General features: G+C 36.8%; 1 non-coding gene and 1 pseudogene across 1 annotated transcript; one reads left to right on the forward strand and one right to left on the reverse strand.

The window, feature by feature from the left end:
* Nucleotides 1–18,893: 18,893 nt before the first annotated feature.
* Nucleotides 18,894–30,537, forward strand: LOC127696792 (lactoylglutathione lyase-like; annotated as a pseudogene).
* Nucleotides 20,328–20,434, reverse strand: LOC127696964 (U6 spliceosomal RNA). The gene has a single exon (XR_007980385.1). It is a non-coding gene; the product is annotated as a U6 spliceosomal RNA (small nuclear RNA).
* Nucleotides 30,538–72,089: the final 41,552 nt, after the last annotated feature.

The following is a 72,089-nucleotide window of genomic DNA, read 5'->3' on the forward strand; positions in this document are numbered from 1 at the left end:
ACTAGAGGAACATCAAATCTTTCTATCATCTATTTTAGCTAAATTGTGACACTATTGAGACACATAGTATACTATTGTGGAGATGTTATTGACACACAGTTGACCATCCTTAAACAAATCTTTATTTGCAAATTCAACTTCTTGTTAAATTATTCTTTAACTCCCAGGTCAACTCTAGCATTTTTCCTGTCATTCACTGACATTTTCGAGAGTGAAAAGTTTTTCTTGTCAAACATGAAGATTCTTCTCTGAGATGGTAAAAGGCAACTCTTTGCCTTCTTGTTTCAGTTGTTATTGTAACAAACAAAGTTATCTTTGTTTTCTTTTGTTAATCATTCCATTAGTTTACTTATCAAATGATATCCCACTTCCCGGTTACCAACCCTCTAACCCTCCATGCAATGATGTCCTACTTTCTAGTTACCCCTACTCTAAACTCCCTCCCACATATGCCCTTGCCATCTCCTTTGAGTGTGTAAGAGTACTCCCACAACCACCCACACTCTCTCATCCTAGCATTCCACTTGATCCCCCTATTCTGGGGCATCAAACATCCCCAGGACCAAGGGCCTCTCCTCCTTTTGCTGGCAGGCAAGGCCATTCTCTGATATATTTGTATCTGGAGTCATGGGTCCTTCTAGGTTCACTCCTTGGTTGGTGGTCTAAACTTTAGGAAAACTGCATGGTAAGGCCAGCCTATGATGTTTACTTTTAACAATAAAGGAACTTCTAGGGCATTTACCATCCCTCACCTCAAGCTATACACTAGAGCAATAGTGACAAAAGTTGCATGGCATTGGTACAGAGACAGGAAAGTAGATCAATGGAGTAGAATTAAAGACCCAGAAATGAACCTACACAACTATGGTCACTTGCTCTTTGACAAAAAAAAAAAAGAATGCTAAAACCATCCACTGGAAAAAATACAGCATTTTCAACAAATGGTGCTGATTCCATTGGAGGTCAGAATGTAGAAATATGCAAATTGGTCTGTTCTTATCTCCTTGTATAAAGCTCAAGTCAAAGTGGACCCAGGACCTTCTCATAAACCCAGGAATGCTGAATCTAATAGAAGAGAAAGTGGGGAAGAACCTCAAATACTTTGACATAGAGGAAAACCTCCTGAACAGAACACAAATGTCTTATGTTTTAAGAACAACAACCAACAAATGGAACCTCATAGAACTGAAAGGCTTTTGTAAAGTAAAAGACACTGTCAGTAAGAAAAAATGGCAACCTACAGATTGGGAAAAGATTTTTAACAACACTACATCTGATATCAGGCTAATATCCAAAATTTACAAAGAGCTCAAGAAGGCAGAGCACCAGCAAACCTAATAAACCTATTAAAAAGTGGAGTACAGAACTAAATAGTGATTCCTCAAACAAGGAATCTTGAATGGCTGAGAAGTACTTAAAGAAATGTTCAACATCCTTAGTTATCAGGAAAATGCAAATCAAAATGACCCTGAGATACTATCTCATTCCAGTCAGAATGGCTAAGATCAAAAACTCAGGTGACAGCAGTTGCCGGTGAGTATGCAGAGGAAGAGAAACAATACACCACTGCTTTTGGGACTGCAATCTGGTAAAACCACTTTGGAAATCAGCCTGGCAGTTCCTCAAAAAAAATTGGAAATAGTCCTACCTGAGAACCCAGCTATACCACTACAGGGCCTATACCCAAAAGATGTTCCAACCTATAATAAGGACATATGCTCCACTATGCTCATAGCACCTATATTTATAATAGCCAGAAGCTGGAAACAACCCAGATGTCTCTCAACAGAGGAATGGATATAGGAAATATGGTACATTTATGCAATGTAGTACTACTACTCAACTACTAAAAACAATGAATTCATGAAATTCTTAGGCAAATGGGTGGAACTGGAAAATATCATCCTGAGGGAGGTAACCAAATCACAAAAGAACACACATGGTATGCACTCACATATTAGCCCAAAAGTTCATAATGCCCATGATCCAACCCATAAAACACATGAAGTGTAGAAGGAAGGATGACAATGGTGTAGGTGCATTGAGGGGGAACAGGATAATTGTGCGAAGTGAAGGAAAAGGGGGACTAGTGAGGGAGAAAGGTGGGGGTAATAAGGGTCTACGTATCAGGAACTGGAAGAGATGGGAGAGATGTATAGAGGGTCAGGAAAATGAACAAAAATATGTAGCAGGGGTGATGAGTAACTGGGGATAGCCACTGGAACATCCCATATACCAGGGAAACATGAAGCTCCCGGGACCCAACTGGGATGCCTTTAGTTAGAAGGGGGCTTACAGGACTTTCGGGGAGTCGGGGGGGGGGCTAGAAAAGGGGAAATCATTTGAAATGTAAATAAATTATATCGAATAAAAAAAAGAATGGAAAAAAACAAACAAACAAAAAAAAAAAAGAAATGCATAGAGAAAGGAGAGATAGAACCTGGTGAAACCACCTCCAGTAGATAGGCACGACTCCAGGTGAGGGATGTGGCCACCCACACATCTCAAAGTTTTTAACCCAGAAATGTTCCTATCCAAAGGAATAACAGGGACAAGAAAAATGAAACAAAGACTGAAGGAAGGTCCAACCAGGGACTGCCCCACTTGGGGATCCATCATGTCTGCAGACACCAAACCCAACACTGTTGCTTTGATTAAGAGGTGCTGACTGACAGGAACCTAGTGTGGCGGTTATTGGGGAGGCCCTGCCAGCAACTGATCTATACAGATGTGGATGCTTCAAGCCAACCATCAGACTGAGCTCAGGAAACCTGGCAGGAGAGTTGGCCAAAAGACTGGAGGGGAATTGCAACCCCACTGGAAGAACAGCAAGCAATCTTTTTAATCTGTTTAGAGTAATGGCTTTCAAACTGAAATACTTTTGTTAGTGAGTTCACCATTTATCCTTTCCTCTGAGAAAATTCTGGCATGCTATCTAGTGACTCAAGTATAGCAAGGTTGTCATGTATAAAATAACGTGATGAAACAAGGTTTGCAGTATATCATGCACTGAGTTATATGTTAACTAATCAATAATACATATAGACTGGGATATGTTTAAACTAGGAAATATAATGTGAAACTTGATTATGTGGGGAAGATCTCTGCAGGAATCTTAACTGAGTTTAAAATTGATGATAAACAATCTCTCTCTCTCTCTCTCTCTCTCTCTCTCTCTCTCTGTGTGTGTGTGTGTGTGTGTGTGTGTGTGTGTGCGTGCATGTGTTTCCATGTGTGAGTTTGTGATGTTTAAAACAAAACATAGAGGCCTGATTCTTGTGCATGCTAAGACAGTTGTTTTCCATTGTGCTGTGTCATAGTTCTTTAAAAGGCTTTCTATTCAACAGAACTAGACAATTTTATTTATGTATTTACTCTCCTGGTCCCAGATTACTCCTCAAAACCAGTCAGGAACATTACACCTTGTTCCATCAAACTGATGATGGAGAGGCCAGAAAACCTTGATGTGGGGTTCTGAAGCCATTGTAATGGAGGAACCCTTGCTTCCATCTGGACAGAACACATCCACCAGGAGAAAGGAGAAGGGTGGTGCTTAAGTTGCCACCAACCAAGGGAAGGGTCACAGTCAAGCACCAGCCTAGATTCATTCAAAATGCCGGGCAAGGAAAATGTTTAGTCTTCAGCATGTCTAAGTCTAAGCAACAAAAGCATTTTTAAACAGAAGGCCATGGTGCCATGCTGAATGCACTACCCTACTCCCCTTCTACAACCACAGTGGGCTGGACAGAGAAATATCAAAAAAGGAATAAAGGAAACAGTCTCTAAAAGCAGTGCAGCTTATATATGCTTTTGCGTTTAGAGACTGAGACAGATGGAGCTGAAGCATGGATATCAGGGTGCTCTGTGGGGTCACAGCCACATTCTTTTCCACAGAACTTAATAGAAACATTGACCCATAATGTGACCTCTGTTCTTATTGCATGTGTTTAGCATGCAGAGTTTCTCTTCTTTCTTGGCCTATGTGTTGATGCTTTCTGAAAGGAGCTGCTGTTCTAAGCTCCCAAGCATCTCCATAGCACAGTCTATTTACAGAATAGGAAACTGTGTTTTATCATGTATGAGATGAATTTATACTTATTAATACTTTGGACAGATAGAATACAGTTTACTTGGCCTTGGGCCTATTTAATTAAAAACCTTATTTACTGTTAAGTATAATAAAGAGGCATGAAATTCTCAGTTTCCTTAAGAGAAAGGGAAGGCTTACCTCAGGGTCTGAGCCAAGTGATATTCTTAGGTCCAGTCATGTGTGGCTTTTTAAAGTATTTGTTGCTTCTTGATGTACAGAAAGCCCCTGTTATTTGCTATGGAAGAATTCTGGATCTCTAAGGCATGTCTGAATCTACTGATGCACTAAATTCTACATATACTGTTTTCTGTAATAAATTTTAGCTTTTAAATTTAGCATGGTGAGGGCTACACTGTAATGAATAATAACAAAATAATTGAAGTGAAACACTGCAATCAAAATTATTTGGATATAGCTTCTCTGAAAATATTGCATTGCCTTGAGCTCTTCAGTGATCTATTTTCTTCCTTATTGAGTAGATAATTTCCACCTTTCTGTGAAAGGAAGGAAGGAAGACCTTTTAGAACATCTCTTTTGTCTTCTATAATTGACCATATCACTGTTTTTGATCTTTTGCTCTTTAGAACAATGATATTACTTTAAATAGAATAATTTTTCTTTCAAAAAACATTGTAATATTACAATATCAAATCTGATGACTGCAGGTGACTGTTAACTGACTACCAAACAGGTGAGCTATGTATCATAGGCAGATGGACAGAGGGAAGATCACATGCCTCACTGGATTGAGGAGACTGGTGCAAGATGCCCGATGGTACTCAGAACAGCATGCAGTTTAAAACTTATAACATGGTTATTTCTAGTAGTTTCCCACTAGCATTTTCACACCCTAGTAGAACCCACAGCTATAGTTATAAAGACTGGAAATGAAAGCATGCTTAAATTTGGGCATTTGTATGGGGATTTGCATGAAGGAGATGATTTAGCACTCACAGACTTTGCAATAAGAGGGCTCAGGATGGCTTTGAACCCCCCACATAGCTCTCACAGTGCTATGCTTAAATGAGCTTTGATCTGAACTGCTGCTGAGACGTTGAGTGTATTGTCAAACTTGAATGAGAGTCTTTTAATAGCAAATAGTAGCCACAAGGGCCAGTGGATTCAGAGATGCCCACATTGGAGTCATTGGCACTTTCTACTACTATAGAATTGTTACTCATTTTAATTGGATAAAAAGAGAAATGGTCTAAAATGAAATTGTGAGCATTGCTTGGATACATTGATTAAAGCAACTCATATCCCTCTCATTTTAGAGGGACTATAAAATCATTTATTTTGGAGCCATTTTAATTGGACAAAGCCAGGACCATACCTTAGATTACACCAAATTTCATGTCCCAATGTGAAAACAGTTTCATGAAGTTTTGTTATGCTACATAAAGTCTTAAATGAAGGAAAGTTCATGATACATGGAGGATAGTACATCAGACAGGAGGAGTTAGCAGAATAAAGAAAGCTTTTTAAGGCTCAAGATATTATTTGATGGCATTGACAGCATTTGAGTTGGTGGGCACTAGTGGTCTGCATAAGGCATAGATTCCAAATGTGTTTTTCTTTTAATCACATGACTAGTTCTAACAGAGATGTAGGCAAGCAATATCTGCCTGGGTACTAAACCTAGCCCAAGACAACATAAGCTTCTGGACCTGTTCCTCCCAGTCTCTCCACAGCACTGAAGCCCTAAATAGTGAATCATTCTTTGTAGAAACAGGTGTTTTTTCCAGCAGTCTTCTCACATCTCAACATGTGCAGAGAGGTATTAAATTTTCACTTTTTTGTTGTCATATGTATATATATATATATATATCACTTTTCCTGCTCCTCTGTGGACTTTGCCATGTATATTTTGGTTTAAGATTACTTTATCAAGATTTAGCCCCCAAATTGGGAAAGAATCTTAACCAACCCTATGTCTGACAGAGGGCTAATATCCAAAATATACGAAGAAGTCAAGAAGTTAGACAACAACCCTAATAACACAATTAAAAACTGAGGTATAAAACTAAACAAAGAATTCTCAAAAGAGCAACCCTGAATTGCCAAGAAGCAGTGACAAAAAGGTTCTGTTAATCATCAGGGAAAGGCAAATCCAAACAACACATAGGTTCCGTCTTATACCCATCAGAATGGTTAAGAGCAAAAACTCAAGAGGATAGCACATGCTGCCAAGGATTTGGAGCAAGACAAGCACTACCCCATTGCTGATGGGAGTGCACACTTATACAACCACTTTGGAAATCAATTTGACATTTTCTCAGAAAACTGGGAAGTGTTCTTCTTCCTCAAGATGCAGCTATACCACTCCTGAGGATATCCACAAAAGATGCTCCAACATCTCACAAAGACACTTGTTCAATTATGTTCTGAGCAGCTTTATTCATAATAGCCAGAACTTGTAAACAACCTAGATGTCCCTCAACTGAAAAATGATAAAGAAAATGATAGAAAATGTGCTACATCTACACAATTGAATACTATTTAGCTATTGAAAACCAAAATATCATGAATTTGAATGCAAATGGGTAGAACTTGAGACTATTATCCTAAGTGATGTAACCCAGTCCCAAAAGGACATGCCTAGCATGCATTCACTTATAAGTGGATATTAGACATAAAATACAGGTACCATGGTATACTCCACAGACTCAAAGAAGCTAAACAAGAAGGAAGGCCTAAGTGAGGAATCAGGGGAATAAAATAGTTATAGGAGCAGATGGAGGGAGGGAACTGGGAGAGAGGGACAGTGGGGAAGGGAATAGGGGATTCAGGATCAGGTGTGGGAAGGATAGAAAAGAAGGCAAGATATCTATGAAAATGAATGCAAATGTGCAACTGACAGGGGTGACAAGGAGGGGGACATGTCTCCAGGACTAGATATGGCCTGTGACTAAGTAAGTGCCCAAGAATCAATAGGGTTGACATTAGCATTAGGGATATGGAACCAGAAGAGTACCTTCTATATACAGACAGAAACCCCAGTGGAATTATAGAGACAACAGCCTAGCTATAAAACATTCTACTCAAAATTCATCTGGTCTACAAGTTATACAGGCATGGGGATGGAAAAGAGACCAAGAAGATGGCTAATCAATAATCAGCCCAACTTGAGATCCATCCCATGTGCAAACACCAATCCTTAGCATTATTAATAACACCCTGTTATGCTTGCAGACAGGAGCATGTTGTTCTCTGAGGGGCTCCACCAAACAGCTGACTAAGCCAAAGAGTGGATGGACCTTAGGGATTCTTAAGAAGAAATAGGAGAAGAGATTGTGGATCTCAAAGAGGATAGGAACTCCACTGAACAACCAACAGAGTCAAATAACCTGTCAGCTTTCGTGTCTCATAGTCCGAGTCACCCACCCATGCACACAAATAGGCTGGATCTAGGTCTTCCCTCATATGTAGCAGATGTACAGTTTGGCTTTCATGTGGGTTCTGAACTACCTGAGTGGGGGCTATCGCAAAAACTGTTGCCTCTCTGTGGGATATGTTCTTCTAACTGATCTGCCTTCTCTAGCCTCAGTGGAAAAGGAAGCACCTAGCTTTGCAGAGACTTGAAATGCCAGGTTGGAATGGAATAGACAGGGTGCCCCAGCCACCCGGTGAAGAAGGGGACGGGGAGAGGGAAGTATTGTCAGAGATGGTGTCTGGGGGGGATCAGTGAGTGGGATATAAAGTGAATAAGCAAAAAATCTAAAATTATGTTAAATTTTTAAAAATAGTTTTATACTCTAAAATGATATATTTTAAGCCTTCCTGGATGCTTTCCTTGGGTGGCAAATTAATTAGTTATCTCTACTGACAAACATTTTCTCCTAACTTGTCAAGCATAAATGTGCTTACTAAGAGATCTGGCAATCAAATTCTTTCTAATTCAAACAACTCACCTGACAAACAATCCCTTTCTAAGCTGTCCAATTTAACTCATTTGCTTAGACTGTTCAAACTTTTTAAACTCAGAAAACAGGTGAGGTTCTGGCTATGACATTATCAGTAGACTCAGCTTCCTGAGTTGGCAAGAAAATGTAGGTCCACATCTTAACCGGCTTCCGGTAGAGCAGATACCCGTTTTCTTGTCTCTCCTCTTTGGAAAGAAATTTGTTCTTGGGATGCTCTCAGTCTTTCACAAAATTCAGTTCCCTTTATATGTAGATAGAGGACAAAAATAGTTACATACATGGTAAAAAGGACTAAACTCTAACCATATATTGCAAATACAGGTCTTTAAGCAAAGACAGAAAGCAAATGACCAGTTCAGGAGCAGCACAAATGTATTTTTATGGCAAAAAAAAAAAAAAAAAAAAAAAAAACATGTCACCTATGTGTGTTGAACGGATACATATGAGCCTAGCAGAAAATCTATTTTTGTCCTCTAGAAAGCCCTAAAGTGACTTTTTCTCATTTATTTACATATCTATTTATTTTAAATCATAAATATGTTTCATATCATAGAAACCGGTCCTTAATTTAAGACAGTCTCACTGTTTTCCAGGCTGGAAGTGAATCTTTGTGTTCTGGAGATTATCTCCTTGAGCTGCTGGGAATACAGAAGAGAGTCATTGTGGTTGCATAGAAATCTGCAAGGACATTCTAGTAATCTTGCCTTAGCTATCTTTTCCTGTGCAGCAAAAACATGTTCCAGAAATGCCAAGGTTACTAAGGGCTTTCACACTTCGATGGGAACTTGGGGTCAGGTCCCAGCCCCAGTCCCTATATGCAGGGTTCCATCTCCTATTGCAGGCAAATTTCATGACTATGTTCAAAGTTTTCCTCTGGGTTTGTTGGTAAGTTATGATCATTGTAATTTTAATATGGAACAACCAATTTGTGTTCAGGGCCAGAGCAAGTATTAAATGCCAGCCTTCCAGATATGAACAGTACAAGTTGTATTTCAAATAATTGTTTTACATGTCTATAAAACCATTAGCTGAGATAGAAGTGGTATATACAGAGAGAGGAAAGGAGAAGGAATATGAGATCAAAAAAGAGATAAAGAAAATGAGAAATAAACACAATTAGCTGGTTCTTTAGAATTACATTTGGAGAAGTAATTTAAAGGACTAGTATTAAAAATATTCATAGGATTTAAGTGAAATCACTATGCAAAATAATAGGAAGAGACGTACGTAGCATGTATATGTGTGAGTTTCCACATAGCCTTCTTTGGCCTGTATGCAATTTAGTAAACTATACCTCCATATTAGACATTTAATCTGTATTTACATTCCACATTTGTATGTTTCTAAATGAGATTCAGAGAGAGAGAGAGAGAGAGAGAGAGAGAGAGAGAGAGAGAGAGAGTTTTCCTTTTGCTAGTATGACAAATTATCTGGAACAATTAGCCCAAATGGAATTGTGACTTGGCATCATGGTTTCAGGCTATGGTCATTAACCTGTTCCTCTAGATCCGTGGCAGCACAACCATCATGGCAAGGGTGTGCTGTGGATGAGCTTATCCATTTTATAGCAGTCTGGAAGCAATAAATGAAAGGAAAGAGTGGGACTTCTTGTAACCTCTTCCAGGTATGACCCAAGTAAACAAACTTCCTTCATCCAGACTCTACCTTCATATAGGCTACTGCTTTGCATAGAAAGAAGACAAAGCTTTAAGTGCACAAGACATTTGGAGATGTTTTATATCAAAATTATGGCATTATTTCTTATTAACTCTCACTCTGAGCCACATGTAGCCTATAAAGTATAATGGCAAAATTAAGTCCTTTTCTCCACAGAAGAACATAAGGTCTTCTCTGAGCATCATTTAAGGGCAGAAGTTGTAGCTCTTTTCTTAACACACAAAAGTCATATCTGTTCATCCAATATCCACTTACTCACAATGAAATTCCTCACTCTGAAAAACCTCTGATTCTGTTTTTAAAAGAAACTATGGTTGTTAGAGGGAGACTTTTTAGAGATATAAAACTTTTCTACTACCAGAAACATAAGACAACGTGTGAACTCATAATTTATAGATTTCATTGCAGGGTCCAAGCCCAGATAAAATGTCCAATTTACTAAAGCCGAAAATATGATTACTACTCCCACCTGCCCTTAGATCTTTGCAATATTCTGGGTGTTTCTCAAAGTTTTGATATGCTTAATTCATTGAAAGTGATCGGAATTTTCACATGAGGATCCTTGGATTAGGAATGAAAGAAAAAATTAATTTGTGGTCATTCACCTGGCTTTTTAAATTACTTGAAGCAAGTTTTGTATTATGAAATTGAAATTTTTCTGTGTACCTGGTTATTTTGCATGTTAGTGTATTGTATAAAGGCACCATCACATAGATCTACACACTATATTGAAAATATCTGTCTTGGAAGCCTTCCTGTTCCCTTTCTTGTACCTCTCATTCCAGTTAGTTCACCTAGATCCTTCAGTTTTTACCTGTATGGTATACAGTCATATGTGATTTATATATCCATATAGAATGTAGGCACCACAAATGAGTGAAAACATATTCATCTTTATGAAAAATGAAAACAATTTTTATTTTGAGCAGCATTCACTTTCCTATAAATGATATAATTTTATTCTTTATGGGTAAAAGAAAAACATTCTATTGTTTTATATACCATGCCATATATTACATTTTCCTGATGTCTTCCTTTGTCATTAGATACATATGTTGGTTCTATAACCCAGCTATTGTGAATTATGCTGCAGTAAACACTGTTGAGCAGGTCTCTCTGTGGTATGCTGGCTTGGAATACAGCCAGTGAATGCTAGGAGTTAGATCAAGTGGTAGATTTCAGTTTTTCATGAAAATCTTGGCTTCTACTGTTGCTGAACACTCCATCTGCAGTGTAAGAGGTTTCCTTCCTTGCCTTTGCCTTCAACAGTATTTGTTTTGTTTATTTAATGACTACAATTCTGAACTAAAATGAAGTCTCAATATAGTTTTCACTTGTGTTTTTCTGTTGGTGAATGAGATTGAATATTTTCTTCATCTGTTCACTAGACATTAATATTTATCATTTGAGAACTAAGTAGTTGAATTTATTTTTACTTTTAGCTTTTCCATACAAAGGAACATTCTTCTATATTCTGCCTTTTGAGGTTATGGTGTGTTTGAGCTGTCTATCTCAGCAGAAATTGTTCAAATTGATATTTTTCAGGTAATTGGAGTACAGATATTTCAAAGTTTCTATCCACAGATGAATGGACATACAACCAAACTCGGTGGTTTTAATCTTTTGACAAGAAAATTATCAAAGAACTTCTCATATACCTCAGTCTTGCTGCAGTCAGCCCAAGTTTTCATGTCAATGCTATAAAGAAGTCTGTTTTCTTAAATGATTTTAATTTTAAAACTTAAGTCTTAAATATCATCACTGTGAAAGTTTTGTAATCTGAATCATTCATAATTCATCATCACCGTATTGATATGTATGAAATGTATGATATGGAAATTCATTTAAGAACAGAAATAAGTTTTAAGAAGTATTTGTATTTATTAGAACTCAACTTTATATGGGAAGACACATAAGATAAAATGTTCTCTCAAACAGCCTTAACCAAATCATTTTTTAACACAGCAGGATATAATCCTGCGAGTTTATGTATTAACTTTAACTTGTGAATCTAATTTTCTTAGGATTCATTGGTAGCTATTCTTAAAATAAATTCTTATGAAATCTCTTACTGTAAAATTACAATTACCTAGTAATTTTAAAAGATTGCTGGAGAGAGACAAGAGTTAGGTTCTGGTAGATTATGCTTAATCTATCATCTTCAATTATCTTTTTAAACATAACTTAGGAAGACTAATGTGAAAGAATCTCCTGGATGTAAATTATCCTCCATGCGTTTCTGATTATGCTTCAGTCTGTATTACCTTCATTTCTACCTCCATCACTACAGAGTCATTTTCGTTCTTCCACTAACACACACAAACACCTACACTAAGCAGATGTGTCCTCCAACTAAAAAAACTGTGCCCCTCTTATCAGATTCCTATGTGTATAGGGCTAGAGAGGCGCAATGTCAGCTGCCATCTCTGGGGATTCTCAGACTATCCAGAAATCTATGTTCTCCAAAAAGAATATATAATAATATTCAATATGATTAATCTAATTTGGGCATGTGCCACCACAGGAGACAGAAAAGATTATTTTAATCAATGTATCATAGACTCAGTAAAACAACCATTGTGTGTTTTCTCTTATAGAAAATTCCAAAGTTAATCTACACTCCATCTTCAAATACGTACGCATAAGGAATAAATTTGGGCAATGGGCAGGAAAAAACAAATGGTCCTATGGCAGGTAGAAAAAGCTTTAATGGGGTGTATGGTCTTGGAAAGTAGCAGAGCAAAATAGAAGAGAGAATATTTGGGTTAAGGAGTATAGCAGCAGAAGGGAGAAGCAGGAACTAAGGGAGATTTGAGTGGTGGGGCCCAATATAATGATACATGAAAGCAAACTCTGTATGTATACCAATACTTTGGAAATATAATTTAAGAAATGACTTTATTTAAAGAGTAGAAACTATAGCAAGTGTCTATACGTGGTTAGCCTTCCACACATGTAGCTTTCCTCCCAATCATCAATTGACAGGCCACAGGCACAGTGTAACAGTGCTTGTTCCATTGTCATGATTTGCAAGGAGTCTCTTCATTGCTGTCATAGCTTCCTATTTTACTCAAACTTTACAAGACACATTTTGGTGAGTACTGAATAACATTCACTTCTGTTTGCACCAGTTCATTCAATTACCTATTAAATAATGACTACATTTTAAACATATGAATAAAACTGTTTTAAATGTCCATGTGAATGATTTGTGTGCACCTACATTTTCAGGTCATTTCAGTAACCTCTAGAAGTTGAGTGCTAAATTGCTGAGTTTTCCCAGAGACTGCAAGTCTCTGATCTGAATTGGCTTGCCAGTGTCTTCATTTCTACAAGCATCTTATGGTATCCCATCTATATCTTTGTTTGTTCTAACAGTATTCTGAGCTTTCTCTATTTGAATATGAATTAGGTATATCTCACTGTTGGCTAATTTTTAAAATTCTCAGTGACGCAGGACTGAACATCTTCCTCTCAACTTGTTTATTCACAGTTGAGAACATTTACCCATTTTTGACTCAAGCTGCACTTTTTTCTCTAATATTTAAGAATTCTTTGTATATTTTATAGAATATTGTAGAGGTAATCTGTTAAACCACTCTGAGTTCCAGGGGGCTGAGAGCGCTTCTTGCCACCTGCCAGAATCCTCTGGGTTTACAAATGAAAAGGCACGGGCATAGAGTTTTTTTTAATAGGCCAATGTTTGTGCCATTACTGAACTATATGCCTAACATACCCCACTTTGGATAGTGCTGAGTTGATACTTGCTAAATCTATATTTTATCTCTGTTACCCCAGACCCAGTCAGGGAGTGGCCCCAGATTCTCACATGTCATCAGGCTCTTAAGTCTGTCTCTTCTCTCTGCTTCCCCATCATGGTGATTCTGTTTTTTGTCTCTTTTCTGTTTCTTTTCCCAGGAATCCTGAAAGTCCTGGCTCTGTCCTTCTGCCTCTGGCTCTTTACTGACTTGTCAAAAAAAAAAAAAAAAAAAAAAAAAGAAAAGAAAAAAGAAAAAACACTGTTGGTAGGGAGCTGTAGAGGATATGCAAATTCCCATGGAAGCCCAAATCAAACCATTAACAAAATATTTCTTCCTCAAATGTTTTATTTTTATTTTGCAAATGGCTTCTATCTGTAGTTTATCTTTTGTTTTTCCCATCCATATGGTAGAGGGTAATGGATACCATTAATCAAATATTTACTATTAGTTATTTTGCAATTGTTCCTTCTCTGTTATTTCTAAAATTATTACTATATCCACAGTGATCTTGTAGTTCTCTTGTCTTTTTGTTATGATCTGAATGTGAAATGGCCCCATGTGCCTGAACTCATAATTCCCAAATAGTGCTGCCCTTTTGAGGGTGAGTGGACCATTTAAGACATAGGACTTTATGGAGAGGGTCCTGATCCTGGAAAGGATTGATCTAGCATTGGAAGGGAATATAAGGACAGAGAAAAAGGAGGGACGTGATTGGAGAAGGGATGGAGAAAAGAAGGTTTATGGGATATATGGGGAGGGGGGATCCGGGAAAGGGGAAATCATTTGGAATGTAAACAAAGAATATAGAAAATAAAAATATTAAAAAAAAAGACATAGAACTTTGCTGGGAGAAGGGAGTCATAGGAGGGTAGGATTAGAGCTTTCCTAGTTTAACACAGTTTACTGTTTATTCTCTTCTTCTTGTTACATGAAGAAATGAGCTAACATTTGTCATATCCTCCTACTGCCACAAAGTTTTCATCAGACCCTTATCATAATAGACGGCATCTTCAAACTGTAAGTCAGAACAAAGTCCTCTAACTTGAAATTGCTACTTATCAGAGACTTTAATATATCAACTTAAAAGCTAATTAATATAGAACATTGATTTCCAAAATTGTGTCATAGCTGTAACTACCAGGCCATGAAGTATGTATGCTTTCAGAAATGTCTTTTAGATAGAATTTGGAACCATTTTTACCTGCAGGTCAGAAATGCCCTAGAAAGTTGCTACCACTGTTTAATGAGCCATTCTGGTAAGATCTCAAAAGACCGGAACACAAATAGAAATGAGGACAGTTAATCCAGAGTTTATAAGGGTGCAGAAAGAGTAAATACTATACTGAAACTAGGCCAGTGGCAATTCATATTATGTAATGACAATGAATATTAGTGTATCCAACCCATACCTTGTAAACTTTAGTTAAGTTTAATTCAAATGTAATATAACTGTTTATGTAGAGAAATATCAAGATAATAAAGCGTTCAGGCTCTGGCATGGCTACTATTCAAGGCCTCTTGCCAAATTTTCAGCTAAAAAGAGCATCATGCAGAGCAAAAAAAAAAAAAAAAAAAAAAAAGAACAAAACAAAACAAACAAAAAAAGAAATGAAAACGCACAGTTTTGTAAGGTAAGTAGTGTGAGTGAATTGAAGCTAATCATAAGACAAATGAAAAAAAGTAGTATCTGGAAGCGTTATAGAGATTCATACCATCAAAGAGAAACTACACACAACACATGGTAATCAGATAATAGTATACTAGGGCAAGAATCTACCCAAAGGAAGCTTTGGCGTATAAACCTGAAGACCTATGAAAAGGCTTCATTTGAAAAAGAGAGTATTTAAAGAAAGAGAGCTCACAGGTAATTCCACTTCAGCAAAATTGATGGGGGAAGTATTTTTGCAGTTCATTCAAAAATACCCAGATGTAAATGAAGCACTCATTACTTGGGAGATGTGGCATGCTACATTGCAAATTAGAAAGCTTTTGGATTATACACCTGGTGCTGGTTCCACGGGCAAGAAAATGAAAAGCTTTCAAGGTGAGGGAGATTTGCCAAGATGCCATAAAGTTGCTAGTCCAGATAACATGTTGCATGACAAGATTCTTTCCCTGGGGCTCCTTGATAAACCATACCCGAAGCAATGAAGGTAAAGGATACAAGACACTGAAATCTCCAGGATGTTGAGGATTTCCAACAAATGGAAAATTACTGTAGGAAATTGTACAGTACTGTGTGAGGCTACTATAAGACAGAGGCTAAGTATATTATACTGAGGGGACAGGTACACTCAAATATATTTCTACCCAGATAATGCCATCAGGAGGCATATTGGAAAGGAAGATGCTGAGTTTTGATTTTGTTTGGTATGATTTTTCTTTTCAATGTTTGCCTTTTTTTCATTTGAAATGAGAATTTTTACTCTATGGGTTTGTTTGTTGTATGTAACTTTTATTTTGAGGGGCTCATTTTAAGAAGCTGACTTTGATTTCAGAGAAGACTTGGGTTTTAGATTTATGATGAGTTATGCAACTATTAAGACAATGGGACATGGTTTAGAATTTGGACTGAACACATTTTGAACTATTAGTTAGCAAAAGAGCCTTGGGGGCAGGAATGGCTTGCCATGGTTTCAAAATGAAAAGTTTTCTAGAACAGTATTTCATTCAAAATGTGATTATAGAACTTCGTGACCAGGCTTTTGACTTTAGGCTCCTATGGCCTGGAATCAGTTAACTAGTGACTTGGATCACGTCTCCTTGGTCTTGTATACTTCTTGTCTGAGAAACTGTACTTCATGAATACTGCTTCAGCGTTCTGCTACAAGCTTTAAATGAATCCTGGCATGCCTGGACCACAGTTGCCATGACCTCTGCATGCCTAGGTCTGCTATTGTCAACCTGTGACTTGTATTCCCTTTGAAGGTTACATTTCAGATATCTTGAATATCAGATATCTATGTTAAGATTCACAACAGTAGTAAAAGTTGTGAAATAGCAACGAAAATAATTTTATGGTTGGGATTAGCACAGCATGCGGAGCTATGTTAAAGGGTCAGAGCATTAGAAAGTTTGAGAACCACTGGTCTAGATGTTTGTTTCTATAAGAGTACTTGCCTATGCTATGGTTTAGAAAAGGATGCACATTCTTCAGTAATTTAGTTTAGATTTTCTCCTTTTTGGTGAAGTTTCATAGTCACAAGTTGAAGCTTTTGGTGGATAGGATCTTGCCACTGGACACATTTTTCTATTGGCTCAAGAGAAAGTGAAGTTAATATTTGGCAATTATAACCATTTTTTAAATTAAACATTTAATGAAGCATGTACTGGCCTGCAAATTTCATTTTGTTTACTTACGCTCTTTTCCTTAAAAGCCTCACTTGCTTCTGTCCAATTGTTATGCTTTTTTATGATATTTTCATTTTGCTTATATTGGAAGATATGATTACGTAGCTTTGATGAGTATCAGAAGAGAGCATCAGATCCCATTATAGCTGGTTGTGAACCACCATTGAATTTAAGACTTCTGGAAGAGCAGTCAATTTATTTTAACCTATGAGCCATTTCTCTAGCCCTTGTTTACTCTTTTCTATTGTAGACTCAAATGAAAGTTATAAACAATATCTATAAGACAACAAAATGATACCTTGTCTTAAAATTTCCATTATGAAATACATTAATCTGTTAATTTAAAAATTCTTATACAAAATCTAAAGAAAAGAGGTTTCTTAGATATGATCTGAATAGCCTAGTTCCCAGGCAAGTCCTTGCTCCCTGGTGAAATCCCACAAGCCAGACTTCACTTTCTGTATTTCCCTTGGTAATCTGCTTTTCCAAATTCTGACCACAATGGCCAATTAAGCTATGCTCACAGCACTCAATAGTTAAAAGTTTGAAATTCTTTCTCACTCCTTCCATAAATCAGGTTCAAAGCCTAAGAACCACATGGTAAGGTGTGTCACAGCTATAGCTTCACCACGTTGTGCCTGTTTCCTATCACTAATTAAAAAGCCCTGGCGAGGGTTGCTTTAGGAAGGAAGGATTTAAGTGATTTTTGCCAAGGCATATAGTTACTTGTGTCAGGGAAATGTGGTAGCTTGTCTGACTATGTCCATTTTAGGAGTAGTTCTGATGCTAATGTCCTGTTTCCCAGGTGAACAAAAAAGTCATGGACCAGTTGCTGGATGGAGGGGATAGGCTGGACTTCAGGGTCTCTGGAGACAAGTATATAGATGCAAGGGAGGAGAGAGAGTTCATCATGCTTCTGAGGGAAAATAGGTGATTAGACATGTGAGATCTGGAAAGGAGTGGCCATGTTGGCTGCTCCTACAGCCAGGGGATTGCAGGGGCAGAGGCTGTAAGGGGGTGATTAACTCAGACTAGATGTAACTGAGCAACTAATGTTTAGGGCACATAGAAAGATGAGGAGCTACGAATATTGATAAGGGCATGTTTTTCCAGGTGGGATATAAGTGGCACCCAGCAATTTTGTCAAAAGGTAATTTGGAATGGAACAACTGTGTGTGTGTCTGTGTCTTTTATCAGGGGATTCAAGAGAAGCTGGGTGGTGGCTCGTAGTGAGGCCCATTCCGGGAGATTAGGCAGTTTAGCAAAAGATACATGCAACAATCCATAATCAGGAAACAGAATGAAAGATGTTTATCATCATCTGGCTGCTGCTTTTTTATATAGCCCAGAACCCCATCCCCTAAAGTGGTGCCATTATTTCCCAAGGTGAATTTTCCCACCTCAGTTGACCCAGTCTATATAAGTTTTTACAGACCTGCACACAGACTTGTCTCTTTAGTGATTCTAGATTATTTTTCAAGTGATGGATAATGTTAGCATCACAGTGTTTTAAAACTCAATTAACTATGATATATTCAAATTTATAAATACACACACATGTGAGCATGCAGTTTTACATAGGTTTTGAAGATGCAGTTAGGAGATTTTAGATGATGTCCCTCTGAATATTCAGAATATTGACAAGTGTCCTTATTGGTGACAGAGCAATAAAGAATTTCATGAAGTTGATAGTGTTATCCAATATGGAAGGACACAACCTCAAGCCCAGGATGATGGCCGACCTGCAGAAAATGGAAGAAACAAAAGACAGAATCATCTAAAAATTTTTAGAGTTTTCCTAAATGACTCTCTACAATTACTGGAATATTTTTATAATGATTATATTGATGTTTTCAGAAAAAATGTCACTTCAACATTTGTATCTGTTGACTATTCTTTTACACATGAACTTTGATTTACATGTTTTTTAAATGCCATAAAACAACAATTATGTTACAAATAATTTTTAATATGTCAGGCCTGGAGCCTCTAAGTAGAGTCACAATGAACCAACAGCAGCAACAACAAACCAGACAATTGAATTTAAAGGCTACACTCTTCCTAGCTTTCATGAGTCATTAATTATACAGTATGAGGTAAGATTTCAAAGCTTCTGCAGTTCTGATTTTGTCTGGCACAGGGAAGTGCCACTCTTTGAGTTGGTCAGTGGTATTATCTCTACATTAATTCTTTTTTTTTGATTTTCTATATTCTCTGTTTACATTCCATATGATTTTCCCTTTCCCAGTTCCCCCCTCCCAATAAGTCCCATAAACCCTCTTTTCTCTGCCTGTTCCCCAATCAACCTGCTCCCACTTCTCTGTCCTGGTTATCCCCTACAATGCTGCATCAAGCCTTTCCAGGACTAGAACCCTCTCCTTCCTTCTTCTTGGGAATGATTTGATATGTGTGTTGTGTCTTGGGTATTCAGAGCTTCTGGGCTAATGTCCACATTAATTCTTGAGGACAAGTATCAGTTTTAACTGAGCCCAAATCATAATCAGAGTCTGGAGATCTTCTCTTACTCTGCCCTCAGATGTTTCCTTAAGCCTACATGATTTCCTTCACCTTCTTGTTTCTGATCTCATGCCAGAAAGCTGAGAAATCTATTTCACATTACTGTGACTATATCCACAACAAAAGTTCAGAGACAGAAATTCACATAGGAGAAAAAAAAGCAAGACTTCAAACTAGCTTAGCAGAGCTCACTTGAAGAGATTTTGAATCAGATGACAGTACCAATTCAGGATTATATAAGGGCAGAGACAGCTGAAAACAAAGGAACAAAAACAGTAATAAATTATGTAGGGTGATGGTGATTCTTAGTGTTAATTTGTCTCATTCTTTTTTTTCTTTTTTTTTTATTGATATATTTTTATTTACATTTCAAATGATTTCCCCTTTTCTGGGTCCCAATTCCCCGCAAGTCCCTTAAGCCCTCTTCCGTCGCCCTGTTCTTCCATCCACCCCTTCCCATTTCCCTGTTCTGGAATTCCCCTATACTCTTGCACTGAGTCTTTACAGAACCAGGGGCCACTCCTCCATTCTTTTTGGACATCATTTAATTTGTGGATTATGTCCTGGGTATTCAAAGTTTCTAGGCTAATATCCACTTATCGGTGAGTACATACCATGATTGATCTTTTGACACTAGGTTACCTCACTTAGTATGATGTTCTCCAGCTCCATCCATTTGTCTAAGAATTTCATGAATTCATTGTTTCTAATGGCTGAATAGTACTCCACTGTTTAAATATACCACATTTTTTGTATCCATTCCTCTGTTGAAGGACACCTAGGTTCTTTCCAGCTTCTGGCTACTACAAATAGGGCTGCTATGAACATAGTTGAGCATGTGTCCTTATTGCATGCTGAAGAATCCTCTGGATATATGCCCAGAAGTGGTATAACAGGGTCCTCAGGAAGTGACATGCCCAGTTTTCTGAGGAACCGCCATACTGATTTCTAAAGAGGTTGCACCATCTTGCAATCCCACCAGCAGTGGAGGAATGTTCCTCTTTCTCAAAAAATATGGAACGCTTCATGAATTTGAGTGTCATCCTTGTGCAGGGGCCATGCTAATCTTCTCTGTATCGTTCCATTTTTAGTATATGTGCTGCCAAAGCGAGCACAATTTGTCTCATTCTTGATCCTTGAGTCAGATTAGAGAGTTTCTCCTACAATGATCTGTGGCAGGCTCTGGTGTTTACACCTGGGTTTGAGTGTGGGTGGGTGAGTTCAGCCACAGACATGGAGATATAATGCTAGTTATAATGACAAGTCTTTAAGGTTTTGAATATGTCCTTGTCGACTATGTCTCGTTATAGTATTCAGAGTCCTGGGTGTAACAGCAATATTCAATGAGAAAGAGAAGACCATTCTGGATATTCTTTTATTCATATTTATTCCTTATATTTTAAAATATTATATGGAAAATATATTTTAACCAGATTTTCTCTGTAGTATATGGGTCACAAATGTGTGATCTTACAGAACAGAAGTGAGAAATGACTAATGCTATAATTACCCACCCATGGCAATTCAGACAAGATGTGTATACTGCAAATCATAGTGGACTGATGCAAAATGATTTCAGGATGCTTCTGGCATTTGTGTAAATCTTAGTCTTTATAGTGGGAACACTACAGAATTAACTAAAAGAAAAAAATGGGAGTTGTCATGATTTGAATAAGAATGGTTCTCATTGGTTCATATATTGAATGCTTAGTTACCAAGGAATGACACTTCATAGAAGGATTGGGAAGTCTGGTTTTTGTGGAAGTAGATGTGGCCTTCTTGAAGGACATGTGTCTATGTGAGTGGGAAGTGAGGTTTTACATCTTCATAGCATGCCAATTGTCTCTGTCTACCTGCTGTCTGTAAATCAATGTGTACAACTCTCTTCTGCTTCCTCAGCACCATGTCTGCCTGCATCATAGTAAGTTCCCTGCAACTGTAAGCAAGCTTCAAGTAAATGGTTTCCTTTATGAGAGTTGTTTCCTCATGGTGTTTCTTACAACAAAACAATACTAAAGTGAAAGCTAAATTTGTCAAAAGATACAAAGGTATGTATAGACATTTATGATGGAACTGTTAAAGTATCTTACATTTTAAATTCAAAATACAGGTAATGAGTGTTTAGGCCATATTACTGTAACTAGTCTTAAAAGTGAAGTTATATAGATATTGTTCTTTATTCTTGCATACAGGTAGTATACAAATACAATACAAAAAATATACTTTTGTGGGCATACTGCATATTGATACATTCAGACACATTTCCACACATATATGTTTAGGTATACAAAGGGAGATACACACACACACATAGACACACTCACGCAGATATATATATATATATATATATATATATATATATATATATATATCACTATTTAAAACTACCTTCTCTTCACTCTTAGATTTCTAAAACTTGGTCAAGAGTTTTCCTCCGTCTCAGGCTTGTTTATTTCATAGTTTCATTGAATACTTCACAATCTTAGTAAATATTGTTTCGCCTCATAAGCCCTGGAGCCTCTTTATTCCATCTTGAAAGGTGTCAGTTCTGGCATCAATTGCTACTTGCCTGGAGCAAAAGCATTAAGGGCCTTGTGAGCTGCTGTGTCCCTAGGATTTAAACCATCATCACTGGTCAGAAACAAGGACTGGAAAACCAAGAGTTTCTATAAAGCTGTGAAAACAATAAGCAAGAAATTGGGCTTCCCATAATGATTCCTCATGTGTAAAGTGCTGTTTATGTTTACCTGTAGTATCTGTAGTGCTGTTGACTCCAAACCAAATGCAGCAAGAGACTTGATACTACTCAAAGGTGAAGAAAATGATCAACCTTTCTTGGCATGTACATCTCTATAAAAAGCTTACCATATCTAGTTGAGCTTCATCCTGTAAAGGGAATAAGTGGCTTGCTACCTTTCTGCTAAGAGTTCAAAACTAACTTTGTCTAATGTATAACTGTGCTATTTACTTGTACACTTTGACTTAAAAAGGGACAAGAAAACGTATCACCATCTCTATTAAGTGATATCCAAGAATAACCTGTTTGTTTCTGCTGATACCTATATACAAGTCAGTGTTCTCTGTACTTGTGACCTAAAAACACAGAAGAAGGAGGCATAGAAGAAGGTTCAGATTCTAAGATATAAATCAATGTAAAGACAGCTCTTCCCAGGCAACTAATGAACCATTCAGAAAAATAGGCAGTTGAAATGGAAATGGCTCCAGAAGGCTGAGGGTAAGAGAAGGAAGATGACCAGGAGAGATGGAAGATAGTCATTAATTAGCTGGCATTAGCCTTAAGTTTCAACACAGCCTCAACCTCCAAGAAAATATTAGTCACTCAAATTTGCACCCTGCTGCTCATAGGCCCATTGAGTCAAAAACCAGTTGGAAGGAAAATCTAAAACATCAATTGTAGTATTAACACCAAACTAACATAGCATATTAAGAACAGGGGAAATTGCAGTCAAGAGAAGGAGAATAAGAACTTTGTGGTTCCACTAAAATTTTGTGAAGTGCTCAAATTCTTCAAAAACAGCTCATGACTTATTTATAAAAGCAAATCTAAGAGTGATAGAGCTGGCCTTTTCTCAGAAGGAAAGGCTCACTAAAGTAACATTTCAAACAAAGCCAATTTCTGTGACCCAGTGTCACCAGTGTCTAAGAGTCTATGCCTTTGAGGCACCCATGGACTATGAATTGCAAAGTGAAAAACTGTCATTTTTATTAAGTTTGTTTTTCACTGAGGAGCAGCTGCGCTATTTCCTGGCAGCCATCTGTTTTCCTCTGAAATGATCAGCAATGACTTCCTGGTTTAAGCTATCTATTGGTGAATTTTTAGCTTGCAGAAGGTGGTCTTCCAAAGGAAGTACTTTGGTAATTGCACAGCTGTTGAAGAGGAAAGGAAGAGAGAGAAGGATAGGAGAAAAATAGATGTCATAGCCCAGCCTCCTGGAGGTACAGAAGGATCAGGCACAGCGGGTAGGAGAAATGTTTCAAAACATTTTGATATTGGGTTTTAAATCATAAGAAAGAAAAGGAGAAAAAACAAAACAAAACAAAAGTAGGAAGGAAACACAGAAACAGACAGAAGAACTAACCAAAGGTAAAATACTACAAAATACAACCACCATCTAAGGGCTGGAGATGCAAGTCACTGCTAGCATATTTTTTAGTGAAAGGATGAAATTAGAGCGTAAAGATCCCCAGTGCCTCACTCTCAAATGACCCAAGAAGTCAGAAGTTTAAAATGCTATCTTGCTCCAAAAAGCTCTAACTCCAACCTTCTAAGGAGCCCCAAACACCTCAAATTCCTTGAGCCCGCTCTTTGTTAGAAACTAGGTAGAAGGTCTCATTCCAGAGTCTGCCTGCTCTAAGATCAAACATTGACAAATGGAACCTCATAAAATTAGAAAGTTTCTGTAAGGCAAAGGACACTGTTAAAAGGACAAAACGGCAACCAACAAATTGGGAAAGGATATTCACCAACCCTACATCTGATAGAGGGCTAATATCTAATGTATACAAAGAACTCAAGAAGTTAGAGCCCAGGGAACCAAATAACCCTATTAAAAATGGGGTACAGATCTAAACAAAGAATTTTCACCTGAAGAAATTCAGATGGCCAAAAGGCACCTTAAGAAGTGCTCAACATCATTAGTCATTAGGGAAATGCAGATCAAAACAACCCTGAGATTTCACCTTACACCAGTCAGAATGGCTAAGGTCAAAACCTCAGGAGACAGCAGGTGTTGGCAAGGATGTGGAGAAAGAGGAACACTCCTCCACTGCTGGTGGGTCTGTAAGATGGTACAACCACTTTGGAAATCAGTCCTCAGAAAACTGGACATGACACTTCCAGAGGACCCTGCTATACCTCTCCTAGTCATATACCCAAAGGATTCACCAGCATGCAATAAAAGCACATGCTCCATTATGTTCAAGCAGCCTTGTTTATAATAGCCAGAAGCTGGAAAGAACCCAGATGCCCCTCAAAGGAGGAATGGATACAGAAAATGTGGTATATTTACACAATGGAATACTACTCAGCAATTAGAAACAATGAATTCACAAAATTTTTAGGCAAATGGTTTGATCTGGAAAATATCATCCTAAGTGAGGTAACCCAATCACAAAAGAATATACGTGGAATGCAATCTCTGATAAGTGGATATTAATTAGCCCAGAAGCTCTGAATACCCAAGGCACAAATCGTATAACAAATGACTCACATGAAGAAGTATGGAGAGGGTCCTGATCCTGGAAAGGATTGATCTAGCATTGGAGGGGAATATAAGGACAGAGAAAAAGGAGGGAGGTGATTGGAGAATAGGTGGAAAGAAGAAGGTTTATGGGACATATGGGGAGGGGGAATCTGGGAAAGGGGAAATCATTTGGAATGTAAACAAAGAATATAGAAAATAAAAATATTAAAAAAAAATAAGGAGCTAGGCAAAAGGGCCTTGAGTACATGATCCTGCCCTGCACCTAAGGTAACAGGAAATGAGCTAATAAGCTGCTTAAACTAATTGGTCCACAGAGCACAGGCTTGGATAATTTAAACTGATTGGCCTAAAAACTATGGAGTGGTACAAATCGATTGGCTAGCACTACGTGGGCTCTTGATGCTAAGGAATGATTGGTTTGTGATTAATGGGCTTTGTTGTAAGCCTATAAAAGAAAAGGGGAAATCATTTGAAATGTAAATAAAAAATATATCGAATAAAAAAAAAAGCTGTCCCGAGTCTACACTTGGGGTTCTATAGTCCTCTACCCTGCCCGCTGTATGGACTGTTAACCCCAGAGCCTCTGGAATAAAAATCCTCTTGCTGTTGCATCAAGACTGTTTCTCTCAAGGGATTGGGATGTTGCCTTCTGAGGCGTGGGGCACTAGGGCGCCCTCATTTTTTCAGGTCTTACACTAGGATATATAAAGTTAAAGCTTAGAACATTAGCACCACTAAAATAACTCAAACAAAAGTGAAAATACCACTTAAAATATTAGACATTAAAACCATTTCTTTAAAGTGGGAAGGATGTGATATGGTTGTGAGACGAATATGAAGGACATAAGCCACAAAATACACTGAGGAAGGTGTGTACTAGAACATCAGATTGAATTTAATGGAATACATGAAAGGCTTAGAAAAGCTTCAAGTACCCACGATTTTGCCTGCCAATATTACAGTTAGCAACTAGGGGTCTGATAAAGTTTGTTTTCTCTGACAGATGAAAAGCTAAAAGCAGGAAAAATTTTCTCCCCTAGAGCAGCAGGAGAGAAAATTCAAATACTACAAATGGGAGCAGGCAGAATCAGTATTTGAAAGAAGTAATGTTTTAGGGGTGAGGAAACAAAGACTTGCTGCAAAAACATGGAGAAAACCACTATGTTCATAGCAGCCCTGTTTGTAATAGCCAGAAGCTGTAAAGAACCCAGGTGTCACTCAACGAATGAATGAATACAAAAAATGTGGTATATATATACGATAGAGGACTATTCAGCCATCAGAAACAATGAATTTATGAAATTCTTAGTCAAATGGATAGAGCTGGAGAACATCATACTAAGTGAGCCAACCCAGTCTCAAAAGATCAATCATGATATGCACTCACTGATAAGTCGATATTAGCCTAGAAACGTGGAATACCCAAGACATAATCCACATAGTAAATGATGTCCAAGAGGAACGGAAAAGTGACCCCTGGTTCTGGAAAGACTCAGTGCAGCAGTATAGGAAAATACCAGAACAGGGTAGTGGGAAGGAGTGTGTGGGGGGATAGGGGGAGGGAAGAGGGCTTATGGGACTTTTGGGGAGTGGGGAGACAGAAAAGGAGAAATCATTTGAAATGTAAATTAAAATATATATATATAAACCTCCTCAAAGCCAGAATGGACAATGGGAAGCAGAAAATCCAGTCTCCTCTTGAGGGTTAAATGGACTTCTCCTTTTATATAGGAAAGGTCAGTTTGAAGAAAGACTGGATGGTTGATTTCCTCACAATTGTTTTTTAAACATATGCCTTGAATTGTTAAGGCAGGCCATCCTCAACAAGTCTGTTGGCAGAAAAAAAAGACAACAAATAACATGTTTTAAGATGCCAGGCTTTTGCCTGGAGGGAAGAAATAAGCCTGCCAATTTGGAAGTTCACCATCTTTACTAACCAAAAATGGCCAGTCTGTCTATCAGGGAGTCTGCTGCTCACCCCTCACCAACAAAATATCTAAGTGAAAAATGGCACATTTATCCTTATGTGACATATCACCCTATAGCAGAAGTATAACATCAATATACAAAAAGTTACCCAATTCTATTGTCACACAGAGTTTGTATAGTGGTTTGTGAAGAACATAGTTACTACAACCTGCACACCTATGTATTTTTAATATACAAAAAAGAGAGAAAGTAAATAAGGAAGAAATGAAGGGTGAGAGGAAGGAGGAAGGAAGAGAGAGAGAAAGATAGAAGAAAGAAGAAAGAAAGAAAGAAAGAAAGAAAGAAAGAAAGAAAGAAAGAAAGAAAGAAAGAAAGAAAGAAAGAAAGAAAGAAAAAAGAAATTAAAGCTCAAAATACAGAATCCTTAATTGCTCTAATGATCGAGAATTAGGAAAATTCTTGGCTTTCAGGGAAAGTTTTATGAAACTCCTACATGAAAGATGCATATGTTGTTTATTGAGTTAGACCACATCATTAAGATTTTTAATCTTTGCCTGGATTTTATCATTACGGGTTAATCCACTTCACAGTAACTTAAAGTAGATTGAATACTATCAATTTCTAATTAAGTCACTCCATGTTCTGATTGGAGACAGAATGGGCTTGATTTTCAACTCATCTCACAAGAGATGTTGTTTGGGATTCTAATATTTTAACTTCATTTTCCCTAAACGCCAAACATTAATAATACTTAGAGTGATTTCCTGTTAGAAGGCACTTGTGACCCAAAATGTATGATAGGTTTCTTCCTAAAATATTTTCTTAGAAAAGGCAAGGATCACTTTATCATGAATGATAAATTGTTTTTCCATTTGGTTTATTTGATTTTGAATAAATAGAGTCTAGTCTCACTTATTTCATAATGAGACATATTGCTTGTTTGTTTGTTCATTTGGTTTTTTTTTCCTATCAAATGAAACTCATTTTTTACTTCTAAGGTGGAAAGGCCAGAAAGAACTCATAATAAAGGGTTTTATATAAAACAACCTAGCCATTCCCTACTCCTTTTTCTTCTTGTTCTCATATTATTTGGCTACTCACTTGTGCAGTTACTTATTATATTTAAATATAATATAAATAATATATTACGTATTTATAAATCTTCTTTAGTCATATTTCACACTTTCTTCCTAGTCTCATTCATAGTGATGTAACCCAAATCAATACCACTAAGTTACCTATTGGAAAAATGTAACACTTATTTATATTTTTATATAGCCTATAAATTAGTAAGGCCCATGAAAGGAAAAGTACAGAAAATCCCTCAGCTTAGGTTCTTGTGAGATCTGTTGAGATAAAAAGTGACCCCAGATCACACAGACCCAGGATTATGTTACAGGATGCAAAAATCTTAGTTCTCCCTCATCCTCAAAAGAGTGTTAAGGCCTCCTAAGTTTTCACTCTGAACACAGTGCTGTGTGTCTCCGAAACATCCTCTAGGATGCACTTCCATGTCTCCTAGATGGACAAATGTAGACACTTTGCTTTAGAATGAAAGCTCCTTCATGTAGCAGCTTGAGTGCCTTATCTATCAAAAAAAAAAAAAACAAAACAAAACAAAAGAACAAATCAAACCAAACCAAACCAAAACAACAACAACAACAAACCAACAATAAAAACAGAGCTTCAAATGACATGAGCAAAATAAAAAAATACGGATTTATTCTCATTTTTCCTTTGTTCTTTTGTTCTTCGTATTATAACACATTGAAAAAATAACACAAAACTCAGGGAAATCCCATAATTGCACATGCCTCTCTATACTCAACTTGGTTATTTCAAACCAGGAAACTCTGAGAAAACAAATGAGGTGGCACTGACCATCTCACTTCACATAAAATTATTTATTCAAGAAAAGTGGATTTCTCCTAAGCTCTTACTCAAGTTCTCTTGGGGGAACTAAGTTTGACTCCTATTAGGGAACATGCATATCTCTGACACTGTGACTCATACTAATGGCAGTAGATAACAACAGTTTCTTTTCTTTTATGTAGCCAACTTTTAAAGGAAAGAGAAACAACTAAAACAAGAAGATTCAGGCATTAGGTGAAGATACATGAATCAAGTTGAACACATAACTCCTTTTATACCCCACTTGTTAAGCCCACCTAGGGGGAGGGGATGTGAGGTATCATGGCTAATAGCCTAAGTCTAGATGTCAAACACAGAAGTTATTTAAAATATTAATAGGATGACTTACACAAAAATAGATACAACGTATACAAGAAGAAATAAAATTAATGAAATAAAGTGGATGAAATGTCCACTTGTGCTTTACATCACAAATACGTGTATATTGCTACATCTGGTTCTCACTCATGTACTGATACCACTGTTCACATTATTTCATGTGTTCCAAATGTCAAACATTACTATCCCCATGTGACTTTTGGTACACAATTCTTTTGGTACTCCATTATATCTCCTTAATTATGAATACACTTTCCAGTGTCCTGACAATTATGTCAAAGTGTCTCTTGCCTCATTATTTAGCCGGCCATAGATGATAATCTCTTTTTAACCCAGCAAATACAGGCACACATCTATCTACACATATATAAACAAAAGCGACTCAATAATACACAGCACCTGTGGGCTCTTTTCCCAGGATGTCAAGAAGTTAAAAACAATGTATACAAATATGTTTTTATTGTTGGTTTGTTGTTGTTGTTGTTTTGGTTTGGTTTGGTTTGATTTGTTCTTTTGTTTTGTTTTGTTTTTTGATAACAGTTTTTTTAACGTTTTCAAAGATATACACCAGGACATAATTTTCAAATTCTTGGACTTTGATCCTAAGAGTGTGAATTAAGCAGTGTTGTGTAGACACACATATTCTCCTCAATGGCTAGGATTCTACTAAGCATTAGTGAGTAAATCTTTAATAATTCTTCACATTTTGTAAATTATAAATATTTGTTAACCTTCATGTTGTCTTTGTACTTGTATGCAAATTGCAGAACTCTTGAACTTCAAATTATTTCGTTTTACCCATCCATCCTATTTAGTATGCATTCCTTCATTTCTTCAATTTTTTCCCTCTATCTCGTTTCTCTGTGGTTTCAGTCTTGTTCTCTTGTGTATTTTGTCCTAAGTCATTACTTCTGACTTTAAAAACAATCAAACAAATAATCAGGGTGGGACTGATGATATGGATTAGTGACTATAGTGTTTCTTTTTCAAATTTGATGACTTTACTTCAGATCCCCAGACCATTGTAGAAGCCAGAGAGTATCATTCATGTCTATAATGCCAGTGAAGGTCTGGGAATGGACAGAGACAGGAGGGTCCTAGTGGCTCTTTTGCCAGTCAGTAGAGTAAAAGTTGTCATAACCATGTTCAGTTGAAAGGTCCTGTCTCAAAACCAAAGATGCTGAGGTGGCTAGATGATTTGCTAGCAGAGCTGGTCAGTGACTCTCCAGGGCCATCAACACAGACCTGAACTTGAATCCAGCAACATCACAGATGAGAAGGTCCTCAGTTGCTGCTCTGAACTGGTATCCAACACCAAAAATGCAGCAAATGATGCTGTTCTACTGCAGCAAATGATGCTAAGAATTAATGATCCTGAGTAGTCCCTGAATTTTCATAGGAAAGTTCTGGAACTGAATTGACTCCAGAAGTTTTGTTTTCCTATTATGTAGTTTTCATAGTTTGTTTTTTATTTCTTAGATTATTAATATAAGAATGATATCCCCAAGGATAAGAATGAAGGAATAGCATAGATGTTCTTCAGAAAAGCTACACCTGTGTGGACACACAACTGCAGCTCTGATGATGATGAGGCCCAGAGTTACCACAATGGCAACACAGACTCTCAGGATTTTGGTCACATTGGGATTGCTGTTCCTGAGGCTTATAGCACCTGTAAGATATATGAGGAACTTGGATTCACAGTTGTAAAGAAACCCAAGGATGGTAAAATGAAAGGTCTGGCATTCATTCAAAATCCTAATAGCTACCTGGTTGAGATTCTTAATCCTAACAAAATAGGCATGATTATTTAGTTCTGTGAGAATGCTCTTTTGTGGTGCCTTGGACAATGGGGACAAGAATCAGCATAATTCATGATGCTGAGGCACCAGAAAGTTCCAGGACTGATGGGTCTCTGTTCAGTTTAAATAGTTCTGCATTCCTTTTTATTGTCCTGTTTCAGAGAGTTGATAAAAATCTCCTCTTCTTTGTTTAGTCAACCTAATTTTCTGGTAGCCATTAATCTAGTTACCTTGATAAAGTTGTGCAGCTTTATTTTTTAAATAGTATTCAGATCAGTTCCCTGTACAGACTAAAAAGAAAAGAAGATGGAAAAGTGAGCACACCTATATGACCACATACACACATGATGCACCCACCACACACACAAAAATAAGGAAAGTAATAAAATGCAAGTCTTTTTACCTTTCAAATCCATGGTTTGTGTCTATTCTGTTACCTAATAATTTTGTGAAATTACAAATACCAAATGAAATTACTGACTTTGTTTGTACACATTTCCTCACTTTTATAGTCCATGTTTTAATAAATTATTATTCATCAATCTATCTCAAATGTTTTCCAGTTTTTCCAAATATTTCCAGTTTCCAAATATTTTCCTGACCTAATCTGAACCTCAAAATATAGGAAAATATTAGGAAAACTTTTAAATGATTTATCTCCTTTATTTTCTCAAGGGTAGGAATAATTACTATTTCAGATGAGTTAGTTTAAATGTGCAATGACAGAATATGCCACATATAGAAGAAAAATGTTAAGCCAAATCTTGTGTGCATCAAAGATTCATTTATTTTTATTTTATGTATACAAATCTATGCATGTATATATATATATATATATATATATATATATATATATATATATATGCAACATTTAATCATATAGTCAATATTCCTATAAGCCAGGAGAGGGTGACAAATCTGAAACTGGAATTACAGAGGTTGTGTACTGTCATGTGGCTGCTGAGAACTGATCATAGGCCCTCTACAAAAACAGCAAGTTTTCTTAATAACTGAGAAATCTCTTCAATTCCCATTAAGCCAAATCTTTAAATTCACAAATTGAGACTGTTCTGGATTTTTTTCTCCTTTTTATATGTTCTCAAATTTACTTCATGGGATCCTTTATTTTTGCTTCCTTCCCCTTTCAGTGTAAACTACCAGGGGCCAGCACCTGAGAGTCTTCTTTCTAGTTTTTGGTTCTTCTGGCAGCAGAGGGGGAAGAGCATCTGGAGGGTGGGGGTTGGTGTATAAGACTTGGTCTTATGAGATACTTTGAGTTGCTGTATACTAATAAAATCTTTACCTGTTTAAGTCTAAATCACTTTGCTTCATTAGCTAACCTGCGTTCTGAATTCCTCTAAGGTGAAAAACTGTTTAAAATCTAGTCCTAAAACATTAAGGGATTAAATAAAGTAGCCTTTGTTCTATCTCTGCAGGAAATGCCCAAGTGACACTAACTTTTATCCTGCTAGCTGAAGTCACAGAAAGAAAAGGGGACACTTTGAAAAGTGATTTTAGCATTTATTTCTAAGTTCTAAAATGTTTCCTACGAAAGCTCTCTAAGCAAAAGAGTGGAAAGGATGTGTAAGAAAAGGGAATAAAGGGTCTAAGAAACAAAGGGGGAAATCGGAATATTCTCCTCTCTTTGTCTTCATTACTTATACATCTTCCAGAATACATGATTACATGGTAAAAAAGTTCATTACCAGTTTACAGATAAGTTTGAATCATAATTCAAATAAGAATTTGATGACGGAGCATTTTTACATGAATATCCATTAGGAGCAATTATCTGTCTGAACATTCATCATTTGTCACATATCTACAGGTTCATGGAAGGCTAAAGCACATAAGTTTTTGTGGCTAAGTATTAGTAAAATTTTGAATACATAAACTCAGTTAATATTTCATTTTCGGTCCTAGTGCCTATAATAAATGGACAACTCCCTTTTTAAAGACCTTTGGTTAAAGGTTGTACAACCTCTTGGAATGTGCTCTGAGTATTGGATTCCTGTTTGCTATCTCAGAAGCAATTAATTCAAGACACTAAAGTTTCACAGGGTTCTCATGGCAGTTTTGATTATCAGAAAGGCTTTAATAGCAGTGTATTTATGATAGCTTAATCATTACTATAATTTTAGGAATTTTATAGGATCATCATTAAGGAATAAGAAATCATCTGTGTATATAGCATCACTATAAGGCAGTATGTCTTCATTGTTCTGCAGAAATCTGTTCAAAAGGGTGGGCCAATACCTCATGATTGTTTTATACATATGTTTTTCCTATATATACATACATAAAACATATTAATAGCAGGATTCTTTCTTAAAAAGAATTTCTCCTGGGCTTTGCCTTCAGAAACAAATACATTGTAGATTTTAATCCTAGGAGGACTCATCTCAGGAAGATCACCTATTAATTATTAGTTTCTACTTGTTGGCTCCTGACTGTGGACGTACATAATCAACAGCACCTGTCCCAGTTACTAGGCACAGCAACAATTCATATTTCTAACTTGTAGGCATTGTGATAGAATCTCAATTTCCATACAACAAAGATATGAGGGAATCACCTTCACAATCAGGAGGCAGCTTTTATATATTTTATTTTCATATTTCTCTATTTTCCAATCTCAAGGAATCAGAATCTAACTCTTCTGCATTTTTCTTTTATCTCCTCTCCCCTGCCAAAATCTATCACAAATCAATAGCATTAGGAAAGGGAGAAGAGGTCACGATGTTTAAGACTAATATCCTTACCAATAAAAGCATAAAATACACAAATTTGTTGATGTGTATGCAGGTAATTAGGAAAATTCATTTTACTTGAAGAACTGTGCCTCCTCCTTCAGTAAGAATTACAGATTTCAGTGTTCGCTGCATCCTTTGATTTCATTAGCTTTGACCTGCTGTTCTCCACTTTTGGAAGTCAAACAAATAAGGCTAATGTGTTTTTATCCTTTCAAGGTAGAAGAATAAATCCACTTGCTGCCCTCTGCTCAGGACCCTGACTTCCCATGTGCTTTCCTTAGAGAGATATCTGACCCATGATGGTCAGTAACTAGTAGGATGAGCTCCTTAAATAAAAGAGAAGATTAAAAAGTATGCCGTATCTGGAACACTGCCACAATTATCTACTGAATTATTATTTATTACTATGTTGCTTCGATTGTAATGGTGAATATATTTAAGTATAAAATGGCACAGGACATTAAAGTTTTCAGAAAATGAAAAGTTTTGCAACTTCTCTTACAAGTATTACTTGCATTTGGTACTTGTACTTTGCAAATGTGTTTTAGGCAGGAAACTTCCAGGTCAGTGTTTTCATAAGCACAGATGCAGACCTTATAGACAAAATGCATAAAAGTAGAACAAGCATGCCACAGTTATGTTCAATGTATCCCTAGAATATTTCTCTATATACATTGTTCAGAGAAAAATAGTGTATAGGAAAATAATTATCATTAAATAACTGACACAAGGAAAAAGCAGAATCAACCACAGACTGTCACTGAAGGAAGAGAAAGATAGGTGAAATGTGATACAATTATATTTGAATAACATGCAGAAGTGACAAGTAGCTACAGTCATATAGAGCAGCGTGAAGGCATTTCAGCAAATAATGTTATACAAATGGAGCCAGATAGCATGGTGTATGCATTTAGCAAATCCTCATTTCTGTGAAGCTTAAATCAAGTACTTTAGATATGTGAGTATAGCAGTTAAGTTAACTATATCTTCATGTAGGAAAGATGGACAGTGATAGAGAAGTAGTTACATTGCAAATGAAAAAAATTTAAATCCCTGTTCACAGAGTTTATTATCTGGTTGAATTGACAGGCAATAAGCAAGAAAATAAATAAAGTACATAGGCTGCCAGTTAGAGATAAGGACTCTGGAGTCAAAAATTCTGGTAACTCTGAAGACAAAACGTGTCAAGGTAGAAGTGGGGTATGGATAGTGAGCTAGTTTCTTATTTCAAAAAGTTTGCCAGAGAAATTGCCTGGGAAAGCTTTATGTACCAAAAGACCTGAAGGGAGAGTAGGTGACTTATTATTACTATTATTATTATTATTATTATTATTATTAATGATTTTCTAAACAGAGAAATGCTGCTAGTGAGCTTATACTATGATTTTCCCCCTCTGGCTCTTGTGACATTGTTAAGTTGATTAGAACAAGCCCAAAATAGACGAGATGTGCAAGGTTGACAATAAGTATATGCAGAAGTAGTATTGCAGCTATGTATATAGAAAATTGCAAGATTTGAAAGTGAGGAGAGAGAATAATCAAGAAATGAACAAAAACTTTCCTTTTTTAAAAAAGATTTGTTTATTTACTTTATGTATATGAGTACACCATTGCTCTCTTCAGTCACTCCATTACAGATGGTTGTGAACCATCATGTGGTCACTAAGAATTGAATTCAGGATATCTGAAGGGAAGTCGGTGTTCTTAATCACTGAGCCATCTCTCCAGCTCCTGAACATAAACTTTCTAAATCTATACATATATAAATATATATGCACCTCTTTATCTCTCTATCTCTCGCTATACACACACACAAATTCTAGGTAACACCTATACTATCCATCAGGCCAATCCATAAATCTATATTTGGTTGCCCCAAGCTTCCAGAACCAGGACTGGAGGAGACTAATAGATAAAATGACTTCTGTGCTCTCTATATGTCCAAGACCACTAAACCCTTAGAATAGCATATGTGGCCAATTCCTAGGCCCTGTCTTCCTGGAAGAAGTGATATGTATATTGAGAAGTGTTTTAATGTAAGTATAGCTCTTTGTGCACATAGATTGTATTATACCAAGAACCATTTTCTTGTTTTTTTCATTTTTTTTAAATTACCTAGTGTCACAGTCTAGACGTTTGCACCAACACCAGCTGCTGAGATGTTTTGAGGTGGATTTCCTCCTTTCCTCACATGGATTGTAAGTCTGCCAGTCTGTAAATGTAAATGTCACTTTTATTTTCTCAGATGAAGAGATGAGATGAGGGCTATACCCAAGCTTTGCAAACATACAACTCGAGCTAGGCTCAGAGCATTTCGATCTAACTGTTCCTATGCCAAGGACTAGAATTTTGCAGCCTCCATATAATCTACAAGCCTGGACCTTGAAGACTTCAGCTTCCAACTTTCTTCTGTTAACCTAGGCCTAGAATGCTTCACCCTCCAAGATTTACTACTGAATAAACTGATGGTTTCTAACTCTTTCTGAACTCTGGCTCCGTGGTTCAACTCAACAGTTATGGTTCAAATTCATCTCCAACCCAATTGATTTGAATAGATTTCTCTCAGCTTCTGAGTTACTTGTAGTGTTGGAAAAGACTACCTCTGAACTCCATGAACTGAACTCCAAATTTAACCACTCTGTTCTGAACTGAACAGCACTAAACTGACCTACTCCAGCCTTAATTTTTTTATTTATTCGATATATTTTTTATTTACATTTCAAATGATGTCCCCATTCCCCGAAAGTCCCATAAGCCCTCTCCCCTTCACCTATTCCCCCATCCACCCTTTCCCACTTCCCTGTTCTGGTATTCTCCTATACTGCTGCACTGAGTCTTTCCAGAACCAGGGGCCACTCCTCTGTTCTCCTTGGACATCATTTAATATGTGGATTATGTCTTGGGTATTCCAAGTTTCTAGGCTAATATCCACTGATCAGTGAGTGCATACCATGACTGATCTTTTGAGAGTGGGTTGCCTCACTTAGTATAATGTTCTCCAGATCCATCCATTTGTCTAAGAATTTCATGAATTCATTGTTTCTAATGGCTAAATAGTACTCCATTGTGTAAATATACCACAATTTTTGTATCCATTCCTCCGTTGAGGGATACCTGGGTTCTTTCCAGCTTCTGGCTACTACAAATAGGGCTGCTATGAACATAGTGGAGCATGTGTCCTTACTGCATGCCAGGGAATCCTCTGGGTATATGCCCAGGAGAGGTATAGCAGGGTCCTCCAGAAGTGTCATGCCCAGATTTCTGAGAAACCACCAGACTGATTTCCAAAGTGGTTGTATCATCTTGCAATCCCACCAGCAGTGGAGGAGTGTTCTTCTTCTCCACATCCTCGCCAACACCTGCTGTCTCCTGAGTTTTTAACCTTAGCCATTCTGACTGATGTGAGGTGAAATCTCAGGGTTGTTTTGATTTGCATTTCCCTAATGATTAATGATGTTAAACATTTCTTAAGGGGTGTCTCAGCCACCTGAAGTTCTTCATGTGAAAATTCTTTGTTTAGCTCTGTACCCCAGTTTTTAATAGGGTTATTTGGTTCTCTGGGGTCTACCTTCTTGAGTTCTTTGTATATATTAGATATTAGCCCTCTGTCAGATTTAGGGTTGGTGAAGATCCTTTCCCAATCTGTTGGTTGACATTTTGTCCTTTTGACAGTGCCCTTTGCCTTTTAGAAACTTTGTAGTTTTACGAGGTCCCATTTGTCTATTCTTGATCTTAGAGCATAAGCTATTGGTGTTCTGTTCAGGAACTTTTCCCCTGTGCCCATGTACTCAAAGGTTTTCCCCAGTTTCTTTTCTATTAGTTTCAGTGTGTCAGGTTTTATGTGGAGGATCCTGATACACTTGGAGTTGAGCTTAGTACGAGGAAATAAGAATGGATCAATTCACATTCTTCTGCATGCTGACCGCCAATTGAACCAGCACATTTGTTGAAAAGGTTATCTTTTTTCCACTGGATGTTTTCAGGTCCTTTGTCGAAGATCAAATGACCATATGTGTGTGGGTTCGTTTCTGGGTCTTCAATCCTATTCCTTTGATCGACTTGCCTGACATTGTACCAATACCATGCAGTTTTTATCACTATTGCTCTGTAGTAATGTTTGAGGTCTGGGTTACTGACTCCCCCACAATTTCTTTTATGGTTGAGAATAGATAAACAACTTCAGCAAAGTGCCTCGTTGCAAAATCAACTCAAGCAAAGCAGTAGCCTTTCTATACTCAAAGGATAAGCAGACTGAGAAAGAAATTAGGGAAATGCCACCCTTCACAATAGCCAAAAACAGCATAAAGTATCTTGGGGTGATTCTAACCAAACAAGTGAAAGGCCTATACGACAAGAGCTCCAGCCTTACTAAACCCTGAACTGAACTGATCTGCTCCGAATTTGATTGTTCCAAACTGAACTAAACTCTGAACAACTTCACTTCTGCTCTCTCTCACTCACGGCTCTGTATGTATCTATCCTCTTTTTCCTGTCTTTGTGAGAGTGGAGCTTATCCTACTTCTGAATCATTCTGTCAAATCTTTCTCTGATTCATCACTTTATTTATCCCTCGATTAGATGGCAAGTTTGGGATTAAAGGTATATACTAAATGTGTGCTAGCATTCATCCAGAGGGATTAAAGGTGTGAATTTCAGCCAGAGAAATTAAAGGTGCATTGTTTATCTGCATTCCAGTTGGTTCATATTTTTGGATGTGATTCCTTGACAGAGCAATATGTTGCTGGATTGAAATTCCTTTACACTACTCCTGGTATTTGCTGAGATACCCTACAATGTAGATTCATGTGATAACCTCAAGGATAAAAAAAAATGTTATCATACTAATAACAAATGTGATCAGAAAATAAATTGGAAGAGTGCAAATGAATTTTAAGTTGAATTTAAATGAAGAAAGTCTTCAAGAGGAATAGCTCTTATGTACAGGACAGTGTAATCCCAGTGCTGTGGCAGCTATGGCAAGAAAACTAGGAACACAAAAGTATGCTGTGTTACAGAATGAGTCACAAACTCAAAACTAACAAAGAAAAACAGCAATATACTAAAAGCAAAGCCAAAAACAGAGTTCTGGGTCATAGTAGATATTTCAATAGGGGTGAGGTTTATAAAGCTCCCACTGCATATGACAGCCTAGGGTAACTTTCTGAATTGAACAAGAGTGAATGATAGATGGGTCAATACAGTAAGTACCCATCAGCAGTCATGTATTTATGAGTATGGGGACACTGAGGTAATAGGGCAGGGCTATTGAGCAGTGATGATGGAAAAAACATTGTTTCTTGTTTACTATTTAAATCACTCACATTTTTCCTTACTTTGGTGCCTTTCATTGCTTCTACAGATATTAGTGTGGTTTGGTCTTCACACTTCCACTATTTAAATTACCCTTTGGCAAGCACATATACAATGCAAGCTGTTATCTTCAGATTCTGTGTTACCATTTTAGTGATTAGCAACCATGAACTGTGCTACATAATTTCTTAGTATGCAAGTTTGCTTTTTTAATGAGTCCTATGATAAGTTTTATAGTTTGTTTTTTATCATTTTTTAGGGTCTGTGAATTGGTGAAAAATGATAACCCTGACTTAAATAATATGCAAAAACAAAGGACATATTTATTCCTGCATGCAGGGGCTCAATTTCATCAGGATGGAAGTATCCCAACTAAATTTTCAGATTCAGTTTTAAAGCCAAAATGTGGAACATGATGGAGACATAACTTATCTATATCTTGATGGGTAGGTTCTTTTTCTAGGGGTTTGGATGATGCTATGATTCAGATTATTCTTGCTTTATGCCAAGGAAAGGTAGATCTTGACCTCTTGGCCTAGCCTGCAGTTGTTTCAGTAACTGAATTGTTAAATTTTGGAAAGTAGAATCTCAGACCTGATCTCTTGAACTGCTAGTTTGTATCCTGTAATGCAGTCAGCCTGGCTCAGGATAACTGACTCTTTTCCATCACATTTACCCCTCACTTCAACCTAGATTACTGTTTCTTCCCTATTCACTCAGCTTTGAGTCCTTTAACAGCTTGTGCTGTCCATATATAGTCACAAATGTATGGCTAGAGTGTGGTTTACCTATTACCATCTTTAGAGACAATTGAATCTCTTTGTCCTAGAAGCTATTAAGTACCATAGCTTCTTAACTATGGGATTAGACTGCATACAATCAACCCCATGCTGCTATGCTGTCTATCTTGATATTAAATAGGTATTTTTCATATTGCTATAGTTGCTATAAGTTCACATGTTCATATACTTTGTTTTGTCCATAAAACACTGTTTCTAAGAAACTATATACTACTTGGAACTTTTACAATGCTTCTGCCATTTTTCCATGAAGTTCTCTGAACCTTAGAGACTAGTGTAACACTAAAATTTCTCAAGATATTTTATAAAGTGTTTTTCTTCTAGAAAAATCAGACAAGGATTCAACAAATAAAGAAACTTATGAGTCAATATTTCTGATGTATATACATGCAAAAAATCTCAATAAAATAGTAGCAAACTGAACTCATGAATACATAAAAATGATTACCCACACAAGGGCCAAGTAAGTTTCACTCCAAAGGTGCACAGTTGGTTTTACATAAGTAAATCAATAGATAAAATCTACCACATACACAGACTCAAGACAAAAATATGTGATCATTTCATTACATGAAAATTATAAAAGCTTTTGACAGAAAACACTATTGCTTTGTAATTAAAATCTTAAGAATCTAGGGACAAAGTAGTAATATATAAAAATAATACAAGAATTCATCAATAATCCTACACAAATCATCTTGTTAAATAGAAAACAAAATAAAATAACAAACAAAATGTTTCCACTAAAATCAAGAACATGATAAGGATGTTGTCTTTCCCCCATTCTTTTGAATATTGTACTTGAAGTCTTAGGTAGAGGCAATAAAAATGGTAAAGAAAATGAATGAAAACAAACAAGAAAGCATAAAGTCAAAGTATTCATGTTGATAAATTATGTGATTCTAAGTATAAAAGACCTTAAAGATGCCACCAGAAAACTCCTACTACTCACAAAGTAAACACACATGCACAAATACACACAAAATACACACACACAGAGATGTATAAGCAAATGTAACATATATATGTATGTGTGTATATACATATACTTATGTAAATATAAGCAACTGTGTGGAAGATATACAAAACCTTCATGAAATTGATGAAGTTATCAAGAGATGGAAAGAACTTCAGTGTTTATGAAGTCTTCATGTCTATGAAGCCCTACTTTTATTGTATACACTAACCTCTCTCATTGACAATGTAGACTTTCTTCATCTCTGTGTAATTCTCCTTCTTTAATTATACAGTTCTCCCAGTGTCAATTAAGTTCCTCTAGTTCTTGTCTATGTAGTCTTCTGTATACTGACACAAGTTCTGTAAACATGTAAATGCAATTACACTGGTATGTCAATTTATTCAGAACATACTTCCTTTAAAACAGAGTTAAATGCATGGATGGGGAGGCTATCATCACCTTCTCCATTGGGCCATGGAGCAGCAATTGTTATGGGCTGTTGATGTTTGTAAATGTTCACATCTGGTCTATAATGGTTAACCTATATTATCAAAATATATGCCTTTTTGTGCAAATAAATTAAACTCTTCCAAGAAATAAGAGAAAATATAATGATTCTAACATAAACAAAAGAAATGTTAACCTATCATCTACAACTTATAATAATCAGATACAATATCATAAAGATAGACCACATATTGAATAATATAATATAGATGTTAAATGGAAAAAAAATAATGGCTTGTCTTACCTAACATCTCAAGAAAGTTTTGTCAATCTTTACACTAATAAGTTAAAGAAGAAATATAAGATCATTTTATTTTTCATGGATATGGAAAAGTGTGTGATAAAATTCAATACTTCAGAAATAGAAAATTATTGTACCAGACCCCAGAAGGACGATGTACAAGGATGGAGACTTTAATACCACTCTGGGCTACATAGTAAATTCCAGAACAAATGTGGCTACAAAGCCACACTCTATCTCGAAAAATAAAAAGTTAAATATTCAGTTAGTTAGCTAGTGAGATAGTTAAAAATAAAGGAAACAAAGGAAGCCAATTAAGAGTAACAACTATAACCCAGCATGGATTTCAGATAATTTTACATTTCAATATATATTATAAACTAGAAATTTATTTAGCACAGCAGAAGAATCTTACCTGAACACTCTAATTAATGCAAAATGATCAATTTAAACAATACATGGTAAATCTTGGAGGGTATTAAAATATGATTCAGTTAGCTAATAGGATTATCTCCCTGGAGATTCAGAGGAAATGACAGGAAACTGTAGGGCACACAGGGATAATTATACCAATTACTCCATGAATGTCACTTAAAACTCAGTTCATCATCTTGTAAAATCCTGTGGAATGTTGCACCATTTGAAAATGAATACAAAGTATAAGTGGTATTGCATATTGATATTTGGACTCAATTTAATCTCACTATCAATACAATCCCCTAAATTGTCTTTCCATAAATTGTAAACCAACAAACTTGCCTATTGGCAAGTCTGGCCCACTTTTGTAAATAGAATTCTGTTGGGATAGAGCCTATAAAGACATCTGTGTACATATGACATTTGTGTCCATGGTGTGGCAGCATTTTCAGAAAAGTAATAAGATTAGAGACTGCAGGAGAGATATGTCTTCTAGAAACCAAGGCTTCGGTCCTTTGTTTCCAAAATCTACTAATCTCTGCCATCAAGGAACTATGTCCTCAAAAGACTAGGGTAATTCATTAAAAAAAGGAATAACATGGAAAGTATCATATGATATGATGTTTAAGTTTTGTCTAAGTTATTTCTTTTAGTAATCTTACATGAAGACCCCAATTTTTATATATTTTTGTTTTACATCTTTACTAAAATGCAAATGTAATAAGAGACATATTTGTTTGAGAATTTGATGTATCTCCATATTATGTTTTCATCAAGTGAAATTCTTTGCCCTTTTGACTTCTCCTATATTTCCCTGAATACCTCCCTTTCAACTTCATGAACTTTATTAGTTTGTTGGTTTGTGTGTTTCCAACCCTACTAAGGCTACTGAATGTACATAATTGTAGGGTAGTCGATTGGAGCATAGGTACTCTCTCAGGAATGGTATCCTGGAAGAAAACTGATTTTCCCTTCCCATCTATTAATTGTCATTAACTCTTCAGGTAATGGCTGAACTTTATGAGACACTCATCAATCCACACTGGTGTTTTAGCTAGCTTCATATTGTGCATAGCTTCTGCATGTAGTCAGATCTTTTGTGAGTTTCTGTGTACAACAGCCTGAAGGGTCTTCCAAATTCTGTTCCATGTATGATATCCATTACATCTAGCTCTTATACTCTTTACACTCTCTTATATTCCAAGTCACTGTGACAAAATATATATATTATAACAACTTCAATGAAGGACTTATTTTTTTTATTCGATATAATTTTTTATTTACATTTCAAATGATTTCCCCTTTTCTAGCCCCCCACTCCCCGAAAGTCCCGTAAGCCCTCTTCTCTTCCCCTGTCCTCCCACCCACCCCTTCCCACTACCCCGTTCTGGTTGTACCGAATACTGTTTCACTGAGTCTTTCCAGAACCAGGGGCCACTCCTCCTTTCTTCTTGTACCTCATTTGATGTGTGGATTATGTTTTGGGTATTCCAGTTTTCTAGGTTAATAACCACTTATTAGTGAGTGCATACCATGATTCACCTTTTGAGTCTGGGTTACCTCACTTAGTATGATGTTCTCTAGCTCCATCCATTTGCCTAAGAATTTCATGAATTCATTGTTTCTAATGGCTGAATAGTACTCCATTGTGTAGATATACCACATTTTTGCATCCACTCTTCTGTTGAGGGATACCTGGGTTCTTTCCAGCATCTGGCAATTATAAATAGGGCTGCTATGAACATAGTAGAGCATGTATCCTTATTACATGGTGGGGAATCCTCTGGGTATATGCCCAGGAGTGGTATAGCAGGATCTTCTGGAAGTGAGGTGCCCAGTTTTCGGAGGAACCGCCAGACTGATTTCCAGAGTGGTTGTACCAATTTGTAACACCACCAGCAGTGGAGGAGTGTTCCTCTTTCTCCACACCCTCTCCAACACCTGCTGTCTCCTGAATTTTTAATCTTAGCCATTCTGACTGGTGTAAGATGAAATCTCAGGGTTGTTTTGATTTGCATTTCCCTAATGACTAATGAAGTTGAGCATTTTTTAAGATGCTTCTCCGCCATCCGAAGTTCTTCAGCTGAGAATTCTTTGTTTAACTCTGTACCCCATTTTTTAATAGGGTTGTTTGGTTTTCTGGAGTCTAACTTCTTGAGTTCTTTATATATATTGGATATTAGCCCTCTATCTGATGTAGGATTGGTGAAGATCTTTTCCCAATTTGTTGGTTGCCAATTTGTCCTCTTGATGGTGTCCTTAAGGTGTGTCATTAAGCTGGTAATGTATGCTCTCTCCATTTTCTTTTTGGAGGCACTCAGGGCTATGAGTTTTCCTCTTAGCACTGCTTTCATTGTGTCCCATAGATTTGGGTATGTTGTGTTTTCATTTTCATTGTGTTCTAAAAAGTCTTTAATTTCTTTCTTTATTTTTTCCTTGACCAAGCTATCATTGAGTAGAGTATTGTTCAGTTTCCATGTGTATGTGGGTTTTCTGTTGTTTCTGTTGCTATTGAAGACCACTTTTACACCATAGTGATCAGATAGGAGGCATGGGATTAGTTCGATCTTCTTATATTTGTTGAGGTCTGTCTTGTGACCAATTATATGGTCGATTTTGGAGAAGGTACCATGAAGTGCTGAGAAAAAGGTATATTCTTTTGTTTTAGGATAGAATGTTCTATATATATCTGTTAAATCTAATTGGTCCAAAGCTTCAATTAGTTTCATTGTGTCCCTGTTTAGTTTCTGTTTTCCTGATTGGTCTATTGAGGAAAGTGCAGTGTTGAAGTCACCCACAATTATTGTGTTAGGTGCAATGTGGGCTTTGAGTTTTAATAAAGTTTCTTTTATGAAAGAGGGTGCCCTTGCATTTTGAGCATAGATGTTCAGGATTGAGAGTTCTGCTTATTGTATTTTTCCTTTGACCAGCAAGAAGTGTCCCTCAGAGTCTCTTTTGATGACTTTGGTTTGAAAGTCAATTTTATCTGATATTAAAATGGCTACTCCAGCTTGTTTCCTGAGACCATTTGCTTATAAAATTGTCTTCCAGCCTTTTACTCTAAGGTAGTGTTTGTCTTTGACCCTGAGGTGTGTTTCCTGTAAGCAGCAAAATGTAGGGTCCTGTTTACGTATCCAGTTAGTTAGTCTGTGTCTTTTTATTTGGGCATTAAGTCCATTGATGTTAAGAGATATTAAGGAATAGTGATTGTTACTTCCTATCATTTTTGACGTTATTTTTTAAATTTGATTGCTTAACTTCTTTTGGGTTTGATGAAAGCTTACTATCTTGCTTTTTCCAGGGTGAAGTTTCCCTCCTTGTATTGGTGTTTTCCTCCTATTACCTTTTGTAGGGCTGGGTTTGTAGATAGATATTGGGTAAACTTGGTTTTGTCATGAAATATCTTAGTTTCTCCATCTATGGTGATTGAGAGTTTTGCTGGATATAGTAGTTTTGGTTGGCATTTGTGTTCTCTTAGAGTCTGCATGAGATCTTCCCAGGACCTTCTAGCCTTCATAGTCTCAGGTGAAAAGCCTGCTGTGATTCTGATAGGTCTTCCTTTATATGTTACTTGGCCTTTTTTTCTTACTGCCTTTAATATTCTTTCTTTGTTTAGAACATTTGGTGTTTTGATTATTATGTGACGGGAAGTATTTCTGTTCTGGTCCAGTCTGTTTGGAGTTCTGTAGGCTTCTTGTATATTCATGTGCATCTCTCTCTTTAGGTTAGGGAAGTTTTCTTCCATAATTTTATTGAAGATATTTGCTGGCCCTTTAAGTTGTAAATCTTCACTCTCATCTATGCCTATAATCCTTAGGTTTGGTCTTCTCATTGTGTCCTGGATTTCCTGGATATTTTGGGTTACAAGCTTTTTGTATTTTGCATTTTCTTTAACTGTTGAGTCCATGGTTTCTATGGAATCTTCAGCATCTGAGATTCTTTCTTCTATCTCTTGTATTCTGTTGTTATTTGCATCTCTGTTCCCTGATTTCTTCCCAAGGCTTTCTATCTCCAAAGTTGTCTCCCTTTGAGTTTTCTTAGTTGTTTCTACTTCTGATTTTAGATTTTGGATGGTTTTGCTTAGCTCCTTCACTTGCTTGTTTGTGCTTTCCTGTAATTCTTTAAGAGATTTTTTTGTTTCCTCTTTCATGACCTCAGCCTGTTGACCAAAGTTCTCCTGTATTTCTTTAAGTTTTTTTTTTTTTTTTTTGCGTTTCCTCCTTGTTGGCTTTTGTATTCTCCTGGATTTCTTTCAATGATTTTTGTGTTTCCCATGCAAGGGCTTCTAACTTTTGATCCATTTTCTCCTGAATTTCTTTAAGTATGTCCTTCATGTGTTCCTGTACCAGCATCATGACCAGTGATTTTAAATCCAAATCTTGTTTTACTGGTGTGATGTGGTACCCAGGACATGCTGGTAGAAGGGAATTGGGTTCAGATGTTGCCATATTGCCTTGATTTCTGTTAGTGACTTACCTGCGTTTGCCTTTTGCCATCTAGTTCTCACTTGTGTTACTTTGTCTTGTCAGTGCTGGACTCACCAGTGCAAGCTGCCCCTTCCCCATTGGCCTCTGGTGCACAGCTTACCCGCTGCACTGCCTCTAGAGAGGGTGCTGCTACCCAGGCTGTTCAGATCCCGAAGCAGGCACCCGAAGGCTCTTGCTGGGGCCCGCTGGATTCACTGGAGCACACCGACTTCTCCCAGCTGGCCGCCCGGAAGCCTGGCTAGCCTCTTGCAGGACCTGGAGATGTGGTGCGGCCGCCCAGGCTGATCTGGATCCGGAAGCGGAGAGTTGAGCTGAGGGCTTCCGCCTGAGGCCTTGCCCCAGATTGTGTCTGTGAACCAGATGTAGCCTGTGTGCACCCCCAGGGAGCACCGATGGTGTATGCTGCCGGGACCTCCCCTGTGTTCCGATCACTCTGATCACTCCGCTGGGCAGCCGATCCCCCAACCGGGCTGGCGCACACAAGGTTAGCCTTGCCGCCCAGGCCCTGAGTCCAGGCAAAAGCCTGGGAGGCCAAGGTCCAAGCAAAGTTCCCCTAGGGCTATGACTGTTAATTGGGTCCGCCAGGTAACCTGGATGGCGGGCATGCGTGCCCGCGCTCCCTGAAAGCGCCGGAAGAATCTGCTGTGCTAACAACCTCCTGGGCGGGTTGACACACAGATGGCCCACCAAGCCGCCCAGTTCTTGGGGTCAGTTCTGTGCCTTTTGGGGCCTAGACCCCTGCTTTGTTAGCCTCAGGCTATGCCTGTTAAGGCTCTGCCTGCCAGAGCTCTCTGTCGTCCTGCAGGCAAAATGGCAGCGCGCGTGCAGGCCAGGGCAAAAAACCTCCTGGCTGGGTTGGCACCCCGATGGCACCCCGAACAGTCCAGGGCCTGGGTGCAGGCCAATGCCTGTCGGGCTCAGACCCCCGCGGTGTTGGCCTTGGATTATGTTTTTGTACCTCACTCTGTCTGATGTCTCTGGAGCCCGAAACCAAGATGGAGATGAGCCTCTCCTGACTGGCGGGAGGCCGAGTTCTGAAGTGGCTTCCGTGCAGCGAAAGGCGCCACACAACCGCAGCTGCTTGCCGCCCCGGCTGGTCAGCGAAGGTCAGTGGTCGTGGGCGCAGGGCCTTACTGGACCCTGTGTCGCCTTGGTTCCACTGCTGATGGCCCTTCAGCTGGACCAGTCACTGCTGCACTGCTGCTGCTGCCGCCGCTGCCGGCAGCTGTGAAGGACTTATTTTTAGCTCACTATTTCAGATAGCTTAATCCATAGCTACCTGATCCTACATACTTGAGGTGAAACCCATAATAAAAAGAAAAAAAGAAGAGTGCTTCAGTTCACATCCAATCAGGACTAGCAAACTAAGACTAATCAGAGATAGCATAACTCTGAACAGCGGGGCTAGTTACTTCCTCTAGCTGGGTTCCACCTCCTAAAATGTGCATATCCTCTCAAAATAGGATCAGAAGATGTTTACCATGAACAAATCCAGCCAGACATTGATGAAGCCTCCATGTTGGAACTCCAGGCCCTTCCCTATTACCATCATTGTCATTTTCAGTTATGCATTATCAGCTCACCTCAATAGCCAGAACCAGGCAGTTTCTAATGACAAGACAACCTTGTCTGGGCAAACAAGTTAAGGAAGAAGAAACTACAGTGCTATTCTTTGCCCCAGAAATTGCATCACATTTCCTATAGATAACTCCTCATATAAGCTACAGATATCCCCTTTAATTTTGCAGATACCCCTTTCCTGCTGGGTTTGCCCCTTGATATTTGAAATAAATAGACACACTGGCTGAGGGCTAGACTGGTATTTTTCTGCCTTCTGTCTCTTTAAGTTTCCTCAGAAATTGAACAATGCTAGAGTTCAAACTTAAAGTACATGAGCCTGCGGCAAGACATTTAAGATTATATCATGCCAGGACTATTCCATTTTATTTTCAAATTCATTTTATTCTTGGATTCTGTTGAGTAGAAACACTCTAGTCTGCTTTCGCATAATAAATTTCTACTAAGACATGCTTTTGTCAGCAAGTCAGCTTTTCTCACACCTCACACCATGGGTTAAATTAAGGGAACATTGTTTCCTGTTTATGCATACTGGAGAATGTCAAACCACAATACACAACTTTTCAGGCATATATCAACTATAGTAACAACCCTCTTCTAAGCCATAATTTCACACTATTTTTAATTCCAGTACATAATTCTAACAATGAACATTATGGCTGTATTTTGCTGTTTAAAGCCTGACTTGAAGTCCATACATGACATTTCTGTTTCTATCTACTAACCCTAAGTAAAATAAAACCTTGAAGTTGCTTTGCTTGCTATTGCAGTATTTTCTCCATTAGCTAAGTGCCATATGTTTAAACAATAAAATATATTTCACAGATGTTATACTTGTTTCAAAGTTTGCAGCTAATTCATTTTCATATAAAGATATCTAAAAAATTGGTCTTGCCAAATTCAGACATAAATATATCTCCCTATATTTAAAAATGGCTGTAAATCACAGCAGATAAATGGATGAAGACATTCTATTTGAATCACATCTATGCCAATCCTATTAAGCAGGGATGTGGGTAGAACACTTTCCACTTTTGATCTATAATTTTCTTCGTGTCAAAGAGAAAGCTTTGCATATGCCCATAGTACATTCTATCTTATTGTTGGAAATTAAATTCTTCTCTGTTCCTGGAAAATTAACCCAAATTTAATAAATGTTTGTATGTATGTAAGTAAGGAAGTATTTGAGTGGATATGTACCATGAAACTAGACAGAGGACTGTGAGAGGAAAACAAGAGATGACTGAGGTGGAGCAAAGCTGACACATATGATTTAGGAACAGAAAAGAAACTTCTTTGCTTGAAAATTCTTACAAGGAAAGAAAATTCTATTTAAGCTAGTTAAAAACAGAAAGAATATATAGCCTTATTACTGAAAAAAATAATAGAATGAGACAAATAAAATCAGACCAGAAAATGGATTGTATCAGGAGAACTGGGAAACTACTTTGATCCATGAGGAGTATTCTTTAAATTAATAACATAGTTGGACAAAATGTCATTCTCAACAGATACATTCAGTATTCTGACTACCATGGGTTACAGCTGCATATCAACAACAGGAACAAACTGAACAATTCACTACTAAATGAAAAATAGGACTAGACAGAAATTAAGAATGAAATTAAAACTTTCTAGAATTGAATAAAATACAAATACACAAAACCTCAAATTTCTTGGACACAATGAAAATAGTATTATGAGGCAAATTCATAGCACTGAAAGTGCCTATATAAAATTGGAGAGATCTTATACTAGTAACTTAAAAACATACATAAAAACTCTCAAACAAAAATAAGAACTCTCAGCCAAAATGCATAGAGGGCAAGAACACTCAAACTCAAGGGCCTGAAATTAATAAAATAAACAAAATAACAAAGAATCAATAAAGTAAGTATGAGGTATGGAAAAATGAGTTAGATTTTCAACTCTTTATCTGAATTAACTAAACTACTTAGAGAAAAAATAACCAAATTGGAAAAATTAGAAAATGAAAAGGGGGTACAATAATAGATACCAAGGAACTCCAAAGTTATAAGGAAAAACTTTGAAATCCTATTCGGCCCAAAACTGGAAAACCTTTTAAAAATTTAAATAATTTTCTTGATATATACCACTTATTAAACTCAAATAAAGATTAGATAAGCAATTTAAACAGGTCTATAAGCCCTAATAAAAGCAGTAATTAAACATTTCTAAACCCAAAATAGATCAAGGCCATATGGTTTTAGGACACATCTTTATGCAACTTTTCTTTCACAGTGGTCTACACAGGGATTCTTTTTTTTTAATTGATATATTTTTTATTTACATTTCAAATGATTTCCCCTTTTCTCAACCCCCACTCCCCGAAAGTCCCATCAACCCGCTTCCCTCCCCCTGTTTTCCCACCCAACCCTTCCTACTTCCCTGTTCTGGTTTTGCCCTATACTGCTTCACTGAGTTTTTCCAGAACAAGGGGCCACTCCTCCGTTCTTCTTGTACCTCATTTGATGTATGGATTATGTTTTGGGTATTCCAGTTTTCTAGGTTAACACCCACTTATTAGTGAGTGCAAACCATGATTCATCTTTTGAATCTGGGTTACCTCACTTAGTATGATGTTCTCCAGCTCCATCCATTTGCCTAAGAATTTCATGAATTCATTGTTTCTAATGGCTGAATAGTAGTCCATTGTGTATATATACCATATTTTTTTCATCCACTCTTCTGTTGAGGGATATCTTGGTTCTTTCCAGCTTCTGGCAATTATAAATAGGGCTGCTATGAACATAGTGGAACATGTATCCTTATTACATGCTGGGGAATCTTCTGGGAATATGCCCAGGCGTGGTATAGCAGGATCTTCTGGAAGTGAGGTGCCCAGTTTTTGGAGGAACCGCCAGACTGATTTCCAGAGTGGTTGTACCAATTTGCAACCCCACCAATACTCTTCAAACTATTCCACAAAATAAAAACAGAAGGAACACTACCCAAGTCCTTCTACGAAGCCACAATTACGCTGATACCAAAACCACACAAAGATCCAACAAAGAAAGAAAACTTCAGACCAATTTCCCTTATGAACATCGATGCAAAACTACTCAATAAAATCCTTGCCAACCAAATCCAAGAACACATCAAAACGATCATCCACCATGATCAAGTAGGCTTTATCCCAGGGATGCAGGGTTGGTTCAATATACAGAAATCCATCAATGCAATCCACTACATAAACAAACTCAAAGAAAAAAACCACATGGTCATTTCATTGGATACTGAAAAAGCATTTGACAAAATTCAGCATCCTTTCATGCTTAAAGTCATGGAAAGAACAGGAATTCAAGGCCCATACCTAAACATCGTTAAAGCAATATACAGCAAACCAGTAGCCAGCATCAAACTAAATGGAGAGAAACTTGAAGCAATCCTTTCTCCTTATCTTTTCAATATTGTACTTGAGATACTAGCTCGGGCAATTAGACAACATAAGGAGCTCAAAGGGATACAAATTGGAAAGGAAGAAGTCAAACTATCATTATTTGCAGATGATATGATAGTCTACCTAAGTGACCCAAAAACTCCACTAGAGAACTCTATGCAACTTTTAAAGAAAAGTTATAGGTATGTTTCCTCAAATTCGTGCATAAAACAGGAGGAACATTACCCAGCTTGTTTTACGAGCACTCAGGTAGCTTGATACTCAGATCACAAAAAGACCCAACAAAGGAAAGAACTATACCAATTTTAATTATGAGCATAGTTAATAAAATTCTTTTATATTATTTTTATTAGATATATTATTTATATTTCAAATGATTTCCCCTTTCCTGATTCCCCCTCCATGAAATCTCCATAAGCCCTCTTTCCTCCCCCTCTTCCCCAATCAACCCCCTCCTGCTTCCTTGTCCTGGTATTCCCCTACACTGCTGCACTGAGCCTTCCCAGGACCAGGGACCTCTCCTTCCTTCTTCTTGGGCATCATTTGATATGTGAATTGTGTCTTGGGTTTTCCGAACTTCTGGGCTAATATCCACTTATCAGCGAGTGTATACCATGTGTGTTCTTTTGTGATTGGGTTACCTCACTTAAGATATTTTCCAGTTCCAACCATTTGCCTAAGAATTTCATGAATTCATTGTTTTTAATAGCCGACTAGAATTCCCTTGTGTAAATATACCACATTTTCTGTACCCATCTGGGTACACATCTGTACATATCTGGGTTCTTTACAGCTTCTGGTTATTATAAATAGGGCTGCTATGAACATAGTGGAGCATGTGTCCTTATTACATGCTGGGAAATCCTCTGGGTATATGATCAGGAGTGGTATAATGGGGTCCTCCAGTAGTATCGCACCCAGCTCAAAAGAACCACCAGACTGATTTCCAGAGTGGTTGTACCAGCTTGCAATATCAACAGCAGTGGCGGAGTGTTCTTCTTTCTCTACATCCTCTCCAGCACCTGCTGTCTCCTGAACTTTTGATCACAGCTATTCTGACTGGTGTGAGGTGATATCTCAAGGTTGTTTTGATTTGCATTTCCCTGATGAATAAGGATGTTGAACATTTCTTTAGGTGCTCCTCAGTCATTCGATATTCCTCAGGTGGAAATTCTTTCTTTAGCTCAGTACCCCACTTTTTAATACAGTTATTTGTCTCTCTGGAGTATACCTTCTTGAGTTTTTTGTATATCTTGGATATTAGCCCTATATCGGATGTAGGCTGGTAACGATCTTTTCCCAATTTGTTGGTTGCCATTTTGTCCTATTGATAGTGTCCTTTGCCTTACAGGAACTTTGCAATTTTATGAGGTCCCATTTGTCAACTCTTGATCTTAGAGCATAAGCTATTGGAGTTCTGTTCAGGAAATTTCCCCTGTGCCCATGTGCTCAAGGTACTTCCCCAGTTTCTTTTCTACTGGTTTCTGTGTGTCTGGTTTTATGTGGTGGTCTTTCATCCACTTGGACTTGTTCTTAGTACAAGGAGATAAAAATGAATCGATTTGCATGCTTCTGAATGCTAGCAGCCAGTGGAACCAGCACCATTTGTTGAAAAGGCTATCATTTTTCCAATGAATGGTTTTAACTCCTTTGTCAAAGATCAAGTGACCATAGGAGTATGGGTTCATTTCTGGGTCTTCAATTCTATTCCAGTGATCTACCTGCCTGTCACTGTACAAACACCATGCAGTTTTTAAGACTATTGCTCTGTAGTACTGCTTGAGGTCTGGGATATTGATTCCACAAAAAGTTCTTTTACTGTTGAGAATAGTTTTAGCTATCCTGTGTTTTTTGTTATTCCAGATAAATTTGAGAATTGCTCTTTCTAACTCTATGAAGAATTGAGTTGGGGTTTTGATGGGTATAAGTGGCCAGATATAAAATTAATTCAAACCTTCCTATAGTCAAAGGATGAACAGACTGAGAAAGAAATTAGGGAAATGACACCCTTCACAATAGCCACAGTATCCCTGGACCACCTAGGAGAACCACCTAGGAGAGGACGAGAGACAAGAGATGCGAGAGATGGACAGCAAGACAGTATTCTGACCAAGCTGTCACCGCCATATAAAGGAAAGCAAGCAGGATGTACGGAGGAAGAATGAGGGGTTAAACATCGTCTCTGGGGAAAAGTCTCTCGGGGGCAAGCACTATCTCTAAACATTGTCTCTAGGAAGTAGTCTCTCAGAATTTTCTCTCAGAATCTCATGGCAAAGCTGGCTTTGGCTTAGAGGAAGCTGGCAAACTAAAATGATCACGAGGAGGTGAAGTGGAAAGAGATTGTTATAGTAACCTAACTGCGGGTGAGCTCTGTTTGTTCTAACTAACATGAGCTCTATATGTGCTAACCAACTTGATATTTGCAAACCTGAAAGCTAATATTTTTCCTTCTAAAGGCAGGCTTGAGCATGTAAGATGGCTGAAAGGAGGAGGTTTTGAGATCTAAGTGAGAATGACTCCTGGCAGATGAGGAAGAATCAAGGTGTCCATACTATTCAATATAGTACTTGAAGTCTGACCTAGAAAAATAAGAGAGCTGAAGAAGATCAAGAGGACACTGAATTTTAAGCAAGAAGTGAAAATTTCTCTATCTGTAGATTGCATGACAGTATACATATGTGTCATGGCTCATTTTGGTTATCAAATTTACTAAATCTGAAACTAGCTGAAACAAGGAGCTGGGTACACCTAAGGGTTTTTTCTTTATTCAATTCATCAGGAAAGGAGAGAAGATATTATTACAGACCTGTGGAGGTAGGACAATCCACTTCTAATCTGTACCACACCTTCTAATGTCTACTTAAGCACAGGGCATGGAAGAAGGAAACTTGATGTTTTTTCCTGCTTTCTGTTGCTCTCATTAGTCATTCTGTTCCATGATGCTTTTACAACCTACTTCTTCAATATTCCAGCATATATGGAAAGCTAGCTGAGACATTAAGCCCTGTGGACTGATCGTGGAACATTCTCTGGTAGACAATAATTGTTGGAGTTTTTAGGCCATAGCCTGTAAACCATTCTAATTCATTTAAGTTAGACATGTATATTATGCATTATCTCATATAATACATCAAATATTACATTATATAACATAACATAAATTATATATATAAATATATATATGGTGTATGTGTGTGTATTCATATGCATTCTATATATATTTATTCTGTAAGTTCTATTTCTCTTGGGAATATTGACTAATAAAATAAATCACTAAAATCCCACATGTAAACTTCTATAGTTAATAAATATTTCAATCAAGGTAGCTGAATACAAAATTAGCTTACAACAATTAGTAGTACCATTATATAGCAATGACAAATTGATAGAGCAAGAAATCTGAGAAACATACATCTCATCATATGAAAAAATAATATAACTAATCTTGGTGTAAATCTAACAAAGCAAGGGAAAGATTTATACGATGAAAAACTTATTTGAAGTTTTTAGAGAAAGAAACTGAAGACAATAACAGAGGATGGAAAGATCTCCTATGTTCATGGATTGGTAGGAATAGTATAGTAAACATAGCCATCCTATGAAAAGAAATCTACAGATTCAATGCTATTCCCATTAAAATTCTAAGAACTATTCACATGTGTTTAAAGGAAAATTTTCAGCTTCATAAGGAAACAGAAATACTCAGGAGAGCTGAACCATGTCAAAATAATAATTAAATTGCTGCATGCATTGCATCTATGATTTCAAGTTGTATGCCAGATTGTATCTAATAAAACTGACATGGTATTGGTACCAAAACAGACATGTTGATCAAATAATAGAAATAAAGAATTAGGCACAAATATACACACTTATGGATTCCTGCTTTTTCAATAAATGGTGCTGGTCAAATGATATCTGCACAAAAAATGTGAATTGATTCATATTTAATCACCATACACAAAACTTAAGTCCAGATGCATCAAGAAAATCAATATAAAACAAAATACAAAGAACCTGTAGAAGAAAAAAAATGAGGAGTAACTTTGAACTCATTGGGACTGGAAAAGACTGAACAGAATTCCATTAGCATAGACACTAAGCTTAAAATTAACAAATGAGACCTTGTAAAATTACAAAGTGTTTACATGACAAAGGAGTCTGTCATTTGGAGGAAGTAGCAGACTCTTATTAGGGAAAACTGTTTACCAACTACATGTCTGATACAGAGAAAATATCCAAAATGTATTAAGAACCCCCCAACAAAAACCTTGATAACAAGAAAAGAAGTAACCCAATTAAAATTTGGCTACCTTTTAAACCGAGATTTCTCAGATCCTCAAATTCCTTAGTAGAGGAATCTCAAATGCCTGAAAAACATTTAAATAAATGTTCAGCATCTTTAGCTATCAGAGAAATGCAAATCAAACAACTTTGAAGTTCTATCTTGCATCTATTAGAATGGCTGTGATCAATAAGTGACACCTTGTGCTGGTGAGAATGTAGAATAAGAGAAAAACTTGTCCCTTGCTGGTGGGAGTGCAAACTTATATAGCTACAATGGAAATCATTATCTACTTCAAGATTTAGTTATACCATTTTTAATCATAACCCCAAAAGATGCTTTATCCTTCCACAGAAATATTTACTCAAACAAATCCATTGGTGCTCTATTCATAACAACCAGAAACTAGAAATAACCTAGATGTCTCTCAGCAGATGAATAAATAAATAAAAGATGATGCATTTTGAAATTCTTCAACTACCAAAAAAAAAAAAAAAACCTATAATAGTAAATGAATGGAACTAGAAAAAAATCATACTGAGGGAGGTATCCCAGGCCTCCAAAGACAAATTGAGTAGATGTTTACTTATATGAGGTTATTAGTTGTTAATGCAGTGATAACCAAAGTAGAATTCATAGAATCACAGAGGCAAAGAATGAAAGAACTTAGAAAACTCAGCCCAAAATGTGATGTCTCCTATCATGCCTCAGGGAACACCAGGGGAATAATGCAGACACAGTGTAACAGCCAGAGCAGATGAAGGACACCAAGAATATAAGTACCTCCAAATCATCATGAACAATGTTCACATAAACGTACAGAGACTGAAGCAGAATGAATTAGGCTTACCTGGGTGTGTAGTTGATATTCCATGCATATACTGTGGCTGCTAGTACAGTACTTTTATGGGATTCTTTAAAAATAAAATTATTGGCTATTTTATTTATTTACATTTCAAATATCATCTACTTCCCAGTTTCCCCTCTGTAAACCCCTTCTCCCATCCCTCCACCTGCTTCTATATGGGAGCTGCTCCAACTTAATCTTGCCTCACCACCTTCGCAATCCCTTATGCTGGAGCATGGAGCCTTCACAGGACCAAGGGCCTCCCTTCCCATTGATACCAGATAAAGCAATCCTCTGCTACATATGCAACTAGAACTATGAGTCCCTCCATTTATATTCTTTGTTTGGTGGTTTAGTCCCTTGGGAGTTCTTGGGTATCTGGTTGGTGGATATTTTTGAATAATCACAGGAGCCTCTGAATATTGTTCCTTCTGTTGATCTCTTTTTCTTCTGTTCATTTGTTTTGTCTGATTTGACATGATAGTTTTTATTTTATCTTATTATATGTTATTATTAACCCTTAGAAGCCTGTTTGGGAAAGGAAGCAAAAAGCAACTGGCAAGAGTGAATGAGGGGAAACCATAGTCAGGATATGCTATGTGAAAACAAAAACTTTAAATAAAAGGAAAGAAAAAGTTAAAACACCTCAATCTTGTTGGTTCCAGTTAAGAAAAAAAGAATAGGCCAAAGAACGGTTAAAAGACCTTCAGTGAAAGTAGCATATATGAGAAGAATCAAACACTTGATGGAGAGGTAGAAAAGAAACAATCAAGAGCAACAAAACCAAAACCTTACTGAAAACCCTTCAGAATCAGCTCAATTTGTTCTTTTATTCCTCCATCCTCTACTATTTTTAGTACTCAATTTTCCCAGTTTAAGAGTTCGATGTTTTGCTTGCATTTTTATTGAAGAGAGCACAGCAATTATATTCTTCCTAGGAAAACAAATCTTTGACATGAAAGAAGTATTTTACATGTTACTACCAACAGAGGATGGAATAGTTAGGCCCATTTGCTTGATAAATTGTGAATAAAGATTTCAAGTGAAAACCATAGCTTATATGGAACCTCTTCTAAAGCTAACACACTCATCTAAAGTACAGGGATTTTCGAGAGGATGAAATATTGGTGGTTACAGCACAGTTACATTTGCTCTTGGATACCTTTGTGTCTGACCTAACATCCTTGTGACTATCACATAAAACTTTTTTAGAATGTAATAATTTAGCAGATCATCCGTTTCCACCAATCCACAGGGGAAGATAGCCCTTGGGCAGCATCAGAAAATGTACTAGAGATTTGCATTCCTCATTGCAACTCAACTTATGTTTCTTCTAATATATTTGACTAGTGTCTTGATTTACCCCATTTTATGTTTTTTTGCGTAGAAATTTATGTAACTGCTGCTACAATGGAGCATGGAATTTAAGATGTTCCAAGTCTGTGTTCCTGGGTCATGGTCACTTTTCCTGTCTCACCTTTGATGTAGGACCTATTCCTTCTGTTGACAAGGTTTAAATTTGTAGTCATGTGAATATTTTCCTTTGTGGCCCTAAGTATAGTATGTGTGCCTGAGGTTAAGATACAGGACAAAACATGAATTCTGCAAGTTCTCCTCTTAGTTCTGGGCTGCTAAAAGCTTCTCTGCCATTGGCTCATATTTACAAGTAATTGACAAGTGGTTCTGCATTTGACTGATTTTTTACTGAGACACACAGTGACAAATAATTTAGAGATTTTTCAATGATAGCACTTCAATTCTTTTTCCTTTATTAATTTCCTAAAGTTTTGATTTAGCAGAGAAGAATGTATGGCAGGGAGACCTGCAGTTTGAGCAAATTATGATGTACAAGGTAGGTAAGAGGAAAAATCAGACATCTCATGGAAAGAAAAGAAATAACTAGACATGACTGTGGGTGTGCTTCCCTTGATTTCAACCTGGTGGTACATGTGCATTTAAGTTTTTCTCCCCAACATAGATAGGGATGATGTACATCACCAAGAAAATATTATGGAAATGATTATAAGTAACTTTTAAGACTAGGTCTAAAGTTTACTTTATTCTTCCTTGGATAACTCACGCTGAAGTAATATGATCTTTATGAAGAGTGGCTATCATGTCCTTCTGTAAGCCTTGGTGACCTTCAGAGCAACTAGAAGCTGTATTCCTACCCTATCAAGCGTCCTTACAGTCACTTACATACCAAAATCCTTTCAATCTGTAGTTGGAATGTCCTCAGGTATGTAGGTCCTCAGTTAATATATAAGATATGTGGTTGTTAGTTTTATTATCAAATTGACACAACTTAGAATCACCTGCATTGGGAAGGACAATGGAAAATTGTTTTGATCAGATTGACTTGTGGATATGATTAGGGGGATTGTCATTATCAGTCATTAATTAAAGTGGGGAGACCCAAATGTCTATGGGCTACACTGTTTTCAAGTCAGTGATCTTTGCTTACAACCGAAGAGAAGGAGCTGAGCAAAAATCAACATGCATTCATTCATTTCTCTGTGATTTGGATTGTAGATGTGATATGGCCAGCTGTCTCACACTCCTGCCCTTGTGACTTCTTCAAAATAATGGACTGTATTCTGGTAACATCAGCTAAAGTAAATACTTTCTCACCTACATTGCCTGTTGTCAGGCAACAAAGATGAAAGTAGGGGAAGATGTTTTTATACACCTACTATTTTTGGAACTCACTACTGTTTTGTGTGTTTGAATAAATACTTCACACAAGTACATGGGAGGGAAATTATTATGAATTTATAAGTCATACTGAAAGGATTCCAGATTCAAGGGCAATTTTGGACTTGAGAACCTTTAGTGGAAATGTAAGATGATTGATTATTTCAGTAACCAAAATATTCCTCTCAACTCTAGGATTATAATTTCATTTTCTTTTATTGAATGTGAAATAGACTTTCCCTGCTATTTACTTTTCCAAGAGTTGCCCTTTGATCCTGTCAGGATGCTGCTGCAATTCAGGGTAAAGCTTTGTTGGATCTAAGCTTTTGTCTTCAATATACTTCATGAAATGTTTTCCTTTCCACTCTTTTATTTGTGCCTTTTGGTATTTTAATCAGCTATTATTCTGCACTGCAGGAAGGCTGTTGCAGTTTTCTTATGAGAACTAAAGCCTCTTGTAGTGATCAGAGATAAGCCACATGTTATGAATATGTAACTCCCAGCCAGAAAGTGAGTGATGTTCAATGAATGCAGAACTCTTAAACCAGAAAGCTTTTAAAGCAGAAGTGAGTGAGGAGATTGTAAAAGAAATGGCTTATTTATTTTCTGACTTTTTAAAATGCTAATGGAAAATGGAATTGCAAGATCATTAGTAGTTTGACAGATCTTTCCCTCAATTCATCTCTCCCTTTTCCAGCAAACTGCATAAAATCTAACAAGATTGCAAAGTATTATAACTTGAAACTTTTTCAAGTTCAATGACTAACACATTGTTTTTTCTTGATCAAATGCTTTTTAGGCTATTGGACTTTCATTCAGGTGATATGTATATTGCATGTAACTTCGAAGTCTTAAGAATACTGTTAAAGGTCAAAGAATCCTGCTATGTTGGTGTGGCAGTTAATACTGTGTCATTTTGCCAGGATCTAGAAGCACCAAGAAGACAAAACTTGGAACATATTGGTAAGAAATTGTCTAGATTAAGTTAACTGAGAAGTAGAGAGCTACTTTCACAATAAGTGCTACTATTACATGGGTTGGGTTACGAGGTTAAATACATAGCAGAAAGCAGCCTGAATGCCAGCAGTCATGACTGTCTGATCCCTGGCTGCTGCTATATAACCTGCTTTAAGCTCCTAATCACTATGCCATCACTATCAAAATGAACTAGACTCATGAACTGGGAGTGAAAAAATCAACCCTTTATTTCATTAAGTTAGTTTTTCAGGGTATTTTATCACAGTAACAGGAAAAACAACAAAGAGGAAAGAAAAACATAACTGCCAACAAACACAAGAGAATGCATACCTCACCAGAAAACGAACTGAAGTTAATATACACTGGACTCTAATATAAGTAACCATGGTACGTAAAACATGGAATAAGGCTACCTCAGTTTCCGTGTTTGAAAACAGTTTCTAGAGTCTTTACAATAAAGGATGAGAGGGAATCATATCAATTCAATTTAAAATTACTCTTTTGCATACATCAATCAAGCACAAAGAATGAATGGTAGATCTGATATATAGGTGGGCAAAGAATAGGGGGTAAAGGTAGCCCAAAGAATTCTCAAAGTATTGGATCAGCAATTTTTAAACCATCTATAGTTCTTCATGTTAATCAGTGCATGTTTATCAGAGAGTGTGGACAGTTTAGTACTAGTACTAAATAAAAAGTAGAGCCATTATTGTGAAAGGCCTAATGAAGTTTAGGTATTTATAACTGGCTTAATGGAGAAATGTTTGAAGTAATCCAAGGTAAGGTGTTGTGTGGAGGTTTAGAGTTTCAGATGAAAGGGAAAAGGACCACAAAACACCAGTAATTAAAGAGACCAATGTAACCATAGGGAAAATTTCTACAGTGTACTAGCACAGCGTGAAAAGTTTCATAAGATTCCATATATTGAAGGCTCCATCTTCTAAAAATATAAGTCAGTTTGAGAGGAGAGTCTAAGCTTAGCATGCTTCTGAAGGAGATTTCTGCTCAAAACAACCACCCAGGAAAGTGCTACCCTTATGTCATCACACAAAGCTCAATGAGTCCTGGCTCTATTCCAAGTTGTTAGAAGAATTTGGGGCTATTGTTCACATGGTGCCAGTTTCATAGAAATGAAATAAATATACAAGATTGAGTGAAGTACAAGACTGAGTGACTCTTCCACTTGATCCATAAACTTACTGAGTTTGTCATTGTTATATAGGGCTGACTTATCAATGAGGCATCATGAAATCATGAGGATGAAGCCTGAATTGTGATAGAGACTACAGAATTTTGGAGAAGGCAGGATTTCAAAACATCTTCCAATATAAGCTTTAGGCTTATATAAGGTCAACCAGGGTATTTCACATGATGAGGTACTTCCTGTCACCTCTGAAAATATGTAAGTCTTATAAACATCTTAATTCTGGGAATCTAGAGGCTTTTTCCTTAGGTGCTCCATTGTGTGATACATGGTGGTTATTTCTCCTGTTGAAGTTTTCTTCACAGCCAAAATCCTGTTCTCACTGTAGAGCCAGCCCTTCTGAGTATTAACCTGTCTGGATCTGCAATTATTTCTTTGGCTTTGAGGTGAGTGTCCAAGCAACATACTGGAAATGAAACATAAAAGATACTTTCTTAAAAAGCATTGACACTTAACTAGGTCTACAGAATAAGTAAGTGGAAGAAGAAGCCAGACACCTCTGTTTCATTTTCTTTCTTTCATTTTTACTTTGGCTGAAAGCACAGACAAAAAAGCAAAACCTTTCCAGACAAACACTCCTCATCGCCAGAACAATAGGACTGCACACTAGAGCAGAAGTAATGATATTACTGGTATAACATCAAACCCCTTAAGGAATGACAGCATTGTGGGCACCTTCAAATCACCTTGCAGAAGAACTTAGACACTGTCAACTAGGGCATAACCAAAGAATGTGCATACCTCCTGCCCTGCTTGAGTTCTTTCCAGATTTTAGCCTAAACGTCTAGCCCATTACCCTGAATGTGGACATAGGACTACAGAATTCCTTGAAGTAATGTGAATACATTGAATAAATCCCCTGTTTTCCCATATTACTTATTTCTCTATTTGGCATATTTTGGGTAGGTGACTAAGCATAGCTTGTTGGGGAAATCAGAGTCCTGGATTTTTCTCTAAAATTTCTTCCAACAATAGTGTCTAATGGTTTGTGTTCTGTGTGATCCACAAAGGAAATGTGAACAATAGCATCAAAGACTAATTTCTATGGGAGATGTTCTCAAAGGGCATATTAGAAAGTACTGGAATATCCCCTCAGTCAGAATTCTCCAGGAAATGCTACTGAGTTTGAGGTCTGAAACCTCTGTGGGGTGCAGGTGAATAGAAAAGTTGCATGGCTGTGGCAAGACCACACACAGAGACATCCTGAGAAAGACCAATGCAAAGACCCAAATTCTCCCAGAGCATGGATGCTAGCTCTACAAAGATTGCTGGGAAGAAAAAAATGGCCTTGTGGTGTGAGGTGACTGGCGGAACCCAAGGCAGGTGCTGCCACAGGAGAACTAGCATCCTGTTGTGGGGTTTTTGCTCTCATAGATTAAAAGAAAATTATTGTAAAATGGGCTCAGGAGGAACCTGAAGACTCTCAGAAGCTTGAGGAAACAATATGAAAGCAACCTGGTAAATAAGCAGATGGTAGGAAGATGGTGATGAAACAAAATGAAAAAGAAAACAATTACAATGTCTGTTATAGAAGTCAAGAAAGCAGGCAGGTGCAGTGTGGGTAGGGACTCAGGGTTTGGAAGGACATATCACATTAAGAAGATAATTATTTATATTACTTTCTTATTATGAAATCAATTATTTGGCTTCAGGCTGGCTGCTTTTAGATTGCAAAATAAGAGTCTCCTTATCCCAGATGCTCACTGGCTTTACCTAGGCATGGAATGTTCCTACACTCTACATCAGAAAGTTATTAATCACCATAGGTCTAGCCATTTGAAAAGGAGCATTCTATCCATCAATCATATCATTTCTGTCAGAGGACACAAATACTACACTGGAATCCATATGTCCCAAAAGGGGTCTTAGACCCAGGAGAAATCTAGTGTCTCTTTATTTACCTTATAAAGGAAGCTATTGTTCCAGCCACTTAAGTCATTAAACCCACAGCATAGTTTTGCTGTAATTTAAATGGAATTAAGAAAAAAAAGTTGATGAAGGAAGCAGGCTTACATTTATTTGATTACAAAATCAAGGCTGGACCTAATTTCTTCTCTGTTGTGCCTATGGTTACCAACAGCTCATAGATATTTACTATGACTTATTTGACAAATATATTTATCCACTGGTTTTTCTTAAAATTAATAAAAAAGGAGGAATTGTGACCTCCTCCTGCCCACTGTTCTAAAAGAATAGCAGCCAGCAACCTGATCAGCCCACCTCATTGAAGAACAAGAAGAACCGGTTTCCAGCTTTTAGGGGAGAGGCTTGGCCTGCCTTTGTAGAATCTATGAGCTGGACTCAACAGAGGTTTCTAAGAAAATTAAAAATAAGAGTGTCATTTAACCCAGATGTACTGTTTTTTTACCAAAAGACTCCACATCCTGTCACATAGATAGTTGTTCATCCATGTTATTGTGATCTATTCACAGCAGCCAAGAAATGGGAAGCATAATAGATGTTCACAAACAGATCAATAAATTGATTATTATCTAAACATGAAACATATATATGGCATAATTTTATTCATCTATAAAGAAATGTAAAATTTGAAAATTTGCAAAAAATTGAATTGTACTGGAAAATAGTATATTGTATGATATACTTCAGGCTTAAGAAAAACAAATACTGTATGTTCTTATATGTGGATTTTAGGTTCTAACTTTTGAATATGTGTGATTTATACGCAAGTGAATGTGAGCAGAAATCATAGAGCTAGAAAAAAATCATGATAGTGGGTGAATTAAACCTTCTAAGGGACAATTGCAAGTGGTTAGTAGAACATATATGGCAGATTCAAGGGACAGAAAGACATAAGAACAAAGTTGACAAGAAGGGAGATAAGACAGAAGAAGATGGAAGGGATGGAGTGGAGGATCAATGAAAACAAACAAGACAAGAAAAGTTTTAGGAAATACTGTTTCTGTATATGCTATCTAAAACAAAAAAAATGATAGAGGATGTGGGCCTTAATCATTAGTGCATTGGGCTCACTTTTCCTTAGCTCACCAGCCAAATTTTTCAAGGGAATTCTGTTACCCTTCCTATTTATTAACTATTTCTATTCACTGAATAACTGGAAAGGCCCAACATTCATTCCATCGCCTCGTGATGGTTGGTAGAACTTTCATTCTGGTAGAGAGGCATCTGGATGTGAAGAATTCCATTATAACCACAATTGTAGACCCTACGTAGGGAAGACATTAGGAGGGCCAAAGGAACTGAAATACAGCTCATCACACTAGTGAGGAATGCTTACCTTAAAAGAGGTACAGGAAAGGAGTTATCTCCCTTTCCACTGATTGGCTTGAAGTTTAGAGAGATTCGAATTATATTCCACCTAAAGCCAGAGATGTGAATCTTGCCTTACTGGCAAATGCCATATCAGATGCCACTAGCACATATCAGAGGAGCCTAGAAGCCAGCTTTTCTATCTCTATACAGCCTTGTGATACACAAGCCCTGGAGCTCCTTACACTTGGTCCATCACTCCATATTTGTTACCATGTCGTTAAGGACAGAGTCCCAGTTCCTGCTCTGGATGGAGGTACACTCTAGATCAGCGTTTGTCCCTTACTGGCAGTTGTTTTGTCTGTGGTTAAATTTGCCCATGTTAATATATCTTTCATTAAACGGAATTGCTTCTGGCTAAAATCTTGTGAGAGTTGAGAGAAACTATATTGTTTCTAATCCAGATTATACTTTAATATTCAAGGAAAATAAATTACATTAGCTATGAGAATTCAGATTGCAGCTCTTAACTATAGGAAAGAGACAGGATATCCAGAAACAGAATGTGCAGGGGGAGGCAGGCCAGCTCCTATGCTAAGTACTATCCTTCTTTGTTCTCTGCAGGGACCCTTGTGGCACACTCAGTGGATCTAGTGATGGTACTTCTAGGAGTTTTTCCTACGTCTGTGGAAAGTACTCCTAAATGGGCCCTTAAATGTTACAAAGGTGAGTCATGAATCAGACCATGTGCTCCGCTCAGGAACAGAAGTTTTAACTACAGAAGAGATACAGATTCTCACCAACACTTGTATCAGACATCTAAATCTACTGTATATTACTTAGGAGCCATTGCACATCTGTACCCTTTCTTTTCTCTCCTGAAAGGAAAGTGGAGCTCAGACAACTTCCATGTTATTAAGGACAGAGTCCTAGCTCCTGCTCTGAAACATTACCTACTGTTAGAGCACAGTCTAGGAATGGAGTTGGGACAATACTGTGTGTGTGTGTGTGTGTGTGTGTGTGTGTGTGTGTGTGTGTGTGTGTGTGAACACCAGAGTCTTGTGACCTCAGTTTCTTTAATACTTGGTATCATTCTTGAAATGTGTTTTTTTTTTTTTTCTCCTCCCAGGTGTAGCAGAAAGGAGTGAGCTTACTTTGGTTTGTTGATTATTGCTAGTTGTTGTTAATTAATTGTTTAAACTATTCTTTATATGTGTCTATGGAAAATAAAACATGTTTTTGCCATATGTGACACATGGCTTGTCCTTGTGATTATATAGAGCTTGAACTCATGAGAGATTTTCTCACATGAACTTAACTCTGACTCATTTATGGTCTCTACTATTCCAGCTCCCACTGTCTCTACAGAGGTAATAAATTATTTTGACTAAGTTGGAAGAAATGGGATGGGCTGGCTTGTGAGATTCATAGATACTTTCCTCCACATGAAGGATTCATGTGAAAGAATGAATGCTGTTAAGGTGAAAATCTGAGTTCTATGAAGAACTTTCACCCTTCTGGCCACCCCAAATCCCTCTGTTTTTACATTGTAAGTCACAACTAGTATATGTATAAAGAGAATCATGAGATATTATTATCAGTTCCACCATTAATATTCTCCCCTTTACAAGGGGCAAGATGAATGAGAGGAGTTGTCTTAAAAACAAAATGAATTTTAAAAGCTACAGAATGCTCTTAGCCTGTAAGTCAAAATAAGAACAGTTAAGGCTAATTAATACTATAAATTGTTCCTTCAAGGGTGCTCATTTTCCTCAGTGCCAGGACCTAGGAATAGATTAGAACATATTGTGCCTCAGAAAGATTTAAGGGCATCATGACCATGGATCTGACCTTCAGATAAGAAAGTGAAGATGCTGTTACATGATCGCTGGGCCAGGGAATATGATAAGCATGCATTTTAGCCTGGTCTTTACTAAACTTTCTCATGAAAATACATAATCATACTTACATCTTTAAATATTTACCTCTCAATATTTCCATACCATCTAAACCTTACACCAGGTAGATTGCTCAATGTGTGTCAATATTTCTTTTCTGTGAGCCTAAGAATGATAAGGAAAGAAAATTTTATTACCTGATTTCTTCTATATATTGTTACTATTGCTGGAGTCCATGAATTCCTTCTGTCTATTTCTTTCTTTCTTTCACAACATAACAAAGATCTTTAAACATCATAATACACAGATTTTATCACAAACAATTAGTGTTTCGAATACTGTAGGTACATATCAGTCTTTTCATACACTCCTAGCAGCCATTTTTGAATATAACTTTTTAAGCTCTACAATTCTATCAAAAATATTAGGGAAACTTTGTCATTGAAGATGATGAATTTATAATGTAATCTCACAGCAAACAAAAGAATTTCTTTAGAATTGGCATAATTAAAAATAATGTTTGTTTATTGTTTCTTACTCAACACAAATTCTTTAAAAATTCTGGTGGCTTATGAGAGTTTAAGCAATATGGTTCATGAATGATTTACAAAGAAAATATTTTTAATAGTCTTATAATTATTTTCTATGTTTTGAAAGACTGGATTTCCAAGTAAATTTTTACATTATCAACAAAAATTTATAAAATGATAATTTAGTGATGATTGTAATATATTACAAATGTATACATATGAGTTTTTATATGCACATAAACATATGCTGAGTATATTTTTGTTGGTATGTACATGGTTTTATGACAAAGAATCTATCCATATATGAGGGGACACAGGTGAGGGGTTAAAGGGAGGGTTGCTTGTGGTATTAGAGGAGATAAAGAGGGCAAAGTAATGTAGTTCTATCTCAATTTTTAAAAGTTCATTTATGTGTTTTTGTATATTTTTATTTTAAAATATTTTAAGATTCATGTCTGTGGGGGGTGAACACATTTTATATTAGTGTGTGCAAGTCTGCAGGTATGCGGAAGCAAAACCTTAATGCACAGTCTTTTCTTTAATCCATCTTCATCTTATTTCATCCATCTGTGAGCCTAAGAATGATAAGGAAAGAAAATTTTATTACCTGATTTCTTCTATATATTGTTACTACTTCTGGAGTCCATGAATTCCTTCTGTCTATTTCTTTCTTTCTTTCACAACATAACAAAGATCTTTAAACATCATAATACACAGATTTTATCACATTCTTAGGCTCATAGAAACAATGTTTTGTTGAACCTGGTTCTCATAAGTTCAGATATGTGGGCCGAACAATGTGTTCTCCATTCACGACTGGAGTTATAGATGTGCATTACTACAAGTACTTTTTTTCCCCTATGGGTATAGGGGATAAGTATCCAGTGATGCTTGTGTGAAAGGCAATTCGCCCTCTAAATTATCTTCCCAGCCCTCTCATGACTTAATGTTATTTCAATACAATGTATTTATTTTCACTGTTCGCTTTACTTGCATAATGAAAATAAGTTTCTTAAACATAGAATGGAAGATAACTTTTAGAAAAAACAAACGAGCAAGGTTGCACAGTGGTACATTGTTTCAGGCTAAGTAGGGCACAAAGACTGACAAAGAAAAAGTACAAAAATGCCTTTGTAGATGTGTGCCCACCTTACAGTTACAATGGACATTAAGGTATATAAAGTATCTAGGTTCAGGTGTAAATTAAATTAGTGTAGAAAAATAGATTGATATACAACTAAAGGATTGTGTTGTAGATATGAAAAGTAGACAATAATTTATTGAACATTTAACCTGAAGAAAATCAATATCTTGTTCCATTGAGAACTTAAGGAGAAACCTGGTCAGTGGGGCTCAATGGTGAAACTGTCTCGGGAGAAGAAATTCAATAAACAAATATTCAAAAACTGAGAAGCAGCAGCATCTTCTATTAAAATATATCCTTGTGTGAGTTTTTACAAAAACATTTATTAAATTTGTCTGCTATTCTGCCTCCTGCTTTAATCTGACACTGTCTATTGTCCACTCAATACCCCCTGACACACAGTCATTTTTCTGCATTTTGTACTCTATCTTCCATTACAAAGTATAGCAGAGGTGTTAAAAATAGATATTTTAATTGTGTTTTTTGTGTTTCAGAGCCTGGAGACTCCACACCATTGTCATCATGGATAGATTGCTAATGTTTGTGACTGATGGCCTTCTCTGTGTGTAGACATCGCCTTTTCTCTTTTTTCTTTAAAGACAGGTAATTTCATCCCTGTCTTCATAAAATGTTGGGATAAAGGTAATTCAAGATTGAACTCTTGCTTTAGGAAAAAAATCTATTCATTTTTTAACTTAGCCTTTGCCACACATATTTGCAATTGAGACAAGAAAGAAAGAGGAGGGAAAAAAAACCTTGACTGCACGAGCATATGTAATTGCTGGCTACACTAAGTCCCCATGATTAAAGCTTGTTTGGAGACCACACATGAGCATATCTGGAATGGGCAAATGTATTCATATTGACAAACTGTAAACATCCAATTGAATACAAAGCTGCTGCCATGCTTCCTTGGCAGCTTTCCAGATTCTAGAATAAGCAAGGATTCCTGAGGAAATTTATATATACACTGGCTTTCCAATATGACTGCCCAAGACCATGAAAGTCAGCATTCAAGTAGGGTGAGAGGGAAAATGGACTACAAGACTATTTCCCACCTGAAGAACTATAGGAAGTCATTGGTTGCTGAGGAAAGAATTATTAGATTTCTTCATGGCTATGTACCCTGATAGGTACTCATGATCAAGTAGTCAGCCACATATAAATCAGAATTAGTAAGTTTTGAAGTGATTACACAGGCACACTCTTCATATATGATAAATATAATTCTATGAAATCATTATAGAAGGAAAGGGTTTGAATATGAGAGGGAGATGTAGAGAGACACTTAGGAGTTAGATCATAAAAGAATGGCAGATATTATGAAAAAATCATTATCATGAACAAAATTGTTTGAAAAATATTTTCAGGGACTGGACAGATAAGTGAAAACAAACACTGGCTTCTTTTCCCGAGGACATAGGTTTAATTCTCAGTACCTACATGGTGACTCATAACTATCTGTAACTCCAGTTCCATGGAAACTAATACCCTGTTTTGGCTTCCATGGATACCAGCCACACATGCAATGCACCCACATACTTACTGACAAAACACTCATAGGCATGAAATAAAATAACATTAAGTTCTTTGAAAGCAATTCAAGAAGTTCTGGCTCAGATTTCCAAAGGTTCTCTTTGATGGTTACTTCTTCTGTCAATAGCGAAACAACTTTTGAGACATGAAAAGGGATCTCATTCAAGACTGCTTATTGTCCTAAGGTTTATTATTTAGTTTTCTGTGTTTAGAAACATCAAGACACAGATATAAGAAAGTTATGAGAAAGAATATAATTATTAAGATATTTGAAATATATATGTAATTTGAATTTGTGGAAATCAATCCTGGTGAAGTGCCACAGATCTTAAATGCATCCTGCACCCCAGAGACTCTTATAGAATTTTACCAGTACCACAATATTTCCTGTGAAGTAAATAGTATCATAATGACCAGCTCAAGTGAATAAAATAATGGTGATTTTCCATGGCTCTATGGCCATTTAGGAATTGGTGAGAAATGTAAAGACATCACAATGGTAGCTGAAAGAAGACTAAAGTGAGTTATTCCCAGAATTGTGTTTGGTGACTTCAAGGTCACATTATAATAAGAAGGCCGATGCACTCTCTAGAAGTGATTCTATCAGACACAGTATGGCTGGTGTCCTGGTCTTTAGCTACTCATATTCTGAGAGTTACCTTTGAGAGTTGTGATGGTGGGAACAGCATATCATTCAGAACTTTTCATTGCATCGTGTTTATATCTCTTTTGATTTCAAAATTTTTCTAATATTTTGAATAAACACAAAAATACAATGAATTTTAAAGTTGTGTATTACTATACTCATGAGGTCATTTGAAAATGACTCAGAAGAAATGGTATTTTCTTATTCATCACTAATAAAAATACAAAATATATTGAAATTTTACTTAGGGCTGTGTTCTGTGCTTCTCTTGCTTTAAAGAAATGGCTTTGCAAAATGTAAGTAGAAATAATCAGTTAATTAAAAGAATAAACAGTTAATATATTTCTACAATCAGGTTTTAATACCCTGATTACTTACTTTCATCGTTAATATAATATACTACTTTTCATAAACAATAATTTCTGTGAGCACTGGATTCATTAAAATGTAGCACTGGAGTAGTTTGGAAAATAAAAGATCTTTGATTCAAAAAATATTCTGTCAGTATGATTATTTCATTTTCAGTGATTAATGATGTTGGCATTTGGCTCATAATGGAACTGTATTACTTTGAATTTCTATGACATTCTTTTCCTTAGAACCTCAAGGACTCTCTTCTTTCACGACCTCAAAAAGAATTGTACAGGAATAATAATCTCATCTTTCTGATTTTAAAATTCAACAGATACTTCTTTGGAAAATTATGCATTTAAAAAATAGTTCTAGTAGAAATCAGCCCAAGTCAGTGGCTTCAAGACCTCTCAGTTGTTGACTATAAGTTTAATAATTCTCTGCTGATGTTAATAGCTTCACTACTTCTAGTGAACTTCAATGTGTAATTTTAATTAACTTGAAAACTAAAAGTATTCTTTTAATAAAGCATGTTAACATTTGTCCCAGAAATTAAGAACTAAAATGTCAGACACTTTTTGTGAAGAGTTTGTGTCCTGTGTGAAACATTCCACTGTTAAATACAGAACTTTATACTCATGCTTTAAATAAAATTTATTCTGTCCCTCCCTATCAATTCTGGCACTCTGAGTTTATATCTGTATATACAACTGTTACTAATCTTAATGCATGTTGAAGAGACAATAGAATAAAAATCACATAAAATATTATTTCACTTATGTTACAAATGTGCAGAAAAGTTATTCAAAGAAACAGTCACAACTTACATGTGGATGAGGCTAGATAAGCGGGATTAATGTAAAGTAAGTAATTAAAGTAAAGGATAGCTGGTAGCTACAGTTCACGGGTTACTGCAACTACAGACCAGCAGTGTAAAGACTGAGGCAAGAAAAGATATGACTCTTTCTAGATATTATAATATTTAGTAAATGAGTATCAACTAAATTTATTGACCTAAAGTTGTCAAGGATCAAGAAAAATATTAACATATTATATCAACTCATTGATATGTTTATATAACTTATTTAGATTGTATTTGCCCCCCTTTACTCCTTCTACCTCTTGCTAACACTACCACATTCCAACTTCCTTCAAATTTAATGTTCTTCCTTTCTGTAATAACTTCCCTCGTCCAATTTCTTCTTCTCATACACTCAAAGATGTGGGGTCATTCACTGGAGTGTAGTTGACCTACTAAAGGATATACATTTAAATAATATGGTTTTTCCCCCACTGGAAACCATTCTCTGCCAATAGATCCTCAGTTATGTGTGGCTTGTCAAAAGTCAAAATTGTCATGCTAGAATAGAATGCTGACTGGTTAATTCTTGTGCAGGTTTTCTGCAATCATCTTCAATGAAGTGAATTCATAAGAACAATTGTCCTGCCAGGTCCTTAATATAAAGCTTTTCTCCTGTCTATCCCAGCCACTGATTCATGCAAATATTTTTTTAATATTTTTATTTCATTTGATATATTTTTTATTTACATTTCAAATGATTTCCCCCTTTTCTGGTCCCCCACTCAAAAAAAATAAAAAAAAGCAAATATTTTTTTTATTGAGTATTTTCTTCATTTACATTGCCAATGGTAAAACCATTCCCAATATCCCGCACCCAAAAGCTCCTCTCCCCAACGATTCCCTCCCCCTCCTCCCTCCCCCTGCCTCCATGTATATGCCCCTCTAT

Source organism: Apodemus sylvaticus, chromosome 11 (genome assembly GCF_947179515.1).
Source record: "Apodemus sylvaticus chromosome 11, mApoSyl1.1, whole genome shotgun sequence".
Lineage (NCBI taxonomy): Eukaryota > Metazoa > Chordata > Mammalia > Rodentia > Muridae > Apodemus > Apodemus sylvaticus.